This window comes from Lactuca saligna, chromosome 5 (genome assembly GCF_052625555.1).
Source record: "Lactuca saligna cultivar CGN05327 chromosome 5, ASM5262555v1, whole genome shotgun sequence".
NCBI lineage: Eukaryota > Viridiplantae > Streptophyta > Magnoliopsida > Asterales > Asteraceae > Lactuca > Lactuca saligna.
Window position 1 is genome coordinate 134,962,501 of NC_136421.1, and position 69,828 is coordinate 135,032,328.

The 69,828-nt window shown below is 36.9% G+C and overlaps 3 protein-coding genes and 1 long non-coding RNA gene across 7 annotated transcripts; 2 read left to right on the plus strand and 2 right to left on the minus strand.

Annotated features, from left to right (window-relative positions):
* Nucleotides 1–23,212: 23,212 nt before the first annotated feature.
* Nucleotides 23,213–28,253, minus strand: KINESIN-13A (P-loop containing nucleoside triphosphate hydrolases superfamily protein). The gene is made up of 15 exons (XM_078997385.1): nt 27,958–28,253; nt 27,706–27,834; nt 27,187–27,460; nt 26,690–26,911; nt 26,327–26,518; nt 26,049–26,150; nt 25,879–25,956; nt 25,673–25,754; nt 25,421–25,583; nt 25,001–25,342; nt 24,693–24,911; nt 24,137–24,617; nt 23,991–24,056; nt 23,687–23,896; nt 23,213–23,597 (listed from the first exon to the last, which is right to left on the minus strand). Exons 3-14 carry the CDS (start codon nt 27,397–27,399, stop codon nt 23,714–23,716), a joined length of 2,343 nt encoding a protein of 780 aa, XP_078853511.1. The 5' UTR covers nt 27,400–27,460; nt 27,706–27,834; nt 27,958–28,253; the 3' UTR covers nt 23,213–23,597; nt 23,687–23,713.
* Nucleotides 28,254–29,032: 779 nt separating this feature from the next.
* On the plus strand, nt 29,033–32,362 carry LOC144998188 (uncharacterized). Its single transcript, XM_078958007.1, has 4 exons — nt 29,033–29,446; nt 29,541–31,624; nt 31,705–31,954; nt 32,048–32,362. The coding sequence occupies exons 2-3, from the start codon at nt 30,368–30,370 to the stop codon at nt 31,822–31,824; spliced, it is 1,377 nt and encodes a 458-aa protein (XP_078814133.1). The 5' UTR covers nt 29,033–29,446; nt 29,541–30,367; the 3' UTR covers nt 31,825–31,954; nt 32,048–32,362.
* A 13-nt stretch (nt 32,363–32,375) lies between these two features.
* Nucleotides 32,376–33,051, plus strand: LOC144998189 (uncharacterized). Its single transcript, XR_013660188.1, has 2 exons — nt 32,376–32,595; nt 32,683–33,051. It is a non-coding gene; the product is annotated as an uncharacterized LOC144998189 (long non-coding RNA).
* Nucleotides 33,052–35,514: 2,463 nt separating this feature from the next.
* On the minus strand, nt 35,515–40,421 carry LOC144996979 (bZIP transcription factor 68-like). 4 transcript variants are annotated; one of them, XM_078956795.1, is made up of 13 exons: nt 40,170–40,421; nt 39,605–39,721; nt 39,425–39,481; nt 39,247–39,324; nt 38,750–38,839; nt 38,589–38,648; nt 38,317–38,504; nt 38,115–38,169; nt 37,436–37,478; nt 37,094–37,323; nt 36,734–36,811; nt 36,206–36,331; nt 35,515–36,071 (listed from the first exon to the last, which is right to left on the minus strand). In XM_078956795.1, exons 2-13 carry the CDS (start codon nt 39,680–39,682, stop codon nt 35,952–35,954), a joined length of 1,203 nt encoding a protein of 400 aa, XP_078812921.1. In that variant the 5' UTR covers nt 39,683–39,721; nt 40,170–40,421; the 3' UTR covers nt 35,515–35,951. The 4 variants fall into 4 exon arrangements, with proteins under 4 accessions (XP_078812921.1, XP_078812918.1, XP_078812919.1 ...); XM_078956792.1 differs by having other exon boundaries at nt 37,094–37,329; nt 40,170–40,420; XM_078956793.1 differs by having other exon boundaries at nt 37,094–37,329; nt 40,106–40,420.
* Between the last annotated feature and the right edge of the window lie 29,407 nt (nt 40,422–69,828).

Here is a 69,828-nt window from a genome sequence, read left to right on the forward strand (position 1 = left end):
TATATTTAACTACAGTAGCATTCCAATTTCTAATACGTTGTTTTATTGAATGTAAATTGAGATTTTTTCAGCAATTTAATGGATTCAGGAGAAATAATTGAAGATATGCAAAGCAAGATAAATTTTTTAGCAGCTAATGATTCATGATTTTTTTAATAATAAATGTATGGTATTGATATTCATATTAAAATCACATATGAATAATATATGAATCACATATTCATATATGAATCATATATAAATCATATGTTATTCTCAGTTGACTCATTAAAAATTCATGTGATTTATACCTGAATTAGAAGATATATCAGATATCTCCAGTTCAGGCCAAGCTACAATTTCAATTTCTAGGAACCTATTCTTGACAAAGATGTAGTACATGTGATTTACTCATGATTTACATGTGAATTACATAGAAATCACATGTAATACATATGTGATTTACATGTTATTTATGTGTGAATTATGTAATTCATATGTGTATTGTATGTGATTTACATGTAAATCACATGTAATTCACATGTAATTCACATATGAATTCACATGTAATACACTTGTGATTTACATGTGAATCACATGTGATTTATATGTGAATTACATGTAGATCACATATAATTCATTTGTGAATTACATGTAAATAAATAACATGTAATTCACATATGAATTTAAATGTAATACACTTGTGATTTACATGTGTCACATATTCACATGTAATTAACATATAAATCACATGTAATTAACATATGAATTTACATGTAATATACTTGTGATTTACATGTGAATCACATGTGATTCACACGTAAATCACATATAACTTATTTGTGAATTACATGTAAATCACATGTAATTCATATCTTAATTACATGTGATTCACATGTAAATCACATGTGATTTATATGTTAATTACATGTGATTCATATGTGATTTACATGTTATTTACATGTGAATTATGTAATTCATATATGTATTGTATGTGATTTACATGTAATACACTTGTGATTTACTTGTGAATCACATGTGATTTATATGTGAATTACATGTGATTCACATGTAAATCACATATAATTCATTTGTGAATTACATGTAAATCACATTTAATTCACATATGAATTCACATGTATTACACTTGTGATTTACATGTGTATCACATATTCACATGTAATTAACATATGAATTTACATGTAATACACTTGGAATTTACATGCGATTCATATCATAATTACATGTGATTTACATGTAAATCACATATAATTTGTAACACCGTAAAATTTAAGACAATTTTTCGCATTTTAAAACACAATTTCCAAACACATTTATCAACAAGATCTCATTGTATCATATCTTCATTTCACACAATATTTTCCAAGATCAAAATACATAAAATCCTATGCGTGTGTACGAATCATGTCGACGCCTTCCCGCGGTCATCACTGGTACCTGAAACACATAACACATAACACTGTAAACATAAAGCTTAGTGAGTTCCCCAAAATACCATACATAACACATACTAGCTACTCGAGGCTATAACTCTGTGGGCCCTTGGGCCCTAACTCTGTGGACCCTCTGGTCCTAGCTCTTTGAACCTTCCGGTTCTATCTCTGATATACTCTGATATACACATGGCATAAATCACATAGAAATAATGCAGTGCAACACAACACATAAGTAGCATACAATAACTCTGTCACATAACTCTAATTACCACTCAAGGTAAAGTATAGTGAGAAGACTCACCTCAGATGTCTCGGTAAATTTCTGACTCGGTAGAAATACGATCTAGCCTCCGCCTAATCACATAAAGTAATACTCTCATAAATATAACTCTCAGGACTAGACTCAACCCTCTCTTGGCAGCCTCAGAATGTTAAAAGACCATTTTACCCCTCTTTTGGCTCAAAAGCCCTCATTGTTGACCAAACCCTAAAAGTCAACCAAAGTCAACCGTCAAACTTTGACCCGACTCGTCGAGTGCACTTCGGTAACTCGGCGATTCTACACGTGTCCACTAACTCTCTAGTCTCATTTGGCATGTCGAGTCCATCCCCTTGCTCGACGAGTCACACCTGGCATGAATCGCGGTGCCACCCCGACTCAACTCGCCGACTCTCAAGATCAACTCGGCGAGTTCCGCCTTGAACCCCAGTCCTCTAATCCCTCTCTGACTCACTGAGTTATTCCCCCAACCTGGCAAGTCTACTCACCGAGTGATTTACGGGAAACCATAGCCCTACTCGCCGAGTCTGCCCTTGAACTCGGTGAGTTCATGCCATGCACAAACTCAATTGACCTCCTGAGGTCAATCTGTTCCTTTGGTCCATAGATCTAACCTTCCCAAGCCTGATAAACACGTAAAGCTCGAATCTTGACACTCATGGGACGTCTAGAAGGTTTCACTTGGTGATTTAGTCCCAAAAATAATATCCTAAGCTCAACACCTCTATAGCTCAACATAAAGCAAGATGAGATAAGCTCTTTAGACCACTATGGGTCCAGATCCGAAGTCTCAAAGCGAATAGGGGCCATATTCTCACAATTTCTTCCATTAAAGGACATGAAAACTCTACATCTATGGATTCCTCCAACAAAACAGATAAAGGGGCGATATAGTACCTCAAAGATGAAGTCTTTAGCTCGAAATCCACAGATGCACCACCTCCTTGGTCTCCTCTAAGCAAGAAACACCTCCTTCTTGCAAGAATCAACCACAAAGATCAAGAAATGGCTCCTTTCCTCTCACAATCGCTCTAGCTCTTTTAGGGTTTCTCTATGGGGTTTGGTAGCCGCAAATGACAACCCTAAGGGCCTTTAAATAGGTCCCAAACCCTGGAAATTAGGGTTTCATTAAACAGCATGGACTCGTCGAGTCCAGTCATGAACCTGGATGAGAATCTGCGACCCTACTCGGCGAGTGTAAGCACCAACTCGCCAAGTCCCTCCACAAAATCCAAAATAAAAGAATAAAATAATATACCTGGGAATCCGGATGTTACAATTCTTCCCCACTAGAATCAGACTTCGCCCTCGAAGTCTCACTCTGTAAACAACTCTGGATGCTGCTCACACATCTCGCGCTTCGGCTCCCAAGTCAGCTCTGACCCTTTCCGATGATGCCACTGGACCTGCACCAGAGGCACTTCCTTGTTCCTCAGACCTTGAACTTCCGATCTCTAATTGCCACCGGTCTCTCAACATAGTTCAGGCTCAGATCCACCTGAATATCCTCTAATGGTACCACTGTCGACTCGTCGGCTATACACTTTCTCAACTATGACACGTGGAAGGTGTCATGAATCTGACCCAACTCCGCAGGTAGTTCCAAACGGTAGGCTACCCTGCCTACTCTCACGATCACCCTGAAAGGGCCAATATATCGGGGCCCCAACTTGCCCCTCTTCTTGAATCGGATCACTCCTTTCCAAGGAGAGACTTTCAGGAGCACGAAGTCGCCGACCTGAAACTCGAGCTCGGACTGGCACCTGTCCGCATAACTCTTCTGACGACTCTGAGCGGTCAACAACCTCTGTCTGACCTGTTGTATCTGCTCAGTCGTCTGAAGCATGATCTCTATACTACCCATCACATGTTTCCCTACCTCTCCCTAGCAAATGGGGGTCCGATACCTCCTCCCATACAACAGCTCAAAGGGTGGCATACCAATGCTCGAATGATGGTTGTTGTTGTAGGAAAACTCTGCCAAGGGCAAATACGTGTCCCAACTCCCGCCGAAATCCAACACACATGCTCAGAGCATTTCCTCGAGCATCTGAATCGTCCGCTCGCTCTGCCCGTTAGTCTGTGGGTGATATGCGGTACTAAAATGCAGCGTCGTACCTAATTCCTCATGAAATTTCTTCCAGAATCTGGAAGTGAAACGCACATCTCGATTTGAGAAAATCGAGATCAGTACTCCATGCCGCGATACCACCTCCCTCACATACATCTATGCCAACCTCTCTGCGGAAGAGCTCTCACTGATAGCAATAAAATGAGCGCTCTTCGTCAACCTGTCTACAATCACCCAAATTGCATCGACGCCCCCTCGCAGTCCTTGGCAATTTGGTGGTAAAATCCATAGTAATATGTTCCCACTTCCACTCGGGAATCTCTAACGGCTGCAACGTACCATGCAGTCTCTGGTGCTCGGCCTTAACCCTAAGACAGGCTAGGCACCTCTCAACGAACCATGCGACGTCCCTCTTCATACAGGGCCACCAATACTCCTTCTTCAGGTCCAAATACATCTTAGTGGCCCCGGCATGGATCGAGAACTTCGATCGATGTGCCTCTTCCATCAAAATGGTACGCGTCCCGCCCACAAACGGTACCCAAATCCGACCCTGAAATGTTATAATCCCCCGGCTATAGGTAACGAACTCTAATACCTTCCCGATAACTCGCTCCCTCTTCTGGTTTTCTGGTCTCACAGCCTCAACCTGGGCCCCTTGAATGGTGTCCAACACCGGAGTCATCACTGTCAATCTCATGCAAACGTCCCACAACGGGGAGCTTTCCGCCCTACGGCTCAGGGCATCAACTACCACGTTAGCCTTACTCGGGCGGTACATGATCTCGCAATCATAATCCTTTACCACATCCAACCATCTCCTCTGTCGCATATTCAAGTTGGGCTGATCCATTAAGTACTTTTAGGCTCTTGTGATCCATGTATATGGTACACCGGACCCCATACAGATAATGACGCTAGATCTTGAGAGTGAACGCTATTGCTCCCAACTCTAGATCGTGGGTGGGATACCTCATCTCATGAGGCTTCAGCTGCCTCGATGCGTATGCTATCACGTACCCCCTCTGAATAAGCACCGCTCCCAACCCTGGTATCGACGCGTCACAATATACCACGAAGTCCTCCATTCCCTCCGCAAGGGCTAACACCGGGGCTTCACATAGCCTTTGGTGAAGTGTCTCGAAGGAGGCCTGTTGCTCTGGGCCCCATGAGAAAGCAACATCCTTCCGGGTCAACTTGGTGAGTGGCACGACGATCTTGGAGAAATCCCTGATAAATCTCCGGTAATAGCCTGCCAATCCTAGGAAACTACTGATCTCTGTAGGTGACCTCGGCACCTCCCAACTCATCACCGTCTCAATCTTGGCCGGATCGACCAATATCCCTTTCTGGTTAATGAGATGCCCTAGGAACTGGACCTCTCGTAACCAGAAATCACACTTGGAGAATTTGGCATAAAGCCTCTCCGGTCTCAAAACCCCGAGGATCTCTCTCAAATGTTCCTCATGCTACTCTCTGGATCTCAAATACACCAATATGTCAGTAATGAACATGATCACCAAGCGATCCAACATCGGCCTATACACTCTGTTCATGAGATCCATGAACACTGTCGGTGCATGGGTGAGCCCGAAAGGCATCACCACGAACTCGTAATGCCCGTAACGAGTCCTAAACGATGTCTTCTGGATGTCCTCATCTCGTACTCTCACCTGATGATATCTAGACCTCAAATCGATCTTGGAGAACCAAGATGCTCCTTGTAACTGATCGAACAAATCGTTGATCCTCGGTAACGGGTAACGGTTCTTGACCGTCAACTTGTTCAATTCCCTGTAATCAATGCACATCCGGTGTGAGCCATCCTTTTTCTTAACAAAAAGGATAGGTGCTCCCCACGGCAAACTGGTCGGCCGAATAAACCCCTTCCCCATCAGCTCCTGAAGCTGTGTGGATAACTCCTGCATCTCTGGAGTCGCAAGGCGATAGAGCGCCTTGGCGATAGGCACAATCCCTAGAACCAAATCAGTACTGAACTCAACCTGCCTCTCAGGAGGCACACCCGGTAACTCCTTCGGAAATACATCCAGGAACTCACGCACTATCAGAACCTCATCTACCGACCTTGGTCTCTCTTAATCAACCCTCGTATCCATCACATACGCTACAAATCCCTTACAGCTCTATTGTAGACTCTGCCTCGCTCTAGCGGCTAAACAAAATGTCGACCCAGAACGCGTACCCTCGCCATATACTGTAAGAGCTCCCCCACTAGGGTCTCGTATGGTCACCATCTGTCTCTCGCAGTCGATAACTGCTCCAAATTTGCTCAACCAGTCCATGCCCACGATGACACAGACATCTCCCATCGCAATAGGAACTAGATCAATCGGAAACTCAACACCAAAAATCTCGAGTACACACCCTCGGATCACCTCGGTGGCATACACCGCTCTCTCGTCGGCTATGGAAACTCTCAGGGGTCGACTCAACGCCTCTCGACTAATACTGATGTGCTGACTAAAAGTCAAAGATACAAAATACCGACTCGCGCCCGAGTCAAATAACACCAAGGCGGGTACAGAACTCACAAGAAAAGAACCTACGCATATCATAATATAAGCACAATATCTCAATATAAAAGTAAATACATGAAAGAATACATACCAGCCACGACATCAGGCATTGCGCGAACATCTTCTGCAGTCAACTAGAAGGCTCTCCCTCGTGCCTTCGGTGCCTCAGCCTTCATGGGCCAACTATCTGTAGCTCTCACCGCAGCAGGAGAAGACCCCTGAGATGCTCCCTGAGCTGTCCCTCACAACTGTGGACACTCTGCCTTCCGATGTCCGGTCTGGTTGCAGTGAAAACATACTTCAAACCCCTTGGGGCAATCCTTGGCCATATGCCCCTCCTTGCAACATTTGTAGCAAGACCCTGCTCTGCACACCCCATTGTGACTCTTGCCGCACTTGCCACAAGTGCGCCCCTTCTGGCTCCCAGATCTCGAATTAGCAGGCTTGGCCCGCTTGGCTATTGGCGGAGACTGTGTCGGTCGCCGATCCCTCCCCTGAGACTCAGTCTCCTCCCTAGCCTGGGTCTCCAGCTCTATCTCCCTCTTCCAGGCATTTGCTTGAAGCTCAGCAAATGTCTGGTACGTCGAGTTCGCCACGAACTCCCGTATATCCCTCCTCAAAAAACTCAGATAGCAGCTCATACGTGCTTGCTCGTAGGACACGTGCTCTAGGCAAAACATCGCCCGCTCATGGAACTTCCTCGTAATCACTGTGACAGAATCAGTACCCTGCTTGAGGGTCAGAAACTCCTGGGCCAAACTCTCTCTCTCTCCACCTAGGGAACGTACTCATCTCAGAACATAGCAGTGAACCTCTCCCAAGTCACTACAGCAAGTTCAACAGGCGAATAATGCGTCATCACAAACTTCCACCAGTCCTTCGCTCCCAAGCGAAGCTGGTTCAGCGTGAACCGGACTCTCAAATGCTCAGGAGATGAGAAAGTAAAGAAACACCCCTATATGTCTGATATCCACCTCATCGCTGCAATCGGGTCCTGGGTCCCATCGAACTCTGGTGGTTTCATGTTGCTGAATTCTCGAAACAGCAACGCATCACCACCCTACGGTCTCGTTGCAGCTATAGCTGTAGTGGCCGCAGCAACAGCAGTTTCAGAAAGAGCAGCGTATTTCTCATCGAGTGTCTCTATTAGGGTGGTCTTGATAGACCCGAACATCTCTGGAATCTCATCGCGGATGGCAGCAGCCACCTCATCATGTATCATCTGGCGGAGCTCCTCGTCGCTCACACCCCCTCCACTGGTCCCTGGTCTGTGGCGTGTCCCTACCATGATGCCTCTTTGAAATACAACATAAGATATCAGTAATTCGCTCGGGTGTACACACACTCGATATCCTAATCCTGCTTGATCTTTGGTACCCTAAGTATTCGTACTTGGACTGTGCACTGACCCGGTATCTTCAATAGTACGGGCCCAATACTACCATCCATACCACATCAGCATTCATCCCAAGTCCTCCTCCCAGAGTCCCAAATCCCAAGTACGCTACTCTCTCTAATCATGTGCTACTCACTAGCAGATCTCTCATAAGCTCATCGCTGCTATCTAAACACTCTCAAGCATCTCTAGCAGCAAAACCCCTAGACTAAGGCATCATATATCAGGTCACTCTAGTCATAATAAGAATACCTAGTCTACTCTAGCATACATAACATAATTCATCATATAGCATAGCATAACGTATCTTTTAACACTTATTGTAAGGGTATTTTGGGAAATCACCGCTCGGGTGCTAGCTGATCGTACACACGGCTCTACTCTGTTTGCCTCAAAACTCTTTTTACTCTTTAAAAAAATTTACTTTATTATCAAAATTTTCCTCAAATCCTCAGTCTGATTTCAGATATGCCCGAAGATGCATCTGAATCCCTCAAACCAAGACTCTGATACCAAACTGTAAAACCGTAAAATTTAAGACAATTTTTCGCATTTTCAAACACATTTATCAACAAGATCTCATTGTATCATATCTTCATTTCACAAAATATTTTCCAAGATCAAAATACATAAAATCCCATGCGTGTGTACGAATCATGTCGGCGCCTTCTCGCGATCATCATTGGTACCTGAAATACACAACACATAACATTGTAAGCATAAAGCTTAGTGAGTTCCCCAAAATACCATACATAACACATACTAGCCACTCGAGGCTATAACTTTGTGGGCCTTTGGGCCCTAACTCTGTGGACCCTCTGGTCCTAGCTCTTTGAACCTTCCGGTTCTATCTCTGATATACACATGGCATAAATCACATAGAAATAATGCAGTCCAACACAATACATAAGTAGCATACAATAACTCTGTCACATAACTCTAATTACCACTCAAGGTAAAGTATAGTGAGAAGACTCACCTCAGATGTCTCGGTAAATTTCTGACTCGGTAGAAATACGATCTAGCCTCCGCCTAATCACATAAAGTAATACTCTCATAAATATAACTCTCAGGACTAGACTCAACCCTCTCTTGGCACCCTCAGAAGGGTAAAAGACCATTTTACCCCTCTTTTGGCTCAAAAGCCCTCATTGTTGACCAAACCCTAAAAGTCAACCAAAGTCAACCGTCAAACTTTGACCCGACTCGTCGAGTGCACTTCGGTAACTCGGCGATTCTACACGTGTCCACTAACTCTCTAGTCTCATTTGGCATGTCGAGTCCATCCCCTTGCTCGACGAGTCACACCTGGCATGAATCGCGGTGCCACCCCGACTCAACTCGCCGACTCTCAAGATCAACTCGGCGAGTTTCGCCTTGAACCCCAGTCCTCTAATCCCTCCCTGACTCACTGAGTTATTCCCCCAACCTGGCAAGTCTACTCACCGAGTGATTTACGGGAAACCATAGCCCTACTCGCCGAGTCTACCCTTGAACTCGGTGAGTTCATGCCATTCACAAACTCAATTGACCTCCTAAGGTCAATCTGTTCCTTTGGTCCATAGATCTAACCTTCCCAAGCCTGATAAACACGTAAAGCTCGAATCTTGACACTCATGGGACGTCTAGAAGGTTTCACTTGGTGATTTAGTCCCAAAAATAATATCCTAAGCTCAACACCTCTATAGCTCAACATAAAGCAAGCTGAGATAAGCTCTTTAGACCACTAAGGGTCCAAATCCAAAGTCTCACATTTTGGGCCATAATTAACCTATTTTAGCCCTAATAGGTCATAAGACTCACATTTATGATTATTTGGACCAAACATCACTTAACATAACCATGAAAAAGGCTTAAGCATACAAGGCCCAAATTCTTTTCTATTCCTCTCTAATTCTCGGCCCAAGCCCAAAAGGAGAAGAAGAAGTTGACTTTTGCATGACACCTCATCTTTGCATGGAAGATATCTAGGTTATTACACTTCAAACATCCATGCCATCTCATGTTTTCATGCAACTCACTTCAAAAATCACTCTTCTCTCCTCTCTCTCTTGCTCTCGGCCGATTCCAAGCACACACACACACACACACATTTCTCTCACAAATCTCTCAAGGAAACTCCCTCCACTCTTCATCAAGTTCTCGAAATTTAGAAGGTTTTTCAAGAAGATATTTCCACAAATTCTTCATCTAAGGTAAGATCATGCTTGGATCTATGATCTAGATTCTTTGTTTTATCAAAAATCTCTTTCTAATCCATGCAAAATCATGATCACTCTCTTAGAAACCCTCTAAGTTCAAAATCATCAAAGGAAGGAGTGTTAGGGCCGAAAACAACATCAAGCTACTTCTAATATTCTTCAAAACCGAAACTACAACTCAAGGTGAGCTTCATACCCCCTTTCTTTCGGTTTTTATAAGTTTTTATGGGGGAGAATACAAGCAAATGTGCAGATCTATGAGTAAATGTATGCTTTGTGTGATTTGATGCATGTTTGTGTGTAATATCATGTGTTGTGATGAATATGTTAGCCAAAAAGTACCTAAAAACCGAGATCTATAACATGAGGGATGAAATAAACATAACTTACACCATTTTACACTAATCAAGTCAAGAAAAATAGTTCATTTGGTTAGGATGAACATATTTGGACATAAAACCCATTTTTGGGCTTAAATTGTCAAAAATACAAACCTAAGGGCCCAAAACGACAAATTATAAATTCTAGAGGTTGAAAAGGGTCCAAACAGTTTCTAATACAATTTTTATGAATATCAACATTTTTGAGGGGCTTAAAATGTAAATTTTGAACCTAATGGGCTAAAATGGGCTTTTCGGCCCAATAAGCTCCAATTTGCGAAATTTTTAAATTTGAGGGGCTGGAAATGTAACTTTCTGTAAAACAGGGGATTTCGAGTGTATTAAAACCATTTCAAAGGTCAAAAATGTTTTTCAAATTCAAAAGGGATCAAAAATGCAAAACTTTTCCATTTTGGGGCCAAAACTGTAAAAGTTGCAAAAATGGGGGTTCCAACCGAGAAAAGTTCATTCTTGAAGGACTTAAGTTGTTTACAAAGTAAATTTGGGCTGAAAATGTCTTTTCAATAAGTTATGGTACTAAAGTGTCAAGAAAAAAATGGTTTGAGGACTAAAATGGAAATTCTTTTATATAAAGAATTAAAAGTGCAAATTTTATCAAAGAAGAGTCATGAAAAGGTAAAATCTTACTTTTAAACAAATAAACCCCTTAAGAAAAAATACGAGATCCACGACTACCGGCGAAACGTAATAAAAAATATACTTTCAACACCATTATCATTACCAAACGATCTGATTCGATCTCGAATCGATAACAAATCAAAAATCAATAAACAATAGTACTTCAATGAACATGCGAAATCTACGAGGAGTCAATATTCAATCTTTGCGCTCGAAAGTTTCAAATCGTGCTTGTTGGGCCTTGCTAGCCCAATAACATGATCTTTAGGCCCGAAGGGAACGCGCTTACATGTTATTGGGCCTTCTATGACCTAATTCCATGTAAAAGGACTTTCAATAGCTCTATTGTGTTGTTGGGCCCCAAGGGTCCATTGGTACTGCTAATGAAGTCGAGAAGTCAAATGCGAGTCGGGCCAAGCGCCTTTCGCATTCCCGATAGCCTTGAACAACTTATGGAAATAAAAGGGGCTTCATACCCTCCTTTCTCCTCGGTTGTGGGGCTATGAGAAGTCAGGGTGGTTGGATTAAATGAGTAGTACGGACGACGCCTAAAGGATCGTTTGTAATTGGTAGTTATAAACTAGTCATTTTCATTAATGCGTGATTATAACAACTCACAACCTATAATTAATCCAATGTCACCTGGGTAATCAAAAACAATCGTTGTATCAGTATAACAATAAATAAGACATGTAATTTTATGTATTGGGAAAACATCGGGTTTTCCCGGGGAGTTCAACACTTTTACTTATGTGATGTATACAAAGTTCAACAATTATACATGTTTACAAAAATTGACAAGCATACTTACGGATCTTCACACTTTTTTTTAATAAACAATACTCTTTTCAGAAAATATCGGATTTTCTAGGTTTTTCAAACTTCACAGAAATCATTTTTTACAACATTACTTATGAACTCACCAACATTTCATATGTTGACGTTTTTCCAAAATACTTGTATTCTCAGGCAACAGGTAAACCGAAAAATAAGTACCAAGTGATGTCATGGTGTTTTGCTTAAATTTATTATCAAACGGTTTATGTTATGGATTTGTAATGTTTAAAACAATGTACAGAATGTAAACAATATCAGTTGTAATATTTCAATGCATGGTGATGAATGATGTTATGATTCATGTATAATCATTGTGATGGTATTCAATTAAGTCACAATAGCCCTCGGATGTTTCCGCCGTCTGGTTCGAGGGTGTGACAGGTTGGTATCAGAGCTCTGTTTATAGTGAACTAGCATATCTAACCACACATTGATATGCAACTATAAACCTAAAGAGGGACTAACACAACTCTGAACAAAACAAGTAAAACATAACAATAAAACACCCTTTCTTGCATTAGGAACAAGAACATAATACCGAACCAAACAAGATAATGCTAGTATCTCGGTTAAGCCAGAGCTGTTCTAGTCATATCAAGGAGTGGATGTAGCCTGATCAACTACATTCCCTCCAAAGTATAACTATTACACGTTCTGAGGAGATCGTGATAGCTAGGGAACCTAAAAACATACCCCTTTATCACCAAAAAGAGAACATTCGTTTATTCTATGCAATAATGGTAGAGTCATAGGATAACGATAGTTTATTCGTATACTTTCTCCCAGTCTTCATGGAAGGAGAGCAGCAGGGCATTCGGTTTCATCAAGTCCTAGTGGCTCACGGGATGCTTGAAGATGAACCAGAAGAGAATCAAGAGGGAGCACACGACGTCGGACCTGACGAGTACACGGACACTGACTACGAGTTCGAGGAGGCCGATGATGACATGGAGGAAGAACAAGACTCGGGCAAAGATCACGCTGCATCACCTGTAAGAGAGGTGCAGCAGGACCACCCCGCCCCACCAGTGAACCCCGCAAGGGAGAATCGCTCCCCCAAAGCTGAGATTGCCGCCCTACAACAACAGTTATTCGCGGGCGAGGCCCAGTGACAGGTTTATGTGTTGTGATAAGTTTATGTGTTAATATATGCTAGCGGGCAAGGCCCAGTGATAGGTGAGGCCTAAGTGAAATAGATATGTATCCGAGCGGGGCTCCAAGACAGGCGAGGCTTGGAGCGGCAGGACCGTTGTAGCGGGCGAGGCCCGAGATAGGGCGAGGCCCAGAATAGCGGGTGTGGCCCAGTATGTGCAGTATGTGGTTATGCATGGTATGTGGTAGGTTGGGGAACTCACTAAGCTTCGTGCTTACGGTTTTCAGTTTTGATTTCAGGTACTTCTGGCAGCGGAGGGAAGAGCTCGGGGTGATCGCATGGCACATACCATAGATTAGACAGCCTGAGAATGTTTTACTCAGATAATGAAAATACGTGTTGGAATTAATACTCTGATTATGTTATGGATTGCTAAATGTGTTTTAAGTAATGTTTTATAAAAGAAATTTTTAGTCTTGAAAATTGGGACGTTACAATTTTTCAACTTATATACCAACTTATACGATAACTATATATAATTTTTCAAGTTATACATACAACAACTATACAAATAACAAATAACAAATAACATATTCTGACTAACAACTTAAATAACATATTTTAACTAACAACATAAATAACCATTTATACGATAAGTATATATAGTTTTTCAAGTTATAGATACAACAACTATATCATTTTATCAACTTAACCCACTAACCATACATTTTGTAAAAATTATGGTAACAATTTATTTTCAAGTTATACATACAACAACTATATCAATTTATACAACAACTAACCATACATTTTGTTAATATATTCTAACCATTTTACTAAATGTACAACTACCTAATGCATATACGCAGTCTATATTTATACATTCATACAACCAATAACAAAATACTATTTAAACTTCAAGTTTACTAATAAATAATATTAAAACTATAAGCAACAAAAATACCCAATTAGAATAAATATAATTTTATTTTTTTTTACACTAACTAATACAATAAATAATAAAATAATAAAGACATATACTAAATAAATGTTAATTAAAACATAAAAAGTGTTAAAATCTAACCATATTTTCAGGATTGTTGGAAAAATCATCAATTTTCTTCAAAAAATCGTCACAAGGAATTGTGGGGAACTGCCCAGAGATAGTGTTTCTCTATCTTGAAGAGTGAAAATGAAGAAAAAAACGCTTTTATAGGTTTTTCCACGAAAAATCGTAGATGGAAACGGAAAAATCGCAGATGGAAGGCGCCAAATCGCAGATAGGTCTTTTCTATATGCGATTTTCGTAGTTAATTTTGTAATTCCTATTTTTTGGCTAAATTTATAAAGTAATTAATGTATTTGGTTACTTTTATCATTTTCTCATAAAACAATGCTCCAAAAGTAATTTTATTGAGACTCTCCGCAATTTTGAAATTTGGAACCTACAAAATAGGCGGTCTATGAATTTTCAAAATTTGTGTTTGATTTTTTATGAATCATTAACTCACGTGGCTAATTTTGTGATTGTCTCTATGGAGAAACAATCATTTTACCCACGTGGCTATTTATACCACAAGCAACGTAAATTTAAAAATTAAAAATAAAAAATGGGAGGATTTATTAGAAAACATGTAACATTTTGAGTAAATTACATGAATGGTCCCTATGGTTTGGGGTAATTTACGTGTTTGGTCTCTAATTTATTTTTTAACTCGGAAGGTTCCTACTGATTGTTTTTATTACGTGTTTGGTCCCTATTATTTGTTTTTGTTACGCACTTGGTCCCTGTTATACCTAAAAAGACTATTATTTAAATAGGAAAAAATGATGCGGTACGTAAGGTAAGGTGAGAAAGGTGAGATTATGGGTGCGTTCATTTAAATAAATTAAAAAATAAAGGGAAAAATAGACTTTTGGGTAAATTACACCGGTAGTCCCTCGTGCATATGTCAAAAAGCGTGTTTAGTCCCTATTTTCAAAAATTAACTCAGACCATCCATGTATTTGTTTTATCTTGCACGCTTAGTCCCTGTTGATATAAAATGACTATTTTACCCTTAATAATTTCTTTTTCATTTTCTTTTATTACTTTATCAGTTTTAGATTATAAAAAAAAAAATAAAAAAATCAAATGTCCCCACCCCACCCCTCCCCATCTCTTTCCCTTTTCCTTTTACCTTTCCGGGAAACCAGCACCACCAGAACCATCGGAAACCACCCGTTCTCCTCCTTTCTCCCGCAAAGTATAAATTACACGAATTTATGTGGATTGAAGGATATACATACATAAAAAACCAGTTATATGACCAATTTACATGTGTTGGACATTAATTAAATGATTATGACAATTAAGACGGAAATTAGGCAAATTAACAACACCACCGACGATACTAACAACATTATCGGTCAATGACATCACCCCATAACCACTATAGATAACCAAGAACAGATATCTTCTTCACAAACATGAATGAAATGTACAAGAAGAGGAGCTTGTAGGGAAGAAGTCACTGAAGATCCACATATTTTATCATGTTTGATGCTCGAGAAGGTTCAACGATCCGAGACAAAACCCTAGGCAGCTATCGCGATCTGAAATGAAACCCTAGGTGGTGGTGATCTGAGATGATAAAGGTGAAGGCTTGAAGACAGAGAGGATAGTTGTGGTCCGTCGAGCTCCATAATCGATCTCCACAGTGGCCGCGCACATGTGAGGAGGCGGCGGCGGCTTGGAGGCGATAGTGGTGGATTAGAGGAGATGGCGATGATTACTTGCAGGGGATGAAATCGTTGGTGTAAAGGGGAGGACCCCAGTGGTCTGAAGAGGATGATGATTACCTCCGGTGGTCGGATTTTGGCTTTACCGGGGAGGTGAGATTTTTAGACAAAGATATAGAAACGGAGGGGAGATTTAGGGTATTTAGCTAAACGGGGGTAGGGTGTGTAAGGTGAGGGCCACATTATTTTTTATATAATATAATTTAAAAAAATCAACAATCAAAAAGAAAATAAACAAGGGCAGTATAGTCTTTTCAAGTCTTGTAAGGGATGAAACATGTAGATTTAAACTGATGAGGGATGAAACGTGTAACTTTTAACCAAAAAAGTGACGGTCCGAGTTAATTTTTGAAAATAGGGACTAAACACGCTTTCTGGCGTGTGCACGAGGGACTATTAGTGTAATTTACCCTAGACTTTTTATGTAAGACAGGGACCAAGCGCGTAACAAAAACAAACAGTAGGGACCTTCCGAGTTAAAAAAATAAGTTAGGGACCAAACGCGCAAATTACCCTAAACCACAGGGACCATTCGTGTAATTTACTCCAGGATTTTTGATAATGCAAAAACTCGTAGTATATTAAATTCATTCTTAAATCTAACACAGATTTAGAATGTTTTTATTGTCTTAAAATGAATTAATTCTTTACTGCCAAACTGAAGACGCCGATAATATCAAATTAAAGAAATATTTTAATCTAAAACTAAAAAACTAATTGTAATCATATACTTTTCGATACAAAACGCGGCAAGTAATAACAATTACATGTTTAAGATATAACGAATCAATTAGATTATGATCCGCGTTAAACGCGGGGAACATAAATTAAATACATATTACATTAATAGGTGGTATTGTTTTAGGTGAAATTTTAGTTAGATTCATTTTTAAACTTTTTGAACCAAACTTATTAAATTAAAATATTTAATATTTATATTAGAGCAATTTGGTTTTTTAATACAATAATTTTTAACATAAATGATCCATGTGATCTTTGCATTATCACAACATGATGCAACTTCTTGATTAAAACATGTTATGTAGTAGTTTTATAAATTGATTTTGTCTGGTGTACCAACCTCTAGGAGGCTCACATGACTCTTTAATATTGGCCTTGTAAAACCAAAAGCAACAATAAGTTGCTATATGTACCAGCAACATTAAATTTTGCAAAAGAAATTCGATAAACATTACAGTTTAAGTGCATTGTCATAACCATAAACATCAAATTCATATATTTTAATTTGGTAAATTTATTAAGGATTTTTTCTTATAAGAATTAAAATATGATTTTTCAGGGCTGCACCCAATCACATATACATCTTCTTATCAAAGAAATTATTACAAGAAAAAAAATGTTATGAACAAAAATATAATATTAGTTTCATAATTTGTCAAAGGTTAACACTAATAAATAGTAATGAATTTTCACAAATCTTGCATTTTGGTCATTGCATCCAACTAACAAATTAAATTCAGTTTAGAGGATTGATTCAAGAAGTGCATCCATGATTTCTTGTAACCAAATTTGAAGAAATGTTAACACATACCAAGATATTAAGGAACGGTCTATCAGGCTATAGCTGGTTTTTGGAGGGCAATATGTGACAACCGTCAAATTCTGGTCAATTCAAAGGCAAATAAAGTCAACAAGTCAAACCGGTCAGCTCAACTAACCCTTGTGTACTAGGACTTACGTTCAGTATTTACTAAACAACTCGCTATTCTGATAAGAAATCATAAATCGAAAAGTACGTACAACTAGATCTCTTTAACCTAAAAACTGTGGTACGTGGCGGCCCAAACCGATAAAACAATATTGCATACTCATCGGGAGTGTGTAAGATCCTTAAACAAGGCTTAACAGGGTTCACGAACCATGCATTGCGATGCCGGACACTCACAACTATCCCACATGGAACCTCTCTCAATCGTTTCACTCTATCTCTCTCTATGTCAAACCTCTCCCAAATCTCTCCAAGTATGCGAAATCTCTCTCAAATATCTCTCTGTATTAGAAATCTCTCCAAGAATGTCAAATCTCTCCCAAATCCCTCTAAGTATGTGAAATCTCTCTCAAATATCTCTTTGTATGAGAAATCTCTCCAAGAATGTCAAATCTCTTCCAAATCTCTCCAAGTATGTGAAATCTCTCTCAAATATCTCTCTATATGAGAAATCTCTCCAAGAATGTCAAATCTCTCCCAATCTCTCCAAGTATGTGAAAACTCTCGCAAATATCTCTTTGTATGAGAAATCTCTCCAAGAATGTCAAATCTCTCCCAAATCTCTCCAAGTGTGAGAAATCTCTCCCAAATCTCTCTCAAAAGTTTCCCGTAACTTTTTGGAATCATTCGGGTCATTCCGACCCTTAACCGGGTCAAAAACAGCTCAAAACGGGGCGAAAACGAGAAAAATAGGCTTTAGGAACCGAAACCAAGAAGAGAGGCTTCTTAGGCGAGGACCGAGCCTCTGTTGGCTGTGGCACGCGAGGACCGAGCCTCTGTTGGCTGTGGCATGCGAGGACCGAGCCTCTGCCTCTGTTCGCTTCTCGCACTCTCTGTTCGCCTTCCGCCTCTCTGCCGCTTCCTCTCCTCTCTGTCTCTACCCGCCTCTCGGTCTCTGCTCTCTCTTCTCCTCTCTCGGTTCCCTCTCTCTCCTTTCTCCCCTCTCGGTTCCTACTCTCCCTCTTCTTCCCTCTCGGTTTCTGCCTCCCTCTCTCTCGGTTCAGCATCAGAAAACCGAACCTCGGCCAGAATTCGGAAATTTGTCACTTTTAGCCCATTTTTGATATTTTTAACATTTTAAGCCCGTTTTTCGTGATTTTAAAGCGAGATTTTCTCCAGAAATTATATTTTAACATAATAAACTCTAAATATTCATAATTTAAACATATTTTGATGAAAATCATTATCTAAATAATAAAAATCAAATGGGTGAATTATTAAAGGTGGAGTGTTGACTTTGTCTTATCCAATGTCACAAGCAACCACCCCACACCCACTCTTTGACTAACCACACCTTCCCACCTTACCTAGGTCACTTCAATGTCCCTCACACTCAATTTACACTCATTTCCACGTTTTTAGAGCTGGAACAAACATCCTCTCTCCTCATTTTCTCTCATTTGCCCTCATTTCACCAAGTATCAAACACCACTTTTCTCTCAAATTTTTCCCACTCCAATTTCGAGATTCAAGGCTGATTTTCAAGTGTTCTTCCACTCTTAGTAAGTATAATTCATCCTCCTTATGATTATTTCACTTCATTCTACTCAAATCATGAATATCTTACACAAACTCCATCATATTAGCGTTAGAGCTTCGAATCTTCAAGTGATTCTTCAAGTGTTCTTGGGTCGAACACTTCTCTTCTTCAACACTTATCTACTGAAATCACTCAAGGTGAGTTCATACCCCTACATTTTCATGTTTTCTCAAGTTTTTAGGGGGGGAATACAAGTTAAAACACCAAGAACATAACCAAATTTTTCTAACAGCCTTCATCAGAAAAGTTCAACTCCATTCACGGACTGTTTTGGACAACTTAAACATTTTATTTTTCAAAAATGTACAAGGTGAAAATAGTTCAAGTTCTTAGCTTTAAAATGACTACTTGCACATCTCCATACGATTTTTCTACAATTTATGGTGAATTTTACAAAACTGCCTATCATTTCAAACACCAATCCGGACCAGTCTGTGATTATGGACTTTTTCACCCAAATTTGAGGTCATTAAAAATCTTGATAAAAATTATGAGTAAACTAGACACATTTTTTGAACTCTCAGAATTTACGGGTCTAGTTTTCGACTTCGTATGATTTTTCTATGATTTTTCTAAAACAGTGCTGAAAGACTAAGAATTAATTAACAGCTTCTAACTATCAAAACACTTTGTAACATGTTGAGCAAAGTGTTAAATCTTTGATAACTTCATATTTTACATGTATTTCTTGTCATGATATATTTATATAATAGGAAATTACTTGTTGAATTTATAAGAATCCTCCATCATAATCAATAGTACAAAACAAAGCAAGTGAATCATAGTTATATCGTACTATACGTTTGCCTTACATAGAGTGGGGTTCTTAAACACCACAAAGAAATATACTAAACTATAATAGGTATAGTTAGGGTACATATACATTTCAAACATTTTAATAAACTATAATAGGTATAGTTTATGATTATTTACATAACATACTTGTACAAAAAGGGGGGTACAAATACAAAGTACCAGGTTTTTATACAAAAGGGGGTACAAATACAAAGTGCCAGGTTTATATACGAAAAAGGGGTACAAATACAAAGTGCCGGTTTTCATACAAAAAGGGGTACAAATACAAAGTGCCGGGTTTATATGCAAAAAGGGGTACAAATACAAAGTGTCGGTTTTTATATAAAAAGGGGTACAAATACAAAGTGTCGGGTCTTTATACAAAAAGGGGGTACCGATACAAAGTACCAGGTTCACTTAAGATAGTTATTATGATATTAAAACTATATTGCATGTAGAACTGTTAGACTTCAACTATAATCGCTGAGCGTACATGTTTGAGTCTTATAAGAATTTTGTCTCGATTGGCCTAGAATTAGTGATGCCTGCCTCATCTCCTGTTCCTTGTTTGGTTGTGGACCTAGGGCGGACCCACTATATTCAACGTTTTATCTAATTTAAACCTTATATAACTTATATACGCTGGACGATTATAGAGGAACTCTACGAGTCATTCTAGGGTTCATTAATGCATCATAAAGGAATATTTCTATTCACACTTAACTAAGAAAATATTGGATTTTCTGCAAATCAAACTATATCGATTTTACAAGGAAAAACGGTTTCTACTTCAAACAAAACTCTTATGAACTCACCAACTTAATTGTTGACACTTTTCAAAACTACTTGTATTCTCAGGAAATCAGTGAAACAGGAAAACTTCATCGCTTTGAGGATGGGACGTTAAACCGTCAACAATTCATTTTTGTCATCATAATGTAATTGCTTTTGAAACATGTAAACATATACTTTGGTGTAACTTTTTCAATTATATATATGGTGGTTGTATTTACTTCGAGCACTATTATATTCGTTGTTGTGATACTGTACATGAAGTCCTCCACCCCCGGACGTTTCCGCCATCCTTGGTTTGGGGGTGTGACACAATACAAATTCAAAATCGTTAACACATATCTTTCCTACCTGCTTCAATTATTAAATTTAGATCAAACTTGTCAAAATCAAATTACAAAAAAAAAACAAAAAAAAAAAAAACAAAAAAAAAAAAAACAAAACAAAACAAAACAGATATATAACCTAGTAATCAAATAACATATTTTTTATAGAAATAAATATCACAAATCCACAATTTATACTTTATATAATATTCTTAAATTATATCTTACCTTTTCATCTTTAATGGTTACTAACATATTTTTCTGCCTTATTGTTGTGACACCAATGTATATCAAAAATAAGAGAAAGAACTTTAAAGAATGAATGTTGATAGAGTGATCATTCATTGAAAACGCAGCAAAATTATTTATAGAGCCGCTAGGATTCTTCTATAGACAGCTAGAAGATCTGTATAGTGACAACCGGTGTGACTTCTATGAGAACACACCATTTAAAGTAACAATTTTGATTAATGTAAGTGAAAAATTATTTGGAATATTTACCAATTGTGATTGTTTCTACTTGAATGTGAACATTAACATTCTTGTAAAAAAATCAAACTTCAAATGAATCCTACATAACCAAATCAACAAACATGACAACACAAAAAGAAACCTAAATTGATATATAACCAATTAGGTTTTGTTGAATAATTTTTTCAATTTATCAAAATTTTATTTTATTACAAACCTATATGAGTAATCAATAATATAAGCAAGTGAAAGAAGTAATTGTTAATTTAAAGTTAGTAAAAAAAAATACAATATTGTGAAATTGCTTATAATTTGCATATTTGCTTATTGTCCTGGAGGTACCCAACTACTTGGACATGTATTATTATTTGGTTAATTAGTGCATTAATTACATTATAGAATATGAAATTTAACAGTTGTTCAAATTCATTTACACTTGATTTGTTAATAGAAAACAAATTTATAGTCATAAAAGTATGCTTAATTCAACAATTTTTTATCAAAATTAGTAGAAAACCGAGTTTCTTGAATAAACAAATCAAATACACAAAAATGAAATAAATAAAAAACAAAGAATTAAGCAAAGAACATTTGAAGATCATGTTAGAAAGGTATGACCTATATGATCTTTTTGGCACTTTTCAGTATAGTCATGGTTAATTTTTTTTCATCTTCAAGATGATAAGTACAAGTGAGTAGAAAAAATAAATTTATAAGCATAAAAATATGTTTAATTCAACAAATTTGTTATCAAAGTTAATGGAAAATATTTTTTTTCGAAATACTCAATTATTAAATATGTAGGATATTACCACTAAGGTATTTAGAATTTTGATTCATCTTCAAGCTTCAATACAAACATCAACTAATGATCATCACTTTCAAGTGAAATTCTCTGCAGATTAAACTTAAATATAGTAAATATAATCAATAACATTATAAAAGATGGTAAGTTTAAGAATAAATACATACAATTATTGAGTTAGATGGTTGGAAATCGAGCAATGGTAATTTAACATGTATCAAACCGATTAAATGGTAAGTTTAAGAATAAATACATACAATTATTGAGTTAGATGGTTGGAAATCGAGCAATTGTAATTTAACATGTATCAAACCGATTATTACTTCCAAAACTTGAGGTATTTACTATATTAGTAAGATTAAATTCAAGATAACTGTTTTTCCCTTGATGAATTTTGAAGATTTACGGTTATTTATCTGGAAAAAATGATATCATTTATATTAAATCAAATTTTCAAATTAATTGACTTGCTTAATTAATGAGTTTTAAATTCAATATCATTATCTCAAATTGATTTATTTTACTTAGGATATACCGGAAGATAAATTATAAATAATATTGATTTTATTTTTGACTCTTAAATATTTTGCTAATTTAATAGGATTAGATTAGATTTTATAAGTTAATGGCCAAATTATTGATATGTTTATTTAATGAGTTTTTTCAAAAAAAAAATAATAAAAACTAAACGGGTTTAAATTTTAAAACCAGAAGCTATAAATAAGATAGTTAAATTAAAAACAATATTAATTAAAGAAACTAATATATCGTATATAAAGAGAATAATATGTTGTAATTGATAATGAAATTATTGAATTTAAAGATTATATAATTATTAAAGATTCTATAATTAAATGTAATTGTGTTTGAATTTTATTTGAAGAATATGATATCAACAATCTAATCTAATAGTGAAAAACATAGGATTGAAATACAATCAAAAATCCTGATTGCTTCATTGATGAATTAAGAGTTCTCTTTTAATAATATTTAAAGATTGCAAAAAATGATAATGCATTTTCATTTTTACTATAACATTATACTTTATTTTTTTCTTATTACAAACACTTTTATATTACTTGTTATTTGCAGATTTTTCAATATAAAGAAAAAAAAAAACTGATAATACAAAAGATATAATAAAAACATCGTTAGTACATTGCATAAAAACAGAAAAAAAAAAATGAACATGAAAAGTACATTGCTATTTCTTGCATTTAGCCCTATACATAATATGAAATAATATTATAATAAAGTTTCATGGTGTAGGAAGGTGTAATTCAGCATTACATATATAAAAAGTAAAAACCAAACCAGCAGCAAGCGGCAAGCAATACCTTGTGTTTTTCTCTTTCTTTTGTTTTTCCACTTGTTCACAAAAACACCATTTCATTCAAATCAAAACTTAACCAACCAAAACCAAAACCAAAAGAAATGCAATCATTTCAAATCTCCACACTCACATCACAATCCACTCTCGTTCGATTCCTACAATGAAAATGATCAGGCTGATTGAGGACATTTACGTCTTTTTTGCACATGAGAGAGAGAGAGAGAGAGAGAGAGAGAGAGATTACAAGGGAAAGTGGAGTGGGGTGTGGGTATTAGCGAGGTAGCCGCTTACGGCTGAGAATCTCCTGCTCCTTGAGGCGATGCTGGAACCTGGCAAGGCGAGCTTGGAGGCTCACAAGACTTGCTGCTTTGCGTGACAGCACGAAACTTAACTGAGTCACGTAGTTGTCGATAAGGCTTCCTGGTTTATCAACTTCTGCCAGCAGTTTCATTTCCTGATTTCCATTCCATGTAATAACTTATAAGTAGTCTGTCTATTCATTTTTAATTTTTATACACGCAGCAATATTTAAACAATTTTCTCCTTACTTCACGGACTATTTCCATTGTATCTTCAATCTCTTTCCTGTGCGCTGCAATTAAAGCTTCTTCTTCCTACAATCATCAAACACCATCATCATCAAAAAAAAGAAAAAAGAATAGCTCGATCCCTGTTGCTTACGTTTAGTACTTACCTCAAGTATTTCATTGATATTCTCGTCATGAGGCTGTTCAACTTCGGTTTGTTTTGATGATGTCATCGTATAACTGGGTTGTTTACTACCCACACTTGAGAAAACATCACTACTATCCTTCTTCTGCCAATTAACACCACTTTTTCTTCGAGGTGGCGACACTTTTTGGACTGGTGTTTCTTCTGTATCGTTTGAAGTCAAATACACGTTTCTTTCCTTTTCGAAACCAGAAGCCTGCTGCCAGGTGTCATCGCGGGTGTAATTTGAGGATGATGGAGGAAGAGGTTGTTGTTTATCGAAATCTGAAGAGATGCTGTCTCGTTGTGGCTGTGCACCTCTTCTATTACCTGTATCTGTAAATACTATTTTTGTGTCTTCATTGTCAGAGAGGCTTAGTGTGTTTGCTGATGAAGAGTCTTTGGTAGTTGTTTGTGAGCTTCCAGCTTGATCTTTTTTCGAACCTTTTGAAAGGCTTTTAACTCTGTTGTAATATCAGATACATAATCAAACAAGTCGGGTTTTTGGGGTGCTCATAGAAAGAAAAAAAACAACATACCTATCAGCATATCTCAAGGTATTGAGAGTGTGTTCACAAGAACCAGCATTTGGTGAAATGCAAGATATCATAACAGTCCTTGAGTTTCCAACAAATGAATCGCGAAGAACTTCGGTCAGTTTGCTCCCACGAAATGGGATATGAAGCTGATCATTATCAAGTGCACGAATGCACTCCTTCAGAGCCAAAAGACTCTTATTGATTTCAGCTCCTTCAATCCTGTAACAAACACATTACAAATAAGGAGGAGTAAAACTCCAAAAGAAAAGCTTTGGGGACCAAAATTGTAATTTACTAAGAAAAAATACCGCGTTTGTCGGTCATTATCGGTAGTATCAGCACCTCTTTCACTGCCAGCAAGATCAATAAAGGAGATTTTTCCAACAACTTTGCCACCCTTTTCATTGCCATCATTATTATTATTATAATTATTCCTTCTGGTATCTTTTACCTCATTGTGCTTTTTAATAACTAGTTGTAATATAGCATGTGACCTTGAAGACTCCTCATTAGCTCCAGTAGAACCAGTACTTCTAGCAGAATTCCCTTTTTCAATGAATTCTTTAACAATTTGTACATCCAAAACTTCAAATTCTTGCAACCCAACTATGCAAACCTGTTGTCTTCCATCTTCTCTCATGCAAAGTTTCCTACATTGACACCAAATTAAAAAACTTGCTTTTTCTTTTTCATCCTTTATTTCAAGATTTTAATTATGAAATACTGACTTTCTATCGCTTAGTAGATCGTAGAGTTTTCCACCATAAATTTCAAAATAACTTAGCCATAATTTGAACTTTTGATTACGATATGCTGGCTGATGTAATAATCTAACAAGATCTTCTGCAGCTCTAAGAGGTAATGGTTGCATTGTGTATGTCTTCCCACTTCCTGCAATAAATATTTTCAACTCAAAACCAAAAATATAAATAAATAAACAAAAAGAAGCAAACCCTTAACATAAAAGAACAAGCATATACCTGTCTGGCCATAAGCAAAACAAGTTGCTTTTGTTCGCTGAAATATGATAGGAATGATCGGCTGTACAGTTTCACGATATACCTGTTTCAAAAAAAAATTAATAATAACATATATTAAACATTTAGTAGGAAAAGCCAATTCGAGCATATGTGGATGAAAGCTTGTACTTTAGGATTTCTTTAAGAAAAAAAAAAAAAAGAATTACCTCATCATTGGTTACTTGCTGGTCGAGAACAGCATCAAAACAGAACTCATGCCTTTCAACATAAGCAGTAAGGTCAACCTTTGAAAAAAGTCAAATGTTAGTTTCTAATGTCACACATGAAGATTTATATAAATTTATATAATTCCATCTTAACATTCGTATATACAAACCTTAAGCTTGGGTTCATGAACAGTTAGACTGTTGTCACATACACTCACAACATCATCTTCCTTGCGAGAAAGTTCCTTCTTATTCAGTGGTCTTTTGCGCACCTGAAATAAACATAATTTCTTTTCACTCCCAAAAACCATTTTTATATGCAAGAATAGAAATATGACATGAGGGGTATACTCTTCTAACAATCAGTTACTTTTAAATTTTGTCATTTCAAACTATAACTATAAGGATAATAATAGATAATATGGTTGAAAAAATGAGAGCTACATACCACGACTTTAATCTTGGCCACATTATTTTCCCTTGAGCTGATTTCTTTTTCGGGTGTTGGTAACCCAAAAGAAGCATCTACATCTGTTTGTCCTCTTTGTTGGCGGTATGGAAGGGTATCTTGGTCATTTTCGACTGCTTTAGTAACAGCAGGCATAAAAGGTGATTGCTCAAATGGTTCTGAGTCAACATTCTGGAAACAAATCAAATATGATTGTGATATGAGTCGCCAAATACTAAAACAACGTATGCAGGAATCATTCATGTTGACCTTAAAACATACATCCTTAAAAACAATCAACTAGATGTCATTTATCAACTTGCATAAGGGCTAAAAGGTATAATAGAACAATGAAATGCATACCTCTGTAAGAAGCTCAGTGTCATCCATAGCATGTAAATCCAATAGCCCTGCACCAAAATCACCCCTGAAATCCGGAGAATAAAAACCATCTGATGCACCAATTCCTCCAGAGCCTTGAGTTGTTGGAGAGAAAGGCTCAGAACCAGATTCACCATTGAAATTAAGGTTCCTCATTAATTTAAAAAGCCTTTGCTTTTCTTCAGCAGATTGTGCTCCATACCCCTGCAAACATACATAATAACACACCACATTTAACAAACATCATAACCAAATGGAATTGAGTCCATATATACTTCAACACACCACAAGAACTTCCTTGGGGAATTGGATAAAGAGGCTGTTGACACATAACTTATTGGTATGCATCAAAGTTTTATTCTCATAGGTCATATGTTTGAAAAAAAGTGAGAAAATGGGGAAATGAAAGGAAAAGGTAAATGAGGTGATTGGGTAGGAGGCGTTGATCAAATTCAATATTAAAGAAAATCTGAAAATACCTGCATGAGGAGATTGGGTAGGAGGCGTTGATCAATCCCATTTGATGCCACAGGTGAGGCCAGATGCTGTAGACCTGCAGACTGGAGCCATCTTGCCATTACAGCATCTCCAGCATCGTTAGCAGAACCTGCATTGTGATGGGACCCACCATCTGCAGATTGATCATACAGAGAAGTTGCAGAAGCATTTCTCTGTTGCATCTGGCCGCCCATGTGGCGCTGTAATCTGCGTTGGGGAGCCAACTTTTCTTTGAGGTTTAGTTACAGAGAAAGGCTTCAATCATGGAGCAAACAAACAAACAAAATTAGTTAGATATGATACAATAAAAGACAAGTAACCCTTATCCCCAACAAGCCAATTCTCCGTATACACTTTCTAATTGCAATTCTATTTTAAATTCTCTTTGTCGTCATGTTACAAACGCTGATGAACACAGAAGGTAATACCATCTCTCATATTACCATTTCCAATTCCCAATTCATAACCTCCCCAAATGTTAGCATTAAAAAGATACATACCTAAAAATGAGGGAAACTTCGAATTGAAGCGGATGTGAAGCGTTTTCAAATACAAGTCCGGTTCAGATCAGATAAATCTGGAAATCAATCGATTCTCGAGCATGCAGATCAATCCCCTTAACAAAATCCCTACACATTTCAATAACAACAGAGATAAGAAGATGAACCGAATAATGCAGACGCGAATAATCTCCAAATTTACATACTCGTATAAGAAATTACAAACATTACAGAGAATTGAAATAGACGCACCTGTTTGAATCAGAAAAAAACGTAGAAATGAAAATCGGGACGGACGAAAAGGCAGATCTACAGGTAGTTTGGTTAAACATAAAACCCTAGAATGGATTACGTGAGATTGATGTGGTTGAGGAATGAGATTTCCATGTGCGATTATGATGATAGGGGGAGGAAGGCGTACACAGCTTTAATGGCTTTTCTTCATTGTTAATCATATAATACGCAGATACAGCCTTTGTTACAAAGCCTCTCTTTCTCTTTCTCTCTCCTCTTTCTCTTTCTTGTGTATATTTTGGGTGGACGGTGAGTTGAAGGAGTGCGTTAAAAGTTAAATACGCCTAACTTTTAAATATCGTTTTCATTTTAATTTTGAAGTAATGATAATAATTATACAAATGTTTTAAAGATAAAATGAATATAATATTTTTCATAGCTCATAGGGTAACATGATTTAATGATTTAATCATAGTTATATTTAGTTACTAACCAATATGGATAGTATTTATTGGTGATAAACGAGGATTATTAGTCAACAAAAGTTGTAGGTCTATAAATTAAATGATTGTTGTAAATTGATCTGACACATATAATGAAAACGAATTTATGTATTTTATTAATTTGGTCAAAAGTCTCGTTGAGTTTGACACCAAGTCAACACATAAGATTCCTCCACATTATTTTTAAGAGAAATATATGTTGGTTTTTAACATTCTACAATTAAACTTTTTTTAATTAACCACCTTCAAATGATCTCGTTAGAAAAGACTGATGAAAGTAAAATGTATTAATATCAATTTTTGAATAAACGAAGGATCATGTAGTCACACAGTAACAATAACATAATCCAAATCCCATTGGAACGAGGAGATCGTAGTCATTTCTTTTAAATTTATTTGATCCAACGTATAGGTGTACACAAATAATTTCACATGATAATCCAGCATTAGGCAATTAACGTCTTTTGCGCAAGAACATTAAGGTAATGAACATCGTTCGTATGAAAACTTTTAAAATTCTTAAAACAAGCCAAAATGATGACTTTTTTTAGTATTTATACTCTTGGATGAAAATTTATTTTAGACAAAACTTCAAAAATGGTCCCTGTGGTTTCCAGAAATATCAAGTTTAGTCCCTAAGTTCAAAAAACCTCACAGATGGTCCCTGTGGTTTCAAAACTTTTAACAAATGGTCCCTCCGGCTCACTCCGTTAGCATTTCACCGTTAACTCATTTTTTAATAAAATATTGCAGGGGTAATTTCGTCATTTCAGTTGTAACCTCCTCTCTTTAATATGAAATGATTACTTGCTTGCACATCACTACCCGTCCCTCTCCCAAGAAGATAACCAGTTACAGGTTTAGTCATCGGGTTCATTCCCATCGAAGAAGCAAGAACAGAAATTGGGATTTAGGGTTTTAAGCTGCAGAAATTGCAATGGTGCTATCAATATGGTGTTTTCGAGAAAAATTTGTAACCGTGGAGGACTTAGGAAAAACATACGGTACAATACTACAACAAAACTTGTTTTTTCTTGGTCTATTGTGTTGACGTAAGGAAATCATTGATTTTACTCTTTCTTTTTTTTGTGTTTACAGAAGGTTATGAGAACTATTTCACGTTGAAGATACACTACAGTGGTGTCTTCACCAAAGCACCTGGAAGGAAATACGTTGATGGTGTTGTAGCATATGTAGATTATGTTGACACTGATTTATTTTCAGTTCATGATCTTGACGACATGGTTCGAGAACTAGGGTACAAAACTGAGCAAACCCTTTACTACCATTTCTGTATCCCTGAATACCCTTTGGACTATGGCTTAATGCCTTTAGGTAATGATCAAGATGTACTTAAAATGGTATCATATGTCCCTAAACACAGACTTATTAGGGTGTATATTGAAACTGGTCAGACAAGGGTAGGTAGTTATTACAAGTCTCCTTCTAAAGTTGTTATTGAAGAGTTGGAGCCTGATAGTGTGTCACCTGAAATGAATAGAAAGAAACCTTGTAGGAGAGAAGCAGGCTCATGTAGTAGAAAGCTTGATCTAAACAAGTCTATGAACCCTGATTATGAGCAGTCACAAGTGTTAGATGTTGATGAAGGCCATGATTACTCAAAGAGTATTGTACCATTTATAAGGTCACAAGGTAAAGAAAGTCATGTCATTCAAAAGGAAGTGGTGAATCATGAAATTGAAACTCAAGAAGAAGTGATCACTAGTGCAGTTGAAACTGAAGAACAATTGGGAACTTACCATGTACAGGAACCAAGCTGCCAAGCTGATAATTGAGCTAATACTACAACAGTTGATGACTATGAACCATTTGTAGAGGATTACTCACTTTATGCTGATTATGATGCTGAGTTTAATGTTCAAACTTCATTTGAAAAACAACCAGAAGTGGATTATCTAGAGGGTATGGTGAGTGATGATAGTGGAGATGCTTTCTACTCTGAGAGTGGCCATGGTTCTGAGGATAGTGGAGATGATTCTGATGACAGTGAATACAATGTGGATGAGTCTAACATACAATTTGATGTAGATGTAGACATGAGTGAATTCCATAATGCTGTTAATGTAGATGAACATGGAATCTTGAACAATCATTCAAAAGATGATGGGATTGGAGTGGTTGACTTTGATAATGAGTTGGAAGTTATTGCCACTGATGATTATCAATTTGCAGGATTTCATGAAGATGATAGGAAGAGACTGCTAAAAGAGTTGAGTAAGTCAAGTACATGCTCACATGGAGAGGTTCATGTTAAACCATTTCAGATTGGTCAGGTCTTCAAAACCAAGGTTGATGTTAAAAACTACATGAACTCACATGCTGTAGCAACAAGGAGGTCTTTATACCTAGCCAAAAATGACAAAATCCGGATTAGGGTGAAATGTAAAGGTGTTGTAAGTAAGCCTTCTACAGGAGTTGATAGTGGTGGGCCCTCAACCAGAAGTAGGGCAAAGTGCAAGGGTAAAGATGTAATTGCCAATAAAGGTACATGTCCATGGGCAGTCCAAATATCGAGGGCTAATGAAAATCAGGATTGGTTGGTGAAAACGGTACAGGATGAGCATAAATGTTTGCAAACAAGGGCAGTTAAAGCTTGCACTTCCAGATACGTAGCAAACTTAATTGTTCAACAAATACAGAGTAACCCTAAAATTCCAGTGAAAGCTTTACACGAAGAGTTGTGCAAGAAACTGGAGGTAGGAATGTCATTGCAAAAGGTCGCTAGGGCAAAGTCAATGGCTGAGCGTATCATTAGTGGGGACTACCAAGTACAGTATGGATTTTTGAGGGATTATGTGTTGGAGCTACTCAACACTAATCCTGGTACAACAGTTAGGATTGATGTGTATCCAGAAACCTCCCTGTCTGTTACCACAAGAACTTTTAGAAGAATATATGTCTGTTTAGGTGCATTGAAGTTAGGATTCAAATCTGGATTAAGAGATTTTCTAGGTCTGGATGGTACTTTCATGAAGGGCCCTTACCCTGGGCAAGTGTTAACTGCTGTAGGGTTGGACTCAAACAATGGCATATACCCTGTAGCATATGCAGTGGTAGAGACAGAATCAACAAGTAGCTGGACCTGGTTCTTGGAACTGTTAGGAGAAGATCTGGATCTGGGACCAAATTCAAACTTTACCTTCATTTCAGATAGACAAAAGGTGTGTACCACCTAACTTTTTTATTACCTTTACTAAATACATTTGGTTAACTAATGTTGATTACATTGACTTGTGTTTAGGGAATAATACCAGCAATGGAGAAAGTATTCCCTAGTGCAGAACACAGGTTCTGTTTGAGGCATATCCAGGAAAACATGAAGAAGCAATGGAAAGGAAAAGACTTAAGTGACCAGCTTTAGGAGTGTGGTAGAGCAACAACAGTCAATCATTTTAACAGAGCAATGGATGAGTTGAAGAAGATCAATGCAGAGGCTCATGCTTGGGTGTCTAAGATCCCAGCAAACACTTGGGCTAAATCTCACTTTAGTGGTAAGTTTCTAGAAATTTATTGAGAATTGTTAATCTTCCCTTTTGTGTGTTTACTATATGTGTAATTGTCTTCTGTTAATATATATTATTCAGGAAGGGCACATACTGATTGTTTGTTGAATAACCTTTGTGAGGTATTCAATTCAAAGCTAGATGAAGGTAGGGATAAACCTATTATCACTTGCTTAGAGTATATTAGAGAGTATCTCATGAAGAGGTTATGTGTGGTGCAAAAGGAAATAGATAAGTGTGAAGGACTTCTAACCCCTACTGCAACTACACTGTTTGAAAAGATTAAGGCTGATGCATCAAAGTATGTGGCTAAATACAATGGGGCAGGGAAGTACCAAGTGGCAAGCACATGGCAAGACCAATATGTGGTAAATTTGAATGATCACAGTTGCAGTTGTAGGTCTTGGGAGATTACAGGTTTCCCATGTAGACATGCTGTTTGTGCTATATGGGACAAAATTGAAAATGGTGAAAATGCCCCACATGTTGATGAATGGGTCCATCCTTGCTATAGGTTATCAACATGGAAAGCCATGTATTTCAACAAAATTGATCCATTGAATGGACGTACAATGTGGCCTAAAAGTGACTGCCCATTCACTTTACTTCCACCAAAACATAAGACACAGGTTTGTATTTAAAGTACACAAAATATATAGTATACATGTGAACATGGAATGAATTCAATTTTAACTATAGTATATCAACATGTGTAGGTTGGGAGGCCTAAGAAGAAGAGAAGAAGGGGTGTTGATGAGCCAAACAGCCAAGCTGGTAGATTGAGCAGGAAATATTTGGCAGTCACTTGTTCAAAGTGTCATAACAAAGGGCACAATTCCAGAACATGTAAAGGGCAGGGAGGCAGTGGTGAAGTTGGAGGAGGCTGAAAATTGACTTTTTAGTGGTTATTAGGATGTTGGTGTTGTAGGTATTTAGAAACTTATGTAATGTGTACTTGTTTGAAGATGTGTTAAGAACTTGAAAACTTTGCATGTAATGGTGTGTATGCACTTTTTGGATCATGGTTGTGTTAAGAACTTTATAACTTTGAATGTAATGGTGTGTATGCACTTTTTGGTGATGAATTAATATGTTTTGTGTACTACCCTTCACTTCACAGATCAATTAATAACAATGTACATTTCAATTGCAAATGAAAACCATCTTCAAGATGCAATTACAATACACTTAACAATTACATTTCAAAAACATTCAAGAAACTGAACAATGAACTATAACAAACTACATTCCATTACCATTACCATTACCACTGCATTACACATTAATCTGATACATAAACCAAATACAACACCACCAATTCCAAAACCACCTACATAAACTGAAAGCAAAAAAACCCCTATCCGATTAAAATAAAAATAAAAACCCTGCAATGGTTACAAACCAAAAACCAAAACTCCATTACCATCCAAACCTTCAGAAGATATTTAGAGATTAAAATAATACCAAAAAAAAAACACCCATGAACAAAACAACATCAGCTGGTAGTTCCACAATTCTGCAGTTAAAGTGGCGACCCTCTCCTCCAATCGATTCTTTGATCTTATCAAACCTGGAATCACCACCAATGCCCTAGCACACATAGGGGGATCAGACCATCGAATGAAACCACATCTTTTACAGTTCCAAAATTGCCTTCCAGGGTTACGATCCGTCCATGAAGTGATCTTCGTTGCTTCATTCCCACATCTGCAAGTCACCATCTTTGAATCAGAAGCGATTGGATGTCGTGAAGGGTGCAACGGTCGAGCAACAGTGGAAAGGAGGAGAGATGATCAACTGATGAAGCTAAAGGATTTGCCCAAAAATCGGACATGCAATTTCTTTTAAAGAGAGGAGGTTACAACTGAAATGACGAAATTACCCCTGCAATATTTTATTAAAAAATGAGTTAACGGTGAAATGCTAACGGAGTGAGCCGGAGGGACCATTTGTTAAAAGTTTTGAAACCACAGGGACCATCTGTGAGGTTTTTTGAACTTAGGGACTTAACTTGATATTTCTGGAAACCACAGGGACCATTTTTGAAGTTTTGTCTTTATTTTAACAAAATGGTTTCCGGATACTAATGTATACATAAGGTGCCCCACCTTCTGGAAATTCCTAAGGGCAATCATTTCTAGAATGTGTCCTCAAAGTTAAGACTCACAAATATATACCACATATAATCAACATGTTACCAACTAACATGTTACCAAGTGAACCAATTAAATTGATAGTCAATATGTTTGATAGCCAATACGTTTGACTGGTATTACTATGCCAATTAAGTTAACTTGATACCGTAACGGTACAAAATTTTGAATATCACGATTGTACCGTACCAAACAATTCATATATATATATATATGTGTGTGTGTGTGTGTGTGTGTGAAGAAATATTATCACATTTTTATGTTTCAATTAAGAGTAGCAAGTCTGTAAACAGCATTACGTATACGTTACTCAAAACAAGAAAATTAAAAACAATTAACTAACCACTTTTTAGACTAGTGTATCATTTTTTGTTATTTCTTTATAGATAATGTTTACAATCAAGAGGTGAAACAGTCGTGTATTACCGTATAACAACGTGATGGGTGAATACATTTACTTTGCATTGTACATGATAGTTATTTTATTTTTTTATGCGTATAAACTATAATAAACCTCGATAGCAATTTTTTTTGATTATTTTGTTTTTGATTTTGGAAAATTTTCTAGCCACTGTTGATGATTACAATGTGAAGCCCAATATAATAAATCAAGTGTCAAACTTAAAATATAAAAATTAGTTAAAGTTTTTGGTATATACTAATACCAGTACGTATCAACCAAATTTTTTGGTAGTTAAATAAATTGATATCATGTATAGTTGGTACGGTACTGCTAGTTAAATTTTTCTGTCAACTATAATTGGTACGGTACGTAGTTTGAAGATAAAAAAAATGATACCGTACCAATTCGATTCCTACTAAAAATAACCACTCAAGTTCTTCTAAGAGAATCCAAAAGACATCCACTTAAGCCTTTCAAGAGGATTGCATAAGGCAAGCATTTATGCTTTTTCATAGTCGTCCAAAATGCATAGAATGCATCTACTCGAGGCTTTCTAGAGGCGTCCAAAAGACATCCACTTATGTTTTTCCAGAGGCGTCTACAAAGCATCCACTTAAGCCTTTCAAGATTGTCTACAGGGCACCTACTTAAGCTTTTCAAGAGACCTCAAGAATCGCTTTACATGAAATTTTACAAGGCAGGAGAGAGAGTTATGGAGGGCTATAGTAAGTTAAAACTTTCAGCATATCTTGACTAAGTAAAATTCAATACAAGTCAAACTTATATTTTTTTATTTTTTGACTAAATCTTAATGTAATTCAATCACTTAATTAGATATGGTTGCTAGTGTCTCACATCTCCGGTTTAATATAGAATCTAGTACAAAACAGTACATTTAATAATTGATCTTTAGCAAGCCCAAGGACTAATGTGACATTTTAACTAATGTGACGTTTTAACTAAAATCAACCATAACTCATCAAAAGATAATATCGATCTAACCAAAGCACTCAAATAACCCAACTGCAACTCACAAACCACAATCATATTTGATCATATTTAGTACATAAAATGTTGAAAAATAATTAGATACCAACACCCTTTTTAGCAATACAAAGGGTACAGGAGTAATTTCACACTACAGTTCTACATATCATCCGGGCTCATCGGACCTTAAAAGATAGGCCGATCAAGAACATTGGATGACAACAATTAATTTGATAGTTATTTTGCATATCTAAGACACTAGCCAGACCAGTCTGAATCTAACCAAACTGGTCTGAGTCTAGCAAGACCGGACCAGGACCAAATAGTGTGGTCCGGTCTGTCCGGTCTTAATGTGAACTCTATTACTACGTAAAACACGGTTTTTTTGTTTGCTAATTTTTCGTTAAGTTAAGCTCCCGGGCAACTTGGGAAAGGTGGAAGTTCATTGATGATGACTTTGGGCAAGTTCTATCTGCCTGCCCGGATGATCTTTGCTGCCCGTTTGTTGTTCGGTCCCATCAGAGGTCAAGTCTTCTTGCCCGGGAGTCTCCCCTAGTCGTTCCTGCAAAAAAAATGAGTGCAATTATTACACAATATCTTACCTTTTTATTAATTTATACAACAATGTTTTACTCTATTACTAATTTACTAATGTTAAATTATTAATGTTATATTTAATTTAATTAATATAGTTACCTTAAGAGACGCATTTTGAGCAAGAAGCTCCTCATACTCGCTTCTAAGGCGACCCACTTCTGCTCTAAGCGAAGAATTTTCATCCTTTAAAACTTCTGCCCGTTGCGCCAGCTCATCACATTCCGCCTGACCCCACAAAAATAGATGTTATTATTCGTTATCAATATGGGTAATGTAATTTGTTTTTTACTCATAATAGCAATGTACTTACATTTTATTTACTGATCATAGCAATATATATAACATGAATGTTTACAAGCTTCATGTTACATATTGCTATAATTAATAAATAAAAATATAAAATAAAGTATACATTTTATAATTTCATGTTACATATGGCAATGTCCTTTAAGTATGTTGCTATTATGGATAAATAAAAGAGTAGTTTTAATAGTTCATGTTAGATATTCCTACTATTGGTAAAAAATATATATAAAAATACAAGTAAATTACGATTATAATTATAATTATATAATAAAGTATATTCTATATAAGTAAAGTATGTTGCTATTTTGTGCAATTCACTACCTGTTTGCGCAATCTGGATCTACGAGCAGATTCCCTATTAGATTGCTTCCTTCTCTGTCTTTTTAGCTCCCTTTCATCCTGAAATAAAGCATCAAACAATAAATGAATAAGACTTTTAAAAACTGATGTAAAATTATGAAACTTATATATAAATAATTACTAAACATAAATTTATCCACACATGGCCAGAAAATACATAACAAACATTACACAACAAACAACAATTTTGATGATAAAATGAAAAAAACAACCATGCTACAAATACAATGCTAATAATAGGATTTGAAAAGGGTATTTCTGTGGAAAAAGACGTAAATAGCCTCATACTCAATCTCATCATACAAAATAAAAAATGAGAACCTGAAGCCAAGGCTGCAACTGCATGTCCCTTGAACCTGTAGTAACCAGCCCCCCTGCAACTGGAGCAGAAGTAAGCTTCCCATGAACATTGGAGGAATTTGTCCCACTCCAGTAATCCATACCAATATTTAAGTTGGTTGTGGGGCCCACAACCATTGTTTGGTTGTTGCCCACATTTGGTCCTCCATTTTGAGAAACATGTCCCGAATTTCCATTTTGGGAAGCTTCCCCTGTAGCTAAAAAGTCATTGTAATATTATACACAAGTTGCTTTAGTAAACATAAACCAAAAGAAAAGTGATGACTAGAGTATTATAAGTATAAGACACTCATTGAATCAAACCTTCAATTGAATCTTGCCTGGATCCTGACTTCATTTGTGAATCCTGAAAATTTTATTACACAAAAAAATATATATTATTGAACATAAAAAGACAATATACATATAGATTGCACATATACATTGTAATACAGCTAAATAAACAAGAATACTCGAACTAAATTTAGATTTTTCTGGTTCTAAAGAATGTCATAATTGTAATTTCATTCTTATATGTTATTGTAAAATGTTAAATAAAATCATTTTACAGCTCTCAAATCGACAATTATTATAATGAACCAAATATTAATAAACAAATACTTCTTTTAACAACAAAGATAAGTATTAAAGTAACATTGAAAAACTAACTTATCTAATTTTGTTTTTTTTTTTCACACTGAAGAAGATTTTTATGACCAAACATCTTCCATTTTCATCTTTTATTTGTTTCTCCTTTTCTATTTTTCTGATTTCCAAAATGGCCCAAGAACACCACAACAAATGCTATTTCCTTTTTCTCAGAATTAGGTATTTAAGTGTTTCTTTAGCATAGATAGCCTATATAAAAAATGAAAAATAAAACACATAACACAGTAAATTTAATCTTCAGGGTGTGAATATATATATATATATATATATATATATATATATATATATATATAAACATGTAAAATGTAAAAAAGTAGTTTGCAATGATACCTACATTTTCAGAATTCCCATCACTTCCTGCACTTGAACCTTCACTTCCACTCTCAGCACTGAAAATCCAATATCAACAAAATAGAACTAATTTCAGAAAGATTAATATAAAGTAAAACTCACTATTATAAATAATCAAAATAAAACAAATTCCAGAGTTTCATCCAAATTTATATACACATAACTAATATATATACTCACTATACCTTTTAGGGTAAACTCCATTAGCAGATGCACCAGTTTTACTCTGTTCATTATTTTTGCCAGTAATCATATTTAAACTTCCAAGACTACCCTTTGACCTTTTAATTGGAAGTTTTTCTTTTTCTTTTTCTTTTTCCTTCCCATCTGGTGACTTACCATCAATTTCTGTATTTCCAGGAGTATTATTACCCTACATGGAATTCAAATTTCATAATCAAAAAGTTAATTATTTTTCACTCTAGAAAAAAAAATCATATGAATTTAGGCAACTCACGGAAGCCTCAACAACACCATTTGGAGAAGGCATTGCATATGGACTGAAAGGATATGACCCCTGGTTAAATAGTAAATACATAATGAAGTTTATAATTATTGTATTTTAGAAAGTAAAGAATTTAGGATATTAATATATTATTATGATTAATAAGAAGATACCGGAGGCATAGATGGATGAGCATAAATGCCACCAGGGGGATACATTGCAACATATGGATGAGGTGGGGTACCATAAGGTGGCATAAGATGCTGCAATTGCACATAGGTATCAGAAAAAAAAATGGAAAATAATTTGAGGATGAAATGACTAAAAACTAAAAAGTAATATGTTCTCTATGCTAAATAGGAGTTCTTTTTTTTATAATTCAATAATGTTTAGTTGGAACTTGGAACTATTTATGTTGAATATTCTTGCATTGAGAATCTATGATTCAACAATGTTATCCAAATAACTGGTAGAGTTTAAAAAAGTCAAATGCATGGCCTTTCTCATTAAAGATTGTAATAATCTATTTAAGCTTATCTTACAAAACATCAAGGAAAATCATTTTTTTTTTCTTTTGTGGCAACAATGTTGATTCATTGTTCCCTGATGAATAGTAATTGTGAGATGAATATAGATATAATCTAAATTAAGAATCTGTAAAGCAAAGTACCTGAACCCCCCACATGTATGGGGGAGGAGCTTGAGGGCTTGATGCCATGTACCCATGTGGAGGCATATGAGGATAAGGCTGTTCAAGTTTTATAATTTATATACCACCTAGATTTAGTAAAATATCCCAAATCTTAAGAAGACCAAATTATCAAAGTTGAGATTTTTTGAGATGAAACCTGAAACCCTGTCCAATCTGGATTGACTGTACCAGTGGCAGTACCTGAAGTCTGCTCCTGAATAAAGTATACAAGATAAATCCATGTTACCAAAGTACATTGTAGCTACATAAATATGAAACATGTTTATGCAACAATGCCTTTATAAGCCTAAAAATGGATAAAGAGAAAGAAATTCACTTGGGAATTTGGTGTCTTTGGCTCCTTTGTGGAGTCTTTTGCCTCCTTGGCGGGTTTATCCATCTCACTGCTTCCCATTACTCAAAGGAGTACAGCTTGAAGTATCCTACAACCATCCTGCAATGGATTTGAGAAAACATACATTAATAGATAGAAATAAGAAAAACATAAAAGGATTTGCAATTTGAAGAAGGTAGGGTTACAGATTCGTCTGAATTGGACTGGAAGCTCTAATTCTGCACATTTGAATTGGTCCTCTCAAAACATAAATCAGACTCTTATACAGTAAGAAATAAAAAAAAAACTTCCTAAATCGGCGTGTATGGGAATTTGATCGAATTCCGATGCCAGGAAATGGCATTATCGTTCATCAAAGTCGAAGGTGACATCACACCAGAAGGTATTATACTTTCATTTAGAAAAGGGAACTGACTTTCCCCGAAAATTTCACAATATAAACATAAGGGAAAGAGATTTGAAGTAACTAATCAAGAACCCTACATAAACTGCACTGAGGTTCACCATTCATGTCGCTTAATTATGAGCTTTAGATGAATCGAATTACCGGAAAACCTTGCGAACAGAAAATCAAACACACCGAGCTCTTTGCAATTGCAATTACAACCTAGATCAAGCTCGAAACCCTAATCACAGAAAGATTAAACGGACAGATATGAGAAGGTGGGTTTTCTGGAGAGATCGAATTCAAATTCGCGTCGATGCAGGTATGTAGAGTCGTCTCTGTTTCACGAGCGAGCTACGAATTGATGCAAGGTGATTGTGACTAGAAAGTGATTGATCAAGCGTTGAGTTTGTTTCAACGGGTGGATTTAGGTGTAGCCCATAACATAATAAAAAAAATATTAAAATAGTATATTTTTACATTAAATTTTAAAATTGTTTTGTATTTTGGAATATCGATTAAACAAATTAATATATAGGAGTTAATTAACAAAATAAGGGTAAATAACATAAAAAAATACTATTTTTACACAGAATTTCGATTTTGACACCGTGTTATTTTTTGTGTCAATTTTAACACTGTGTTTTTCAATTTGTTACAATTCTGACCACTTGACCGGTTAACCAGGTTACATGCTGACGTAGCATGATAACGTGTCAGTTTTGATGACGTGGCATGCTGACATGTCAAAATTGAATTTTCTTTTTCTCACAAAAAACACTAAGTTTTCATTTTTTCGATTTTAACACTAAGTTTAGTTTTTTCTTTCAACTTTGACATCAAGTTTTTTTGTTCCAAATCGAACATTATTTTTTTCAATTTTGTTCAATGTTAACAATTTTCTATTTGAAACCGTATAAATATTTTTTAATACATTTAAACCGTATATATATGTTTTTTTTCATTTAAAAACCATAGTTTTGTATAAATACATTTTTTTACACTCAAACCATATCTTTATATTTAAATATGTATTAGTTATATAAAAATTGTATTTTAGATTGAATATGCAACTTTAAAATGTGTTTGGAGGTTTGAAGGCGTGTAGTCGATCAAAACTCAGATATCAAGTTTGTAACTCATCAAATTTTTACATCCTATTAGAAGTTTATGGTTAGTTTGATTCTCATGATATAACTAATGTTTTGAATGTAAGAAAAAACACACATTGTATTTAAATAAAAATGTGGTTTTTAAACGAAAAACATATGTTTTTACGGTTTAAAATGTAATAAAAAATATATTTATACGGGTTCAAATGAAAAATAAACAAAATTGAACAAAATTTGATAAATGATGTTCAATTGGAACAAAAAAACATAGTGTCAAAATTAAAATAAAAAATTAGACTTAGTGTCAAAATCGAAAAAAAAAAGGTGAAAACTTTGTGTTTTTTGTGGAAAAAAAATCAATTTTGACACGTCAGCATGCCATGTCATCAAAACTGACACGTCAGTATGTAATCTGGTTAACCGGTCAAGTGGTCACAATTGTAACAAATTGGAAAACACAGTGTCAAAATTGACATAAAAAAACACGGTGTCAAAATCGAATTTATGTGTAAAAAGAGTATTTTTTTGTGCCATTTACCCAAAAGAAATTGTCTTATTTCAGAATTGAAAAAATAACTACTTCTTCGAAATGTTCATTACACACTACTTATGAGTTGAGTTGTTGGTTGGTTAAAGAGATGACATATAGTAATTTCAAAATTTGGTATCGTATATTCTTTATATAGTACGTTACAACTAATATTATTGTAGTTTGGATTGTAGAGTATACTATAAAGACATTCCAAAGTAATTAAAATCAACTTTATAGATCATTATTGGTCTATTTTATAGATATTGTTTAGAAATTATTTAAAGGTTGTCAATCTATATTTTGTTAGTGAAAATGGGAATATGTAATGGTTTTATTAGAATACATGTTTGTAGTGGAAGATAATGAGAGCTAATAGACGGCGGTATGCATTATATTGCTCCATATCGTATATGTTATATGTTGTGATGTGGATTAACCGACAATATCATTTTAGGTGGGACCCTGATATGTTGCGGCGAGGTCGGCTAGCGGGTCATGAGGATTACCGAGGTGGCACTCAAGACGACTAAGATGATTCAGAAGGTTCGTGGTAGACTTCAGATAATGCAAAGTCGTAGAAGAGTTACGCAAACAAACGTTGGTCAGACTTGGAGTTCCAAGTCGCGAATATGGTACTCCTGAAGGTCTCACCTTGGAAAGGTGGCATCCGATTCAGGAAGCGGGGCAAGCTAGGACCCAGATACATTGGTCATCTTAGGATTTTAGCCCTGGTAGGTAGGGTGGCACACCGTTTAGACCTTCTGGAGGAACTCAGTCAGATTCACAGTACTTTTCACGTCTCTCAGCTGCGAATGTGTTTAGTTGATGATTACGTAGTGGTTCCATTGGAGGATACTTAGGTGGACGACCGCCTGAATGACATTGAGTGACCGGTGGCGATCCCTGACCAGAAGACTAAAACCTTGAGGAACAAGGTTGTGGGTTTGGTAAAGGTGCATTGGCAGCACCGGAAGGATTCTGAGTGGAGATGTGAGTCTGAAGAAGAAATGAGGGAGCATTACCCAGGGTTATTTGTCACAGCAGACTTTGAGGACGAAGTCTGATTCAAGTGAAGGAGAATTGTAACGCCCGAATCGTCAGGTAAAACTCTTAGCAATCTTTTTCCTTCATTTGGACGATTGGGGCTCGAGTACGTGTAACGCCCGCAGATTTAGGCTAGTCAATTTAGAGACAATAAGTGTCAAAATTACTTTTTAATAGAAGATTACTTATAGTATATGTCATAAGGGTTTCGTACATATAAAGAACGCCGAAATCCAAATTATAACGAATAATTTATGACCCGTCGAAGTTTTACGGCAAAACCGGAACGACACCGGGAATCGTAAAAAGTGAATTTACGATAAAATACTTTCTAGCCTTAGTGATCTAAACAAAAGTTGTAGTATACATTAAAACGAGAACGTGCATAAAAAGAATGTCCAAATCTGACTTCGTATGAGGAAATTATGATTTTTCTAAGATTTAGCATAACAGTGCACAGCTCGAAAATTCGAATTTTAGATCGGTCGATTTTTAGCCAAAATAATTTAAACAATAAATGAAGATATCGTTAATAGGATTTAAACAATAAAAAGACAGTCGAAAACGGAGCTCGTATGCAAAAGAGATGGGCGAAGCTTAATCTCTACTCTTCAAGCGCAGCGAATTCGATACAGTTTTGTAAGTCTGAGATAGAATAAGAATTAGTCAACGATGTCTAAATGAAAGTTGTAGTACTTGTAAATACCAATGCGTGGATATAAATAACGTCGAGAATAGAGCTCGTATGCGAAAGATATGGACAAAACTTAGTCTCTACTCTTCAAGCACAGCGAATTCGATACAGTTTTGTAAATCTGAGATACAATGAGAATTAGCCGACGGGGTCTAAATGAATGTAATGCCCGTAGATCAGGGCTAGTCAATTTAGAGACAATAAGCGTCAAAAATGACTTTTTGATAGAAGATTATTTAGGATGAATAATCCTAACTAAATTGTATTATATGTTACAAGGTTTCCGTGCATATAAAGAACGCCAAAATCCGAGTTATAACGAAGAAGTTATGACTTGTTAAAGTTTCGCGACAGAACCAGCACAAAGCTGAATGACGTAAAAAGTGAATTTACGTTAGAGTGATATTTAGCCTTCGCGATCTAAACGAGAATCGAAGATCTCGTTGTTAGTATCAAAGCGATAAAAAGTTAGGCAAGAACGGACGTCAAACGAAGCAGTTATGAATTTATAACGAAATTTTTTGTCCCGGCCCATTAAAAATAAATAATAAAAATAAAGTCAAAATTAGCCGACGGAGTCTAAACGAAGGTTGTAGAGCGTAGTCTCGCCTTCGCGTGGATATAAAGAACATCGAAAACGGAGTTCATATGAAGAAGATATGAATTTCCGAAGTTTATTAAATAATTTTTATTTAAATTTAATTGAAAAATCCGGTATTATCCGAGGACAAGTCATCAGACTCATCCGAAGTACGCCCCGCGTACACCGAGGATGTCGACACTCGCATCAAGTGGCTTCGGATGACGAACGCAGTGACGATTTCGGACCTGTACGCCCCCACGTACTGCGAGGCATCAGCCTCCTATAAATAGGATGCGAGGTGTAACGACCCAATTTTCACGTCCGAAAATTTCGTTTAAAAACATTACTTTAGAAAACATTAGTAATTAAAAACATTGTTTGATCAAACCATAACACAACGTAAACCATGTTTAAAAAGCCAAACCATACAACCCATCAAAATATCAGAGTACAAATCCCAGTGAATCTCGTAAATGCGGAAACCAGAGTGTGTGCATGATGTGCCGCTACCGCGCCAGCTCCTTCCCCTTCGAAGAAGAGGTACCTGAAACCAAAACTGTAAAACGTAAGCACAAAGCTTAGTGAGTTCCCCCATCGTACCACATACCATACAAACACATAACATACATACTGCCAGGCTATTCTGGGGTGCCTAACTACCCGGTACGGCCATTCTGGGGTGCCGACCTACCCATACGGCCATTCTGGGGTGCCGTCCTACCTGTGTCAAGCCATTCTGGGGTGCTGACTACCCATCGTTCCTAACAACCGATCCTCGGGGACTGGTCCCCTCCTACTACCTCTATCGTATAACATAACAGGCCAGCATACAAACATATCATCACATACTGTCAGACATTTCTGGGGTGTCCGACTACCCTTCGGTCCTAACAACCGAACTCCACTACTATCACATATAACGTATCATGCTAACATATAACATAATAGGTAGTAGCAACCAAGATGATATCACAAAGACAATCATCGAACATACGACTCCTACTGGTGGGCCGGCATTGTGGCCCTAGACCCCCCGCTACTGGAAGGTAACTCACCTCAAAGTAGTTGCTGAACTGATCGGGAACTAACTGACTGCTGCTGCTGCTGCTCCGGAAATCCTCCGGCTGCAATTCCCACAACATACTCAATCAAACACTGCTAACTGTCCTTTGGGTAAAATGACCATTTAACCCCAGGTCTAGCCCTAAGTCAAAGTCAGAGTCAACTTTCAGTTGACCCGACTCGCGGAGTTGGCTCTCCAACTCGCCGAGTTCCTATCCAGACGATTGTCCTGAGTCCCTGTTACTACTCGTCGAGTTAGGCTATGACTCGACGAGTTCTTCTTCTAAAATGACATTCAAGTCCTTCATCCTACTCGCCGAGTTGTATGAACAACTCGTCGAGTTCATCTTCATCCGATGAACACTTATGCGGAGACTCGCCGAGTTGTATGAACAACTCGTCGAGTCTGTTCTTGATCTAAGGAGATTGCCTTGAACTCGCCGAGTCAGGGAATCGACTCGCCGAGTTCCTCCATAGATGAGTTCGACTTCCAACTCACTGAGTCACACCCTGTGACTCACTGCACACTCGACACTACGAAAAGGGGACAAATTCGGACACTCGCGAGCAGACTCGCCGAGTCACATGAACGAATCGCCGAGTCGTTGCCATGCACCTACAAAATACACAGATTTGCTCGATTCCAGTCCATGCCATTCACAGATCTGGACTCCTAGAACACGAATCACACGTAAAGTTTCCAACTTTACGTGTAGATATTCACCCATGAGGGTTTTAGGGTTCAAAATGTACTCAATAGGGTAGATCTAGGGTCTTCATGCAATGAGGGTCCATAAAGGCAACAAATCTGAGCTCCTGGAGCTCAACCATGCCTAGATCTAAGGGCCGATCAGCCTATTACGAGATAACTTGCACATACAAACTTGGGGATTGGCTCAAGAATGACTTTCATGAAGTAATAAGCATAGAAACAGGGGAAAAACGGATTATACCTCAAGGAAACTGTTGAAAGAGTGCAAAGATGTCTAGATTCCTTTCCTTTTTCATGATCTACTTCCCTTTCTTGCCTCAAAACCTTCAAGAACACACACAATAGCCTCAAACTCCCAAGGAACAAGCTTAGAACGAGGGTTGGGAGCTCTGGGGGTGAATGGGGGCTGGCATGGGGCGGATATGATGTTTAAATAGGGTGCAAACCCCTGAAACTTAGGGTTTCATCCAACAACGGTGACTCGCCGAGTCCAGGATATGGACTCACCGAGTCGCCAACTTAAACGTGTCCCGGGTCCCGTCTTTACTCGGCGAGTCGGATCTATGACTCGCCGAGTCCAAGGCTAAAAAAAATGGGAATACTCAAATAAGATTTACATACCAGGAACCAGGTGCTACACGAGGGAAGTCGGCTTCTTTGCTATTTTTCTCCATTCTCTCTCTCGTTTTACATCGATTTGCATGCCAGAAATACCCCGAATCCCCGGTATTATTCTCGATCCCCGAAGCAAGTCCCGAGATCCCGAAGATCCCGAGAAGTGCGGTTCCCGAGCTGAAGCTCTGCCCGCGAGAAGTTCATTTTTTGTGGAGATCTTCCAGATCTACCGAAGAATACTACTTCTGCAAGTCGTAGTGCTGTCCGATCATCTTCTGATCAAGTGAGTGTATACTACCTTTCATAAACACGATAATAATACAAGTATGGTTTGAGTGTATTAAGTTTATTGTTGTTTATATGTGCGAGTGTGTAGTTACTTTTCTTCTAACACATAAATATGACGTATTTGCCATGAAATACGTGCTATGTGTTTATATGTTATTTGTCTATTTGAGATGGGCATGGAAATTGGAGTTTTATACAGGTGTTAAATGATTTAAACTGTGTAAGTATTTATATCTACAAAATTGTTGGGTAGAACATAGGTAGATGGAATAGTTGGTGACTATGGAGTTAGCGCCTATTGTATAAACATTGGTGACGATGTGACTTCGTGCGTATTTGATGAACTTTGGCGACTATGGAGTTAGCGCTTGTTGAGTAAGCCTTGGCGACTATGGAGTTAGCGCTTGTTAAGTGAACTTTGGTGACTATGGAGTTAGCGCCAGATAACTATGGATTTAGTACTTGATAAATAAGCTTTGGCAGCAATGGAATTCGTGCCAAATTTCTTACGAATAAATGAATGAAGGATAGTGGGTTCTTAGGGTAAAACCTTAAGAAGATAATGGGGATGGGTAATTGGGTTGATTGTTTGCTGATTACATATAATAATTATATTATTGTGGGTTGAAAACCCTATATGCTCACCAGGCTCCCAAGCCTGACCCACTTAGTTTTCTTTTCATTACAGGTAATGGCACAAGGGTATAAGTTGGTGGACTTGACGAGAGATTTTGGATTATAGATCAGTAGTTGAATAACTATTGTAAGGTCTATTTTATATTGTTTATGCTTTTTGGTTTGTAACGAACATGACATCCCGAGTTTTTATTATTTAACGAAAATACATTCTTTTCGAGAAATGTTTTGATAAATGGTTATCATATTTTATTTTGGGAACAAATTCCGCAACCGTTTTCTTTAAACGATCACTCTAATTTATAAAAAAAAGCATAAACAAATCGGTCTTTTCTGGCCGTGAAATTGGGGATGTCACAGTTGGTATCAGAGCATTAGTTTAAGCGAACTAGGAATATGGATTTATTTCTAGACTTAAACTTAGAATGCTAAGCAATGATTGTGAGTTGAGTGTGTCCATTATATTTTAGGTAGTACACCTAAATTGACACAGGCACTATTTTATTTTAGGAAAATTGCCTAAAATGCTATTATGTGCTAATTGTTATATGTTTGCCATATATGATGTTAATTGTTCGGATCTATGGTCTGTTGCCGACCGGATCTGGAAACCTTATGTGTTTAGGATTCTAAGCGTGCGTCTACGATATTAGAGCTAACATGTAAACGTTTCGGAGCGATAAGGATGATTTGAATATCTATCGTGACTAAGGATCTAATTTCACCTTATTCGGTGTATAGATCAAAAATGGTGAGAACGAGGAGTGGAGTTGGAAATGCTGATGAAAACAGGAATCAAATACCAGTAATTGAACAAATACCTGTTGTAGCAGCAGTGCCTGAACCAATGACAATGGCCGAAGTTCAAGTAATGATCCAGGCAATGTTGAATAATCAGATGGAAGAAAACAGACGTCTGATCAGGCAGAATCGCGAGGAATTGTCAATTCAAGTTGAAGAGACCGAAGTAAATGGAGGGTAGTCTGAAGGAGGAAACTACAGTGGGACCGTTGGTCAAGCCAACCCACCAATAGTTCGCCAAAACAACCAGGATAGAGGAAATGATGGACATGGATGCAAGTACAAGGAATTCATGGCATCCAAACCACCATGTCGTTCTGGGAGCCCGACATCGGTGCAAGTCATGGACTGGATCTCCGAAATGGAGACAATGTTTGAAAGTTGCGAGTGTAGCAACAGACAGAAGACCGCTCTTGTAATCCCTCTGTTAAAATCTGGAGTATTGAGCTGGTGGAAGTTACTGGCTGGTTCGATGCCCAAGAGGGAAGCTAGCAATATGTCTTGGGAAGAATTCGTGGTGCAACTGAAATTGCAATACTGCTCTGAGCAAGATCTTCTGGAAATCAACAATGAGTTCCAGAATCTGAAGAAAGGAAAATTGAGCGTTACTGAATACGCTACGAGCTTTACGGAGAAGATGAAGCTTATTCCACACCTAATTCCAACTGAGCTTTCCAAGGTCAACAAGTTTTCCAAAGGATTACCAACGGACTTTGGTCCGATAGTCAAACAAGCAACCACTCTGAAAGCCGCCATCTGGGCAGCAAAGAATGTTGAGACCCAAATAAAAGGAAAGGGTCTGGAAAGAGTTGAAGTTGGAGAGAAAAGGAAGCGTGAAGGATCTTCAATAATCGACAAAGAAAGTAAATTCTCGAAATATGGGGGAAGAGATGAAGCTAAGTGGTGTGAGAAGTGTAAGAAGAAACACTTCGGGAAATGTAGCGAGGAGATGACTTGCTACAAATGTGGGAAGACAGGGCACTACGCCAACAAGTGCGCACCTATCAAGAAGGTGTACTATAGGTGTAACGAAGAAGGTCATATTTCTAAAGACTGCCCACAGAAAAACACGCCTCCACAACCAAGGGGCATTCAACATGTTCCTCAACGAAGCAGAAAAGGATGGGAGGATTAAAAGATGAAGACTTCAAATTAATATATAAAGTCTGTATCAGGAAGCATAGCTTGCTAGAGGCGTAGTATAGGGTGAACTTGAACTTTTGTGTAATAGTTTCAAGATTTAATATAAACCCTGGTTTTGTTATCTGATGTGTTGAATGATTATATGATTTATGTATGGTGACTTGGTTAACTGCGAGACAATACTTGGGATGAGTATGAGTAGGTGTGAATGGTAGTAGAGATCTATACTACCGGAAGCACAAGACTCACGCTTGGATCAGGGGAAGTCACAAGGTTATCAAGAAGCTAGTAATTGATTTTGTTTTATTCAAGTTTGTCATTTCCCTTGTTTCGGTAATGACTAGTAGGATGATGGTTATTCCGACCCTAGTGGTCATATTAATTGAGTCCGACCGCGATGAGAGGTCATCGGGGCACGACCCATCGGTTAGTTACAATAGATAAATGAATGTATTTATCCTTAGAAGAAAAAGGAGTCCACAATAAGGATTTATTTTGTAACTTAAAGATGTCGATCTAAAGTCCAACGTAGTACGAAGAGCAGATGTAGGGTTGAGCATCAAGGTTATTACTTAGAATGGAGAGATAACTTATGGAGTCGGTATACAAATCCTATTTCGTTGATGATTCCGGGACGTAATCATCCTAAGGGGGAGATAATTGTAACGCCCGTAGATCAGGGCTAGTCAATTTAGAGACAATAAGCGTCAAAAATGATTTTTTGATAGAAGATTATTTAGGATGAATAATCCTAACTAAATTGTAGTATATGTTACAAGGTTTCCGTGCATATAAAGAACGCCAAAATCCGAGTTATAACGAAGAAGTTATGACTTGTTAAAGTTTCGCGACAGAACCGGCACAACGCTGAATGACGTAAAAAGTGAATTTAAGTTAGAGTGATATTTAGCCTTAGCGATCTAAACGAGAATCGAAGATCTCGTTGTTTGTATCAAAACGATAAAAAGTTAGGCAAGAACGGACGTCAAACGAAGAAGTTATGAATTTATAACGAAATTTTTTGTCCCGACCTATTAAAAATAAATAATAAAAATAAAGTCAAAATTAGCCGACGAAGTCTAAACGAAGGTTGTAGAGCGTAGTCTCACCTTCACGTGGATATAAAGAACATCGAAAACGGAGTTTGTATGAAGAAGATATGAATTTCCGAAGTTTATTAAATAATTTGTATTTAAATTTAATTGAAAATTCCGGTATTATCCGAGGACGAGTCATCGGACTCATCCGAAGTACGCCCCGCGTACACCGAGGATGTCGACACTCGCATCAAGTGGCTTCGGATGACGAACGCAATGATGATTTCGGGCCTGTACGCCCCGCGTACTGCGAGGCATTAGCCTCCTATAAATAGGATGCGAGGGCAGTCGGTTTCTTTGCTATTTTTCTCCATTCTCTCTCCCGTTTTGCATCGATTTGCGTGCCAGAAATACCTCGAAGCCCCGGTATTATTCTCGACCCCCGAAGCAAGTCCCGAGATCCCGAAGATCCCGAGAAGTGCGGTTCCCGAGCCGAAGTTCTGCCCGCGAGAAGTTCAATTTTTGTGGAGATCTTCCAGATCTACCGAAGAATACTACTTCTGCAAGTCGTAGTGCTGTCCGATCATCTTCTGATCAAGTGAGTGTATACTACCTTTCATAAACACGATAATAATACAAGTATGGTTTGAGTGTATTATGTTTATTGTTGTTTATATGTGCGAGTGTGTAGTTACTTTCTTCTAACACATAAATATGATGTATTTGCCATGAAATACGTGACATGTGTTTATATGTTATTTGTCTATTTGAGATGGGCATGGAAATTGGAGTTTTATACAGGTGTTAAATGATTTAAACTGTGTAAGTATTTATATCTACAAAATTGTTGGGTAGAACATAGGTAGATGGAATAGTTGGTGACTATGGAGTTAGCGCCTATTGTATAAACCTTGGCGACGATGTGACTTCGTGCGTATTTGATGAACTTTGGCGACTATGGAGTTAGCGCTTGTTGAGTAAGCCTTGGCGACTATGGAGTTAGCGCTTGTTAAGTGAACTTTGGTGACTATGGAGTTAGTGCCAGATAATTATGGATTTAGTACTTGATAAATAAGCTTTGGCAGCAATGGAATTCGTGCCAAATTTCTTACGAATAAATGAATGAAGGATAGTGGGTTCTTAGGGTAAAACCTTAAGAAGATAATGGGGATGGGTAATTGGGTTGATTGTTTGCTGATTACATATAATAATTATATTATTGTGGGTTGAAAATCCTATATGCTCACCAGGCTCCCAAGCCTGACCCACTCAGTTTTCTTTTCATTACAGGTAATGGCACAAGGGTATAAGTTGGTGGACTTGACGAGAGATTTTGGATTATAGATCAGTAGTTGAATAACTATTGTAAGGTCTATTTTATATTGTTTATGCTTTTTGGTTTGTAACGAACATGACATCCCGAGTTTTTATTATTTAACGAAAATACATTCTTTTCGAGAAATGTTTTGATAAATGGTTATCATATTTTATTTTGGGAACAAATTCCGCAACCGTTTTCTTTAAACGATCACTCTGATTTGTAAAAAAAAGCATAAACAAATCGGTCTTTTCTAGCCGTGAAATTGGGGATGTCACAATGAAAGTTGTAGTAATCGTAAATACCAACGCGTGGATATAAATAACATAGAAAATAGAGCTCGTACGCGGAAGATACGGACGAAACTTAGGGCTACTCTACGATAAAATCTATATAAATAAAGGATGAATCCTTCATATTTTCTTGACACCATAAGCCTTTCTTTCTCTCTCTAACTTCTCTCTAACTCCCCCAACCCCCCCCCCCCCCTAAAGCCTAGGGTACCTCCCTACAACGAGAAGGAAGCCCCGGAGCTCCTAACGGCTCCGAGAAAAAGAGTTTTTCGGCTCGAAAACGTTGCTCCAGTGAAGCTTGGTTTTTAATAAAACCCGTTGTAAGTGAGCTACGCATACCCTAATTTAAATATAGATTATATATAAATATAATATAATTATTATGAACCTATAAATAAGATTTATCAGTGATTCAAAGTCGTTATAATGATTGATCTACTTACGGGGATGATGTCTACGCTGTGATTTAGTGAGTTGTTTAAAGTGGGATTTCCAAACAATATACTTTGTATACCAAACGGACCCTACCTTTGATATGATCCTACCTGGTTGTTCCTTACTTGATAGATCATGAAAGTAGACTTTGAGTTAATGATGAATCGTTAAAAGCAAAGCGGTGGCGAGTTTGGAATCATCACTTTAACAAGTGAGTGCATAGTTACTTTATCTTACACATAGATATGAAGTATTTAATAAAAATTACATGCTGTGAGTGCATTGTTACTTTCATCTTACACATATGAAGTAGTTAATATAAATTACATACTATGTGTGCATATTGTCTGTATACTTATCGTATATGATAGGTGAAAGATTTTATACATGTTTTAAATGATTTAAATTGTATATGTATTTTATATCTACAAAATGTGTTGGATAAAACATGGGTAGATGAAATAGTTGTTGTGTGACAAAAACGAAACGATGAGAGGTGATATAGACCATGAGATAAGGGTGAGAGGTGAACCATGAGAGAAACCTTTTACCCAAGTGTTGGCCCCGTCATCTAGTAGAGTATGGATGACAACCACGGACTATTCTTGACAGTCCAGTGGAACACTAGCAGGCTTGTAACCTGTAGGTGTTATTTGAACTGTGTATTCACCAGTTGTACTCTAAAAACTCATTAACATGTATTGCGACTGGATTCTCAGAAACGATATTGTCAATAAATGAGATAAAAACCCATTGCCATGTATTGCGAGTGGATTCTCGAAAATTATATTGTCGATAAACGAGAAAGAAACCCATTGACATGTATTGCGAGTAGATTTTCGGAAACGATATTGTCAATAAACGAGATAACCCTGGCAGTTATGGATTTAGTGCTTAATGAGCAAACCATGGTAACTATGGATTTAGTGCATGTTGAGTAAACCCTGGCAACTATGGATTTAGTGTTTGTTGAGTAAACCCTCGCAACAATGGATTTCGTGCCTATTCCTTAGGATAATCCTTAGGAAAGAATGAACGAGGAATAATGTAACGCCCTGATTCTCAGGTATTGATTTAAATGAAAGTTTATTTGGTTTTAAGATCTACTCGATGAGTTGTTTGCCCTACTCGTCGAGTAGCAGCGAGGTGGCATCACGTGTTTAGTGGCCTACTCGTCGAGTCCGTGAAGAACTCGACGAGTAGGAGATGGCAGAAGAAACCCTAGATCCCGGGGTTTTGCACCCTATTTAAGAAAGCATAAGCCTCCTTTGGCTCTTTATAGTCCTTGAGAGCTCATAAAACCCTAATTCGTGTGATGCTTCATCCTTGTGTGTCTTAAGCTTTGGAAAGGAGGTTTTTGGAAAGGAAGAACTTGGAGAGCAAGAGACTAGGAGCAAGGAAGGCGTGGGAACCAGAAATCTACCTTAGTTAGCATCATTTGGAGGTATCAAGTCGTCACCTTTACTTCATTTTCCTTCTAGATCTCATTTGGTTGAGATTTAGGGTTTTTATGGTTTGATTGAGATGGTAGTGTGGGATATGAGCTAGATCTTAAGTTGTAACTTCAGATATGGATCCTCCTTGAGTTCTACAGTCATAAAGCTCTGAGCTTGGTCATGTATGAAGCCTCCTTGAGTATGAAACCCCCATCAGCGAGTCGCAAGGTCGACTCGGCGAGTCATATGAAGATAGGCCTGGACCCGATGGGTTGGATGAACAACTCGGCGAGTCCAATGAATATTGCCATAGAACTCGACGAGTTGTATGAACAACTCGGCGAGTCGGTTGAGGTTTCCCCAAATTATCTATGTGTGTGTAACCATCGAGTTGCAAGAAGGAAACTTAACGAGTAGCCTTAGAGTTCGATCGTAAACTGAAGGAACTCAACGTGTCACTCCGTGATTCGGCGAGTGGGCAAGTACTTCAAGGAACCCGGCGAGTAGCCGAGGGTACGCGGCGAGTTAGGGTCAACATGGACTGTTGACCTTGACTGATGACTTTGATTTTGACCAGGGGTTGATTAGTTGGCTTATGGGGTACCTTGAAAGGTTAGGAACTTATGGGTATGAGTATATTATGGTAATAGGTGGTGTGGAGTTTTTGACAGTGATCCGAGAGTTGGAGTTCATCTGTCAAGTTGACGTCTGTAAGGTGAGTTATCCTCACTATATCAATGGGGTCTACGGCACCAAGACCGACCCTTAAGTTGTTATTGTTATGGTGTGCTGCATGTGGTTATGATCTGCTAGATCGACATCAGGTTAGACAGTATATTATGCTCTTATGATCCGTATGGATTGATATGTTAGTGACCTGCTAGGTCGATGCTCTAGTTACGAGAGATTTCTATGATTGTTGATCGGCGAGATAGATATGTTTAATGTTTGTATATGCCAATATATAATAATTATGCACACATGGTTATTTGCTTGTTGGTTGGGTTGAGGCAGTCCTGCTTTGTGCTGAAGGCCAACATACCCTATGGGCGGTTCGGGGGGACTGTAGGCCCACGTGGCGGTCCAATCATGCCAAAGGCTCGGGATAGATTCAGATAGACTGTAGGCCCTGCAGGGCGGTCCAGTCGAGCTGATGGCCCAGTATGGATGTTATTGATTGTCTGTTACTGATATGGTATTATCAGCATGGTATTGGTATTTTGGGGGTAGCTCATTAAGCCCTCGAGCTTACAGTTTTTAGTTTATTGTTTCAGCTACTTCAGGAGATCATGGCAAGGCGAAGGCGTGACCGTACCGCTCCTCATCCTTATGATCTGGTTATTAGGAAACTTTGATGAATAATGATTTGAAAACATTATGTAAACAAATACTATTTGGTTTTATTTATGATTGGAAAAGTTTAAATTTGGCGTAAAATTTTGGATATGACAAATAACTAATTCTTAGGGTAAATCCTTAAGAGTAAAGAAGATAATGGAGATGGGTAATTGAGTTAATTGTTTGATATTTAACATAATAATTATATTATTGTGGGTTGAAAACCCTATGTACTCACCAGGTTTCCTAACCTGACCCACTTAATTTATTTATATCACAGGTGTTGATATGAAGTCACATTACACTGAGAGATTAAGGAGATATAAATCACTAGCGATAATGAATGTAAGTTCTATTTATGCTTATGTTTCTGTATTGATGATGACATCCCAAATATTTTAAAATGAATAAAAATACATTTGTTCGGAAATGCTTTGATAACGTATTTATCATGTTTACTGGGAACAAATTCCGCAACATTTTTTTATTGAAAGAGGTACTCTGATTTTTATAAAGCATAAACAAAATCGGTCTTTTTTTACCGTGAAAATGGGGATGTCATAGTACGTAGGGCATACATGTGGTACGTTGGGCATAATCCATTGTTTTCATGAGGTAGGGATGTACCCGACGTATGTTGAGTGTACCCATGTGTATGCAGTGCATACGCAAGTCAGGGGCAAACCCTAATTTTTAGGGTTTGCACCCTATTTAACCTCATTAAATCCTTCAAACCCCTCACCTTACCAGCCTCTATTGCCTTTTTGAGCTAACCTTGAAACTTTAAACCATCTTCCAAGGATATTGACTTTGTGTGTGTGTGTATGTTTGTGGTGTGCGTTGAAGAAGGATAAGTCTAGTGGAGAAGCATTGGACAAAAGGGAGCTTGTAGATCCAAAGATTATTCACCCTTTCTAGCTTCTTGAAGGTATAAAGTCCTTACCTTTGATAGTTCTTTGCTTAGATCTGTTTTGATGAGTAGATTTGGAAGTTTTGGTCCCATAACTTTGGTCCTATGGAGTATGGACTACTCTAGACAGTTTGAGTTGTCCTTTTAACCACATAAGAATGGATGGATTCGTAAAAATCGTATCTTGGAGGTTAGAACTCAACCATGCATGAGTTGGTGACCACCTAAGGGATATAGAAGGCTAAATCCATTGTTTGAGTCCCATTACGAAATTCAAAAGCACAAGTTTACAACTTTATGGCTTAATACGTTTCAATAAGTTGTGATATAAAATTAGACGTCAAGTCTTAACTAATTAAGACCTTAAAAAGAGGAATTGGCTAGGTGGAGCGTACGTCGAGCATACCTAGACGTACGCTGTACATATGGTCCTAAGGTCCCAACGATGCGAGGGTATTGAGTACACCGGTCTTATTGATGGTATGTTGAGCATACTCACCAGAGGGTTTTGGGCTTTTTTACCTCGGGTCATCATGGACTAGAGAATTTGGGCCTTTGTTAGGCCGCAAGCTTTTCGGTGGTAGACCTTCTTGATATTGGGCCCATTTTAGATATGTAATGTTTTATGGGCTTTGGGGCTAATTATATTTGGGCTTTGATGTGTTAGGCCCAATAATACAAAGGTTAATCAGCCTTTTTACCTTTGGAGTCGGGATTTAGGGTTTGGACAATCGGGTTAGATTATTGACCTAATTTCTAATTAAGGTTTATACTTTGATTTAGTGTGATGATTTCACGAGTCAGCAACTTGAGTATGATTTGATATCTTTGGTCTGAGGTGATTTTGCTTCACTGTATACGTAGGTCGAAGGCACCAATGTCGGCCCACTAGATTATGTTTGTAGGATGATGATTCTCTTCGTGACAATTAACTATTTTTCCTGTATCTGCTTGATGTCTCTGTGAATTCTATTTTTATGATTATATGTGTTAGCTGTAAAAGGGTGAAATAAACTTGCAACCAATTGAAAGATATAAAAGGGGGTGAAATATACCCAGTACCGGTTGAAAGATACTAAAAAGGAATAGACCCAATATCGGTTAAGAGATACCGAAGGCGGTGAAATAGATCCAATATGTTTTTTTTGCTATTATGTATGTATGGTATGGGGTATTTTGGGGGAACTCACTAAGCTTTGTGCTTATGGTTTTCATTTTATGTTTTAGGTATTTACAGTTTAAAAGGGAATGGCCCGACTTGATCGCACCACATCTGCCCATGTTTTTTCGCATCTACTTGATTTTGGGATTTGTATTATGATATTATTTTTGTTATGATACACTTTTGGTTCTTTGTTATGACTAAGGGATGTTTGAAATGAAAACTTTTATCTGAAATTTTGGGGATGTTACAATCTCAGTTACGAAAGTGTTTAGCCGATGAGTCTGCAGTAGTTCCATTAGATGATATTCAGGTGGATGATCCCCTGAACTATGTGGAGAGACCAGTGATAGGTGCATTTTATGCACCTATTTTGCATGTTTATTTTCATCTTTTTATAGCATTCTACTTTATAATTCTTGCATTTAGTTGATTATTAGGGCAATTGCATATTTCATTAAGAATGTCTGGTACTTAACAATTTTTGATTTATTTTGCAGGCATTATGGAGCATGGAACGTGGAGCTTGGATGCATGGATGCATGGAGCTTGGATTCTTGGAGCTTTGGAGCATGCAGAGAAGATGAACCAGTCATTCCATGGAAGAAAGCATGAAGACATAACCCGAGTCATTGTTGCATTATCATCATAGCAAAGGACTACATTTGAAATGTGGTTCTTGTCACATTGACATGGGTCGTGTTTGTCCTTTATCATCTCATATTTGAGCAACATGACTCGAGGTGAAGCTAGATTGAAGATGGAGTCAACAGTGAAGATGTTTTGGAATTTTAGCAAAAAGCATGGGTCATGCCAAAAACACATGGTCAAGACAAATGGCCATGCCAAAAACACATGGGCAAAAGGCATGGCCATGCCAAAAACGCATGGCCTCATGGTATGCACGTGAACTTTAATTAAAAGAGCAGAAGAACATCATTTGAGAAGACAAAGGTTTTTGGGAGCAGTTTCTGGCGATCTAGGGCAATTTTGGGAGAATTCTTGGAGCTTTTGAGAAGACCTAATCATTGCAAACACTTTGATTTCATTTTTGTAAGCATTAAACATTTCAATTCCATCATTTTTCTTGTTTGATTTGTTCTTAGCCATGTGTGGATAAGAAACCCTACTTTCTAGTTCTTGTTCAAAACATGTTGATTGCTTGACTTGAGGCATATGATTTGAAGCTTGATTTGTGATTCTATTCTAGTGATTATGTTTTTGTTTAAACTAGAATCCTTGAATTTGATTTGTGTTTGATTGGCCACTTTCATGAATTGAATTTTTGTGTAGTTAATTAACTTTTAGGGCACCTAATCATTCTATTGAGTTAATAATTGGTAACAAGCAATAAGTGTTCTTATTGTAAAACATATATCACATGTTTTCACACTTCCGAGCGTATGAGAAGAAATGAACATTGTTGGGAAGTTTGTACAAAACTTAATGCAGTTTTTCAATACAATCTAAGAGCATGTTTAGGTTAAATTAGTAAAGCTAGGTCTAATCAAAGAGTGTGTTTTGGTTAGATAATTTGGCAAGCGAGAGTTATTAGAGCGTGTTAATATCTTTCAGTACCAACATAGAATAGCAATCCTGAATTACATCAAGTCATAATCAAGTTGAACAACAACATTGAGAACTAGAACTAGAACCATTCAATCAATTTGTTTACAAATCTATTTCATTTTGTACATGCTTTTAAAGTAGATTGTTATTTAGTTATTTATTTTTGCAAACAAATCCCCCTTTGTGACCAAAGTACCTTGTGCAAAAAGGTATAGACTTTTGTCCCGTGTCTCTGTGGTTCGACCCTGCTTGCCTTGTACTAGTTTTTAGTGCATTAAAGCATTGTATTTGGAGTCTATTGTACCCCTTTATTTGTTGGGTTTGACACACCTAACAAATTGGCACCGTTTCCGGGACACGGTGTTACTAATTGTTTATGCCTAGATCTTTTCGTACAGGTACACCACTGCCAATTGACTCGGAGATAGAGAAGACTGCAAAGAAGTTAAGGAAGCAAGCCAAGCTTCGCAAGAGGCAACCGGTTTTCGGTACTTCTTCATCATCCATGTAAGTATGCCTTCGATCGTTTGAAGAATTTACTCACCTCTGCTCCAATCATCCAACCACCTAATTGGGATCTCCCATTCGAGATTATGTGTGACGCGAGCAACATGGATGTAGGGGCAGTATTGGGTCAAAAGGTGGGTCGAGCACACCATGTCATCTACTATGCATCAAAGACCCTTGATAGTGCACAATGCAACTACACCAAATCAGAAAAAGAGTTGCTCGCTATTGTTTTTTCACTAGAGAAGTTCCGGCAATACCTCCTTGGAACTAAAGTGATCATCTATTCGGACCACGCAGCCATAAAGCACTTACTTACAAAGAAAGATTCGAAGCCGAGGTTAATACAGTGGATGCTGCTTTTGCAAGAGTTCGATATTGAGATCAAAGATAAGAGCGGGAAAGAGAACCTAGTCGTCGACCATTTGAGCCGAATAGTTCAACCCGAAGATGCGACTCCCATCCATGACACATTCCCAGATGAGCACTTGTTTACTACCCCAACACCACCTTGGTATGCGGATATATGCAACTTCATGGTCACGGGAAAGTTCCCACCCGACCTCACAAGGTCACAGAGAGATAAGATCAACAAAGATGCGAGAAGATAAATTTGGGATGAACCGTACATTTGGAAACATTGTGCGGACCAGGTAACAAGAAGATGTGTTGAAGAACATGAGGTACAATCTATTCTCAACTTTTGTCATAGTTATGCTTGTGCAGGGCATTTTCGTCCTCAAAGAACTGCCAAGAAAATTTTAGACTGTGGATTTTATTGGCCCCGACTTTTGTTGGGTTATGAGTATTCTAACACTCCTAAGTGTATATGCAACCCTAAATACCTTGGATCTATGTTTTCTCTATTATACATACAAATATGAACTTTCCAAGGTATTCATCCTAACTAGCATAATAACATGATTCATATGAATATATCAAGTTAGAATTACATACCTCTTTGATGTAGAAAGTCTTCATGAAGCTTGAGTGCCTAGTGCCCCAAGTGTGACACCCCAAACGGTTCACACAACACCAAATACACTTGGAATAACTTGAGAGAAACTTGAACACTCCTTGAAATCGTTTATCCCTCACACTCCCACATAGTGCTTGATTTCTTGAGCCATGGGATTCTTTTATATAGTGGCTATTAGGGTTACATCATGTAACTCATGACTTTACCCATTCCTTATACTCCATGGATTTTAACCTCCATGGAGTATCCATGGGTCACCCCATGGACTTAGTCCAATATAAGGAATGTTGGATCACAAGCCCACATATATAAGAATGAATGATTTACACAATCAACCCATATATTTAATTAGTCTTCTTTTGATCACTTAATTAATTCCAAATTAATTCTTGATCAATACTAATTAAATAACATTATTAATATATTAGAGCTTATAATATATTAACAAACCTTAAGTGTTATTTCTCTCATTTTAGTCTATCCAAATGCATGATGCCATGCAACCCAAATGGACCATGCCGGGTCGGGTCAAGTCTTACCAATTATAGTTATGGACTTAGAAATTAATCCAACAGTCTCCCACTTGGATAAGTCTAAAACTATTATTGCGTATGACTTCAAGAACCGACTGGCAATCGTAGCTCTCAAAAGCTTCTGTCGAACTCTAACCTTGTAGATGAACTCTGACCTTGTCAATGACTTGTCCATTAGATAAGGAATCATATATTCCTCCATTCTAGATATCATATGGACTGAGACATGGATTATAATCATTCTCTCTGTCCATTTATTTTTTCCCGATTTCCGATTTATGTCGACTAGCTAATTGAACAAATCAAATCAGTCCTGGCCCGGCCGAGCACTTCCGTGTGTCATCATCAAATCATCGAGGGGCCCACAAATATCGCTTTTATCCCGAAGGTAAAAGGAATGGATAAACTTCAACTCATATGGCTTGTTCTACTACTTGTTGAATCATACACAAATGCACGTTTTATAACACCGAGTTACCGAATGCGTTTTCGTACGATCAATGTACAACCAACTCATAGTAACAACTCATATCTCTAGGTTTGAAGAATATAAGATATTATCGTCTCATGATCACTCATGATAAAATCCATGAAGTGATTCCAATGAGCATGGGTTGAATCCAATACTCGGAACTTATGAGCACTCATGAGTGTTATAGCCCTTTGTCCAACATCTTAAACCTCTACAAGCCAACCCATGACAGTCTTAATTCATATCTACTTCCAACATATGACTGACTGTGGATGGTTTGAATAACTTAGTCATCCAGAACAATGACCTGGTTATTCTAGAAGTTAAAACATGCAAAAATGAAACACAATAATAATTGAATCCAATATGGTATCAAAACCTATGAACATAAATAAAACACCTTTTATTTATCACCATATGATTACACATTATTCATTGTATATTGTTTCAGCTATCAACTTTATTCTTGAATTAAAACACTAGTTGTCCCATGCTTCGAGCATCTACACTATGTTTTCTAAACACTAGTCATGCCACACACCAAGTATGCATACTATGTTTGTCTATGATCTTTACTTTTTGAATTAGATCAATTGAACATAACTTCAATGATCCTCTTTTCATAGTCCCAAATCCTTACTGCAAATGCAAGAATTCCAAATTCATGCCATTTACTGAAATATGTTAGATTCTAAACTTATATGCATAGATCATCTTGTAATGATTTATGCATAAAGTCGCAAAGACTTGACAATAAACATTACAAAGCATTCCAAAGTAGATCAACTCCTTGGAAACATCCTTTTTGCATTAAGTTTCCTAATCTTACACGGATTGAATAATTTCTAACTTTGAAACATTTCCATATTCCATTTTGACTATCACTTCTAAACAAGAGTTGCCTCCTTACAGATTATGTCAATATGGTCCTTCCAGAATTATCATTATACTTCCAACTATCCTTGAGCAACCAATCTTTGGTAAACCTTAGATTTTCCTTGACAATTGTTTAATCCTTTTAGTCATATCCAATTCTATTCCTTTTCCCTTCTTAACGCCCCATGCATTAGGAAAATTTTAGAACGGATGAATATAGCACATGTAATCGATCCTATATCCGAAGCATATGGGACACGATTCATGATGTCTCACATAAAGACTAAACTAGTCTTTTGCTATAATATTTCCATTTCAATTTGCCAAGTTCTCATAATTCAGATTATGAAAAGGGATGCCGTAATCATAATCAAATTTTAGAACGCAAATAATGGACCCATATACAGAATTTCCTTATGTTGAGCCATTCCAACATGAAATTCATATATATTTCCTTGACTAAATACGATTAAAACCTCAATCTAAGCTTTTAGATTTGAGATGAAGTATAATTTCCTCTCTCTTAAATATAGCAAAACAACTCTTTTGCTTAATTGAAACTTTTGTTTTCTATAATTAACATTGCTAACTTGCAACTTTTATCATAATTATCATGCTCCCACTAACATGATGATTATTAGCATAACACTTATGCTCCCACTAGCTTTGACATGTACTCAGAAATCAGCTGGACTTCTAGAAATCAATACTTTATTGACTTTCTTACCAAAGTTCAGATTTTTGATACTAGATTTTTTTGATAAAACTTTATCAAAATCATACACCTCTCTTAGATAGCTCACATGTGTGTCTAAACAATTTTAGAACTATGAAAAAGGATGTCGTCATCATAGTCTCAATTGTTTAGACCTTTGCCACTTCTCACAAGTCCATGTTAGTGTGTCGGTAAACCACACACACTCCACTAATGACTTTGAGAATGCAAATATCATAATTTTTATCAAGCTAAAATCTACTTAGTGAAAGTGTTTCCTCACCATCATTTTTATGAATAGGAGAGAAACCTTATGACACTTAGATTTAATAGTGTATGTGTTCTTATCCATGTGAATTTGTCAAAACCATAATCACAAGACAAGGTTAGTGACAAATCCGAACTCATATGGATTAAACTTGTGTAATCTTAAATTCTTGCCATCTGGCAGCTCAAGGGCCTGCCATTGTTTCCAAGTTTTTGTGCAACCAATTGAGAACTCTCAGAACTCCTATGCAAAGCCAACTTGAATAGGCACAAAAATTTCAACATGATAGGTTATAAACCTCAAGTCGTGTGCTAGTGAAGGACTATAGGTTTTTTTTCTTGATTAATTCTTGAAACTTTCAAGAGCATTAAGACTCCCACTGTCCTCTTGACATATAAGACTCTCTTGTCAAATATTCAAGAGATAGTGTGGATTCTAATCAAGACAAACACTTCACACAACTGGCCTTAGTTGGTCTTGTTTTATCCAAAACATCACAACTTACCAATTTCAAATGTACACGAGTAGAAAACTTTTACTCTTACATTTGAAAAGTGTTTTAAACCTTCTTTAAGACATGTCACTCAAGTTACAATTTTAGAGTATAACTCTAAGACTTGTATTGGAACGAAGTATGACTCATCTTCTTGATTTAACCACTTCAACAATACTCCTCTTCTTAACTATCAGAATGCACTTAGAGGATGAATTGTGATAAGGTCTCTAAATCATTAAGATGATCATATAACATGATACTAAAGTACTCTCCCATCTTTTCAAACTTGAGAAACTTTTATCTTTCTGCCATACTTTGATTCTTCTTATTCGTTCTGTCTCACATTGAAACTTCTCCAATGTTACAGACTTATACTTAAACTTATAAGTATAACCATATTTACTGAACTTAAGTAAATCATGACGAATAGTCTTCTTGATCTTTTGTGGTGGACTTGACCAGTGGACAAGAATGTATACTCGATCCCTTAGTCCTTTCCTTATTCACATAAGGAATTAGTCTTAATTTTCCAAGCTGAAAGTTCTCATTCCTCATACTATACAACTTGCATGATTCCAAGTTTCGGTCCAGTTGAACCTTGGGTGATGAGAATCTTTCCTTATTTGGTAATATTAGACACTACCACAACCGAAAGAATCAAATCCAGTTTTCCAATATTGTTATCAGTGGAATCTTATAAGCAAAAACTTTTCACAAATGTCATTGTAAGGATACTTAAAATAAATAAAATCAAAACCTTTTTCTTTTATTTTAAAACTTTGCGGAAAAACTTATCCTTACAATCCATATGAAAACCTTGTTGTTATCTATTCCTAAGCGATATAAATATCATAACTCTTAAGTAATAGCCGAAAATTATGCTCACCGAACCATGCGATTGAAATCCATCTTCGTGAGCATGTACTTAATAGAGTTAGATAATGGACTTTACCTGAAGTAAAGCCAAACTTATTGACTTTAACATCCTTAGGTAAATTTGGCAGCTTCGCAACCAATGCCCCTTCCTTTGGCAATAATTACCTATGGACCCTTGATAATGGGACTATCTCAAACTTAGCCTCTCTATTTACCATTTGGTCAACCGAGTTGACTATGGCCGATCCCTTTCCATTAGGAAGATAGAGCTTTACTGGTTATCCAATGTCATTATTGTCAATGTCCACAAGTTTTAGGAAGTTGATCTTAGCAAACAGATAAGATCATTAAGGGTCTTGTCATAGTCTGTTTCATAGGAGTCCCAAAGGAACTCACTATGTGACTTTGAAAGTGATTGAACCACCAACTTTCACAAGACTTTGATACCCAACTCTCCCGACTTGTCAATATGTGACTACATCTCCAAGATGTGATCACACATAGACCTTTGCTTGCCAATAGGGCTTGAGTGACCTTAAACTTTTCAAGAACTTGTGGGTTAGGGAGAATAATTGGAGGAGGTGAAAGAAGTATGATTTCTTGTTTCAAGAGATTTGGGAAGATCATAAATGTCTAAACCAGACATCTTTTTGGGAGATATTCAAGATAATTGATTTAAAGTCCTTAATATGACACCCAATATGAAATATTAAGGCTAGTACCCAACACAATACTTTTATAACTTGGAAGAGGGATGCCATAATGCAAGCTATAAAATATTTGAAGGTAGGTGAATGACGATTCACCAATTTCCACCAAGATAAACTAAATGTATTATTAGGTTTTAATTGGTTTTGAAACTCCTAGATCTTTGAGATTCATTGAACTTTTCAATGGCATGTTTCAATCTCGAGTGTGCCCTTCAGGTTTTGTGACTGGGATGCCAAGGATCACAAACCAAGGTGTGAAGTAACCATGCAAATATACTAGGTACCCTTAATATTTACCCCTTAATCGATGTGCCGGTTAACCACAAACGCTACACCGATACTATGATAAATATTAAGTTACCCTTTGCCTACCTTGTTAAGTCCAGGTTAGTGTGCCGGTTAACCACACACGCTCCACTAACCGACTTAAACAAAGTGCAAAGTGTAATTTCATGGATTAGCACCTTATTCACATTTTCCTAAGTAACTAAGATTGGGTATTTATAAAAGGTTTAGTTACTTAGTATTTATCATTAATATTTTTAATGAAGGGAGAATTATAGTCCTTGTCCTACTCGTTCGGCTAACGACCCTCCACTAGTCAAGGAAGCGGTGGGTGAGAGTGGACACCCATTAAACTATCATTTTATAGGCAGTAACCTTATACCCCCTTTATAGACTGGCTTCGTGAATGAGGCCTACTAACGGTAAGACTGACTTTACTCTTATACATATATATAAATATTATTAACTTATAATATTATAAAGTATAAGGGTTGAATTTTAACTTTTAAAATTCTAAAGGGCTAACTTGGAATTAAAGTATTCATAAGAGAAAACTTTTCAAATTCCAAAACTTGAGGGCATGTTTTGAAAATATTCAAAACTAATTAATTCCATAACTTATGTTTCTAAAGTAGTTTTAATCCAAAAACTCTTCATGTTCCATAGCTTGAGGACAAGTTATGGAAGACTTTAAACTAATAAAAGAACGTAACTTTTTCTTTATTTGTAACATATGAAATTAATTAAGGTTACACATTTTAATGATTTAATGAAGTGACTCTTGAACCTCCATAACTTGAGGACAAGTTATGGAGTCATCAAAGCATTCAATGAAAACAAGACTCTTCATTTTTGTAACCTATGTTAACTTTTATGAGTTTTAAGATTTATAAATCTGACTTTTAAGTTACATAAACACATTTTATGAACTTCTTTTGGATTAATTTGGATTAAAATCAACTATCACATAATTTTTTTGATTAATCTAAATTCACTCATAAAACAAGGTAACACAAAAAACTTTTGGTGATCCATAACTTATTCTTAAGTTATGGAATTCTTAAAAACATTAACACCAAAATTTGTAACTCCATAAAAACTTTGAATCAATTTTTTTTAAACCTTTTCATATCCATAACTTATGGAGGTTTCAAAAAATAAAACTCTTTAGATCAAACTTTTAAAACTAATAAAATGATCATATCATTTTATCTTTTACTAAATTTGACCTAATTCAACTCATATAGCAAATTATTCAAATTTTACAAATAATTAGTTTTTCACAAGAACAACTAATTATCTTAAAATTTGACAAACTTCATGTTTTTTTTCTTTTTTTTTTCAACTTTGAAAATAAAATATTTGCATCAATATAACAGAAAACAACCCGTGGCTCTGATACCACTGTTGGGTTATGAGCATTCTAACACTCCTAAGTGTATATGAAACCCTAAATACCTTGGATCTATGTTTTCTCTATTATACATACAAATATGAACTTTCCAAGGTATTCATCCTAACTAGCATAATAACATGATTCATATGAATATATCAAGTTAGAATTACATACTTCTTTGATGTAGAAAGTCTTCATGAAGCTTGAGTGCCTAGTGCCCCAGGTGTGACACCTCAAATGGTTCATACAACACCAAATACACTTGGAATAACTTGAGAGAAACTTGAACACTCCTTGAAATCATTTAGCCCTCACACTCCCACATAGTGCTTGATTTCTTGAGCCATGGGATTCTTTTATATGGTGACTATTAGGGTTACACCATGTAACTCATGACTTTACCCATTCCTTATACTCCATGGATTTTAACCTCCATGGAGTATCCATGGGTCACCCCATGGACTTAGTCCAACATAAGGAATCTTGGATCACAAGCCCACATATATAAGAATGAATGATTTACACAATCAACCCATATATTTAATTAGTCTTCTTTTGATCACTTAATTAATTCCAAATTAATTCTTGATCAATACTAATTAAATAACCTTATTAATATATTAGAACTTATAATATATTAACAAACCTTAAGTGTTATTTCTCTCATTTTAGTCTATCTAAATGCATGATGCCATGCAACCCAAATGGACCATGCCGGGTCGGGTCAAGTCTTACCAATTATAGTTATGGACTTAGACATTAATCCAACAGTCTCCCACTTGGATAAGTCTAAAACTATTATTGCGTATGACTTCAAGAATCGACTGGCAATCGTAGCTCTCAAAAGCTTCTGTCGAACTCTGACCTTGTAGATGAACTCTGACCTTGTCAATGACTTGTCCATTAGATAAGGGATCATATATTCCTCCATTCTAGATATCATATGGATTGAGACATGGATTATAATCATTCTCTCTGTCCAGTTGTTGTTTCCCGATTTCCGATTTTTGACGACTAACTAATTGAACAAATCAAATCAGTCCTGGCCCGGCCGAGCACTTCCGTGTGTCATCATCAAATCATCGAGGGGCCCACAGATATCGCTTCTATCCCGAAGGTAAAAGGAATGGATAAACTTCAACTCATATGGCTTGTTCTACTACTTGTTGAATCATACACAAAGGCACGTTTTATAACACCGAGTTACCGAATGCGTTTTCGTACAATCAATGTAAAACCAACTTATAGTAACAAATCATATCTCTAGGTTTGAAGAATATAAGATATTATCGTCCCATGATCACTCGTGATAAAATCCATGAAGTGATTCCAATGAGCGCGGGTTGAATCCAATACTCAGAACTTATGAGCACTCATGAGTGTTGTAGCCCTTTGTCCAACATCTTAAACCTCTACAAGCCAACCCATGACAGTCTTAATTCATATCTACTTCCAACATATGACTGACTGTGGATGGTTTGAATAACTTACTCATCCAGAACAATGACCTAGTTATTCTGGAAGTTAAAACATGCAAAAATGAAACACAATAATAATTGAATCCAATATGGTATCAAAACCTATGAACATAAATAAAACACCTTTTATTTATCACCATATGATTACACATTATTCATTGTATACTGTTTCAGCTATCAACTTTATTCTTGAATTAAAACACTAGTTATCCCATGCTCCGAGCATGTACACTATGTTTTCTAAACACTAGTCATGCCACACACCAAGTATGCATACTATGTTTGTCTATGATCTTTACTTTTTGAATTAGATAATTTGAACATAACTCCAATGATCCTCTTTTCATAGTCCCAAATCCTTACTGCAAATGCAAGAATTCCAAATTCATGCCATTTACTGAAATATGTTAGAAACACACGGCCTCAACCCTACAGCACGGCTTGAAAGAAAAAAAAACGCACGACCCTAGAGCTAGACCGTGCGTCCATATCGCAAGCAGTTCTCCCAAGAAAAAAACTCACGGTCGTGCAATATTGTAGAATAGCTCCTGAGAAACACAAGGTACAAGGGACGCACGATCAAATCTCAAAACTCACGGCCACACCTCTGGATTGAAATCGCACTCTTCCAAATCGCATGGCCAAGGAATCGAACATCTAAACCACCGATCGCAATCTCTCGTCCTCAAACTCTCACGATCGTGCGTTTTCTTTTCCCTTTCTTCTCACGATCGTGTTCCCCCACTTCCTTCCCCTCACCATTCTCAGCCGATTCCCACAACCCTAGGCTAGGGTTCGATTTTTTTTCTCTCCAATTAACCTAAGATTGAGGCACAAAGGTATGTTGCTATCGGTTCCTAAATTCACTTCATTCACCATCTAGGTCAAATTCATCATTCAATGGAGTTCAAGACCAAGCTCTGGGAGGTGCTTTTGGAAGGAAGATTAGAAGTTTTCATCTCCAATTGGACATTCCACCATTGAAGAGTTCAAGCCTTCTTGAGGTTGAAGATGAAGTGAATAATAGAAGCCAACACCTCAAATCCAAACGTTTCTACGGTATATTCCTTCCATATCTCAAGTTTTACGCATTGAATTTAAAATTGTTTGGTTGGACTAGTTGTGAATCCGTTCTTGTGCTTCATATAATTGTTCATTCGTTCTTGCTAGTTGTGCTATCATTTTTGGGCACCACCCGTTTGTCATAAATCCGGTTTGTCATCATTCCAAAATGAAAAAACCCACAACCAAAAGAACTATTGGAATCCAAATATGGTGTCACCACCATTATTCACAACTCTCTTGAGCACTGTGAGCGATTCCTTCACCTCAAGGACCGCGAATATTCTCAACAACGGTTTGTAGATGTTCCCACTCTCCAAGAACTAGGAGTTTATGATGGCGTCCATAGATTGTTTAGTAACATCGGTTGGGAGAGACTTCTCACTTTGGCACCAATGGAATCGTATAAAAACACAACCATTGAATTCTTACAATCTTTGGAATTCAA

Bases quoted from the DNA above. Each gene is read 5' to 3' on its own strand.
- KINESIN-13A (XM_078997385.1), bottom strand. From the start codon at position 27,399: ATGGGCGGCCAGATGCAACAGAGAAATGCTTCTGCAACTTCTCTGTAT. The intron at 25,957-26,048 runs GTTTGTATATAC...CTTTTTTCAAAG, and splicing joins TTCATGAACCCAAGCTTAAG to GTTGACCTTACTGCTTATGT. The intron at 24,057-24,136 runs GTAAGTACTAAA...TGATGATTGTAG, and splicing joins ATATCAATGAAATACTTGAG to GAAGAAGAAGCTTTAATTGC.
- LOC144998188 (XM_078958007.1), top strand. From the start codon at position 30,368: ATGGTGAGTGATGATAGTGGAGATGCTTTCTACTCTGAGAGTGGCCAT. The intron at 31,625-31,704 runs GTGTGTACCACC...ACTTGTGTTTAG, and splicing joins TCATTTCAGATAGACAAAAG to GGAATAATACCAGCAATGGA.
- LOC144996979 (XM_078956792.1), bottom strand. From the start codon at position 39,682: ATGGGAAGCAGTGAGATGGATAAACCCGCCAAGGAGGCAAAAGACTCC. The intron at 39,482-39,604 runs GTGAATTTCTTT...TACTTTATTCAG, and splicing joins CAAAGACACCAAATTCCCAA to GAGCAGACTTCAGGTACTGC. The intron at 38,505-38,588 runs GTGAGTTGCCTA...AATTCCATGTAG, and splicing joins ATGGTGTTGTTGAGGCTTCC to GGTAATAATACTCCTGGAAA.